Below are 70,273 nucleotides of genomic sequence, written 5' to 3'. Positions count from 1 at the left end.
GAAGACGAAGAAGCTAGCAACTTAAGGCATCATACGGACTGAATGAGGGAGCCTAGTTTTTAAAATTTAAGTGAAGGACATTTTTGCCATTTCACTTAAATTGCTGACTACACAAATAATGGGGCTGGGTGTACCTAGCAATACCCAGATGTTTGGGCCCAATTCCCATGGGCTTGGATGGGCTATTACAGGATCCTCAGCGTGATGCTTGTCGGCTGCAAATATGTCTTTCTTGGTATGGGATAGAGATTGGTGTGTGAACTTGATGAACCATGTGGTTTTCGTAAGTGGGCTCGATGCTATTGAAAATTTTGAGTAGAGGTATGTGTAGGGAACTGATAAAGTTTCTACTTTGTTGGAATCTGAATTTGTCACTTCTGTTAAAGATAAATTTTTTTTATATAATATATAATTTCTAAAACAAAGGTAGCTTGATATATTGTAATAATATAAATTATGTTGGTTAAGACATTTTAGTTAGCTTTTAATTTTTTTACTATCAGAAAAGCTTGTTTGATTGTTTGATAAACAAGCTTGTAACTTCTAATTTTTTATTTTTTTATTTTATTTTCAATATATTTGTCATTGTTTTAATCAAACATTAAATTAATTATTTTTCATTGTTTTAATTAAACAGTAAATTAATTATTTGCATTTCCAATTATCCTTTTTCAAAATGTATAGGGGTGTTATCGTGAGTTTGTTGGAGTGCAAAAAGAAATGCCCGAAAAGGCAAATAAAGTTGCGAATAAAACCATGCTAAAGGCGAAAGAAGATACGCCATTGAGCCCGAGATTGCACAAGCCATCTATCTATTTATGGGCTAAATGGTAATTGTCCTATTCGCTCAACATTAAACCATTTCTTTTATTATATGGATTAGTGTATTGGACTTCTTCGGCAACTCTATTTCCCTCAGTCCATACCATTAAAAAAAAAAAAAAGCTTTTTCCATTCTTAATTTATTTTCCTTACCTTTTGTCAGTTATTTCCTATCCCACCTTTTCCATAAGGAGTAGAAGTGATGTTCAACAAAATACGAAAAAGTGTAATGTCCAAGAGAAGTGATGTGCATAACTTTTTCCTTTATCCCAGTTTGGCAAAGTAGCAAATGAAGAATTGGGAATAAATTTAACTGACGATTCTAAATCTAATACAGTCAAGAAAGGTTTTACCAGATAGCAAGATGGGTTTCTATACTTGGCTTGCCCAATTGATTAGAAAGAAAATAAAAATTGAACGATTCTCCCCTTCACTGTCTACCGTACATAGCCAAATAGTTACAGATAGAATGTTTGCCAAGCAAAAGGAAAAAGCCGAGCAAGATTGGTTTGTCAGTTTTAGCGACATCAAAATAATTGCACGAATTATGAGCCTATGAGGCTTGTAGCAACTTAGCAATTAATGCAGAGAAAACTGTTAGCAACATATTCCTCCTAAGATATATTTTATATCATTGGTTATAATTTATAAGAAATTACACAATCAAAAAAGAGAGAACTATTAAGTAACAAGTGAAATCTAAAAAAAAAAAATTATGATTTTCAATAAATTTAATTATAAAGATTATGTTAAAATAAATGTGTTAAAAAGAATATAAACAAGATTTCTATTGATGCAAATCAACTGGCAACAATGAGGAACACATTGTGAAAATGAAATCTATTGCAATTTTATTGGTTCTATTGACATATCACATATCTATCCGAGTCTTACACTGTCTATACATTGAGAACCTCACTTGTTGTACATTTTATCTATCCATCCACTCATTTGGCCACACAATCATACCCTTCGCCCTCTACCACAGGAGTCCCTCTCTTAATTCAAAAACATCAAATAATCAAAACAAAACCAACCAAGCACCACGTCATCTACTCATCACAAAAAAAAAATTAAAAAAATCACAAGGCCAAGACTGTGGACCTCACTACCCTTCTTCAAATCGTTTGAGAAGTAACTACAGTAAGAAACAAAATAAATAACAGTACAACATTAACTGACATTTAAAGTAACGTTGTTTCTCTCCCGCTAAGGTACGAGATTAATCAATTAGAAAGATACTCTAACCATTTATAACCGCTAGATGTAAACCAACGGTGGATATCATTGTTGGATGCAATGGTGGTTAAAGAAACATCATAACATATGTTTAAGACAAAAATAATTTTATCTACTAATCACAATCATTATTTTTGTATTCATTTTTATCCACTGCAACATTTTCAACTGACCTATGAATCTTTTGCAGTCATTTTAACCAAGACTTCCCACAGCCGTTGGATCTCTCCGAAGACATCATCGGACGGCAACCGAAACCTGCAGCAAGGACACGTGTTCCTTTTCCCCAGCCACGGCAAAATACACATCCAATGAAACAAGTGTTGACATGGCAACTCGCACACGTCCCTTCCTATTCCCATCTCCTCCTTGCATATCACGCACTCCCTCCCACTGTGCCTCACCTCCACCGACGGCAGCGCCACCATTATCGCCGCCGAAGCCGCCTCCTTCCCTCCGCCGCAATTCAGCGCACCCACAAGCCTCCAGCACCGCGACACCGTCTCAACGAAGGGAATCATAACCGTCCCAAGGGGTGCAAGAGAAACAGTTAACAACGAATCAGAGAACACTTTGCTCAAGTTTTTTCTCCATTCGGAGAACGGTGCCTCGAGGGCATGTGGGTTGTGGTTGTGCGTTTCGCAGAGGAGAAGGAGGAGCAGCGCGGCGTCGAGGTCGCGCTGCCGTGTGGTGGTGGACAGAGGCGGCGACGTGGCGGTGAGGAGGTGGAGGGAGGAGAGGAGGTGGCGGGCGATGAGGAGGGTCTTCTGGGGGAGTGTGAGAGTGTGGAGATGGTGAAGGGTTAAAGAGAAGAGCGTTGGGGAGGAGAGGAGGGAGGAGAGGCGGCGATGGTGGTGGTTGGTGGCGGAGATAATGGAGCGAGTGAGATCTGAGAATTGGGAAGGTGTGAGGGTGGAGAGTGCAGCCATGATGATGGTTGATGTTGTTTCTTCCATTGTGGGATCATGTGCCTTGGACTTTTGCTTTTTCTGAATATGAATGAAGAAGAATGTGGCTTTTTATGTACGTGTGTGTGTGTGTGTGTGTGTTACCGATTATTACTATAATAAATAGACAACTAGGTCTTGCACTCTTTACTTGTATTGACCAATGTGTCCTTTGTTTCTGTTCCTTTTTCTAACTTCTACCGTCATAAGACTACAATATGTCTTTTAGGTCGGTTGTCCGTTACATATTTCGAAAGATGGGATTGGATACGCTAGTCTTTGACCTTTAACTTCATCTTTCTGTATGTCGAAGACTGACTCACTAGCAATGATTTCGCAGACACTTGAGGAGGTAATGATTCTAATTTTAATTAGTATAACTGTATAATTGTCGTGTTATTATCAAATTAAAGTAAGTAATAAATAGATGTATCCGGCGAAGAAAATATATAGAGGGGATATTTTTTGGTAATAAATAAATAAAATCTATCTACCACTCATTCTCAGTCATTAATGCTTCAAAATATTCTGTTGTACATTACAATCATAGTCAAACATGTAATAAAATGGAAAGAAAATGAATAACAGTCTTTGACTTGTCTTTTATAGTAGTACTAGATATTTTTCACAGCGGGTACATGTTCTAATGTAAAATTTGTAGTTAAAAATAATTTAAACATATTTTCATTGTGTTCAATAGTTCAAAATTTAATTTTAATTAACCACAAATTAATCAGCAAAGAGTGGAGGTAGGATAGATTGTAGATTACCTGATTTAGTTACTGAAGGCGGTAGAAAATCTGGAAGGTTTTATGTGGGATAAATAACAATGGTGTGACACTTGTGGACATGGTATACCAAATGAAGTGGCAGCGTTTGTCCACACGTTAGTGTCCAGAGCAAGCACGTTTTCTTACTCTAGTGCTTTTCATTATCTCTTCCAGATGTTTTCTCTCGACCGATTTTGCTAATGTCAACAATACAAGCAGAAGAGTAACTTCCTCCCTTGGCCCATGCCCGTGGCTCGTTCCTCTTGTCACTAAATCGAATACATCAAACAAAACAATAATGCATTTCCGCTGTAGAGGAATTAGGCATCTTCATTTTCTCATTCTTCGTATACATGCACAAATCCTAATTAGTGGAAACCTGGCAAACTGCTTTCGTGATGTGAATGTGAAAGGGATAATGTATTTCTAGGATCATGGGCATTTTGGACAAAATATTATAAGGCCTCGTAGCCATTGGCCCATTACCTATTGTTGAGAAAGATGGCATTATGGTGGCAAACCAAGCCATGATTAAAGGAAAGGATATTGAACAGATCTCGTATGCTTTATTAGCAAGAAAACTATTTTCGAGACAAGAATGTGGTAAAGATGTGAAAAGGAAAAGGTGCATGCAAGACAAGCCCCACTAAAAACGACTACAAATAAAACAATTATGCTTCCTGTGTTAAATTCCAACTGGCATCGCCAAAATCAATGTTCAATGCATTCCTAAGTCTCATCTCACCAATTTGGTGTTCTCCCAAAAAATCTTCTGGCTATTTTCAACAGAAAGTGTCCCTTTTTCTAGCTTTTCACAAAATATTAGGTCCCCATCTCATCGATCCAAGCCGTATCTACCTTAATGCCATAAATCTGAAAGAGAAAAAAGTATTCATCCTGATAATCGGGGATCCTATGCTCGCATAACATGATCACAATGTAGTTTTCCTTTTACAATAAATCAAACTACTTATAGAAGGGAAACTCGCAAGTTCCCATACGATATCTGGTTTGCAGCAAGCACCAAGCAGCAGATGTTAAAACCCCACAATACACGTTGCCCTTATTACATTCCCTTTTGCATCTCAACTTCACCGTGGGGCCGCCTGTGAGTTTTCCCCAAGACCCACTTCAGTAGTGTGTGTTTCCTTTGGCCTAAAAAACGTAGTTAACCACAAGGAAGCCCCTTTGCTATTAAAGTTATAACTGCCAGCCAGAATGCAACTTTTTCTGCTCAAATTCAGAGTTTACTCACAAGTCACAACCAACCTGGATGGAAATCAGAGTTGATTTATCAAACAATGCAATCTTAACTGAACTGACAAAGCAAGGGTAAGATCGCAGTCCTTCATTACCCAAAAGAAAAATAATCAAGTACTCCTTGGAGCCATGTGTTTCTTAGCCTAGACTAACTTGGGTGAAAAACAGTAACCAGCAGGCAATGCATAAATTTCTTCTATAGACACTCGAAAAAAAGGAGAGCCTGATTCTTGACCTTGTGCACCCAGTAAAGCTTCATATTTTTGCTGAGTATTGAGATACAGGTGATATCTAGTTTCTGCATCTCAGAAGTTGAGTGGTCTCTTTTTGCTCTGGCCATACCAGAGGCGAATGATCATTTCAGTGCAAGTTATCACATGTCAGTTATTAACTAAAAACATTCTCATAATCTAACTCTTCCTGTAATACACATCCTTCTTCCCTCATCAAACCAAGCAACCCTTCCAGCAATGCATAAATCTCATCAGATCTTCCATTTGACACATCCTTGGCAATGAAACTCAGTAGCCCTCCACTCGTTTCAATCCAGCTACTTCCACGGATCTTTTGTAACCCAATTACTTTCATTCTTTCCCTAACCTCACCAGCTTGTTCCCATTTCCCTGCATGTGCATATAAATTGGCCATAATGATGTAATTCCCAGTATTTTCAGGCTCAATCTCAAACAAATGATCACAAGCAAACTTGCCGATTTCAACATCACCAAAAACAGAAGCCCCGTGTAGTAGAGGACCCCAAACTTTAGCACTTGGTTCAATTGGCATTTCAGAAATGAATTGCACTGCTTCTGAGAGCTTACCAGCTCGACTAAGAACACCCACCATGCAAGCATAGTGCTCCACCAAAGGTTGAATGCCATATTTTGAGGGCATCGAATTGAAGATATTCCAAGCTTCATCAACCAATCCAGAGTGAGCACAAGCTGTCAATACAGAAGTTAATGTCACCGGGTCAGGTCGAATTCCCTTATCTAGCATCTGAGCATAGAGACCAAGTGCCAAACCAGCATCACCATGAGCAGCATAAGCAGATATAATTGATGTCCAAATTATCAAGCTCCTACTCTGTGATAGATCAAAAACCCACCGTGCCCCACAAATACACCCCAACTTTCCATAAGCATCAATAATAGAAGTTGACACATATACATTTTGCTCATAACCTCTCCTGATAGCATAACCATGCACCTCTTTCCCTCCTCGCAGGTTTGAGAAGTACGAAAACGAAGGAAGAATGCTAGCAAGTGTGACAGCATTGGGACTCAAACCAGAACCCTGCATTTGCCGTACCAAATCAAAAACCCCTTCAAACTGCTTATTCTGAACCATACCAGAAATCACAGCATTCCACATATTCAATCCAGGGTTCTCCACCCCTCGAAAAACACCCATGGCATCATCAACAAGCCCATAATCCATGTACCCCGAAATAATTGCCCCATAAGTAACCTCGTCCTTCTCACGCATTCCCTCAAACATCTCCCGCGCATAATCCAACCTACCACACTTGGCATACATAGCAACCACAGCATTGGAGAGCGAAACATCAATCTCAATTCCACTCTCCTTCACGAAACGGTGAAGCTCCATTCCAAACGCAAGGTCCATGGACTGTCCACACGCCTGCATCACGCTCACCGCCGTAACCACATTGGGTGCAACCGCGGAAACATTCAACATCTCCAAGTACAACCTCTTACACTCATCATATAACCTCCTCTGAGAATACCCACCAATCATCGCGTTCCACGTTACGATATCTCTCTCGGACATTCCGTCGAACACGTGCCGCGCAAGCCAAACCTCGTCGCACCTGCAGTAGCACGTGATCAACGCGTTGAGAACGAAAATATCAGAGTACAACCCGCGTCGAAGGATTAAACAGTGAACCTCTTTCGCCAATTCGGGGCTACAAAAAGACGAAGCTAAGGCTTTCAAGACGCAGGATATGGTGAAGTTATCGGGGGAGGCGTTGGGGGTTGTGGAGAAAGTGAACGACCCGAAGAGGTTGAGCGCGTGGCGGAACATGCTGTTGAAGGAGTAGCCGAGGAGCATGGCGTTCCACGTGAAGGTGTTTCTGTGGGGGGTCGTGTCGAACACCTTACGCGCGAAGTGCGCGTGGTTGGATTTGGAGTAGAAGAGGATGAGTTTCGAGGCGAGGAAGTTATCGGGTGTAACGGAGAGTAGGATGAGGCGAGCGTGGAGCTGCTTGCCCTGGCGGAGGAGGCGGTGGTCGGAGCAGTGCTGGAGGGCCGAGCCATAGGCGGCGAAGTCGACGCCGGGGGGGGAGAGCCTTCGTCGGAGGTTACCGGTTACTGTCGATTGTGTTTGAAATTGAAGGGTGGGTGCCACCAGGTTACGGATCCTCATTCATTTGTTTCGCGAGGCACTTTCGAAATTCGAATTTCTCCTAGTTTTTCTGTTCTATATTCAACAATTATAAAAATATTTTGGGCTGGGCTGAGGCCCAATTAAGTGTTTTCGTGGCCATACGATTTTGTACTGAGAAGCTCGTGATTCGGTTTTGCTTGATTCTTAAAGCTAATCAAGATCTAGTGAATAGCCGATAGCACCATTCACTCGACAACAAAAAAAGTACACATTTTGTTATAAATATAAGAATGTTAATTATTGAAGGAGAACTTAACTAAGATTGTGTTAAATATTCAGATATAGAGAATTTTAATGTCTATAATAATTATATTTAATTTGAGAAGAATTATTTTTAGTAAAAGATACCTGTAATATGTTCCCAAAAAAAAATTTATATTTAACTAAATAGGTGCATTTAGTTTTAATCCACATTTTAGGTTAAATAAGTTGACCAGTCGAAACAGACAAACTTGCTTAAGCCACTCTATCTAGGCATCTAGCCATCAAAATGCAACCCAAAATGTATTTGTGGTCAGATTACTCAAAAAGTTAATTAAAATAAAATAAAAATGATAAATTTATAACACTTTTTTATTTTTAATATATATATATATATATATTCTCAAGCTCGTTCTAAAAGGTGTGTTTGTTTTGAAGAAGAGAAATTTTATACTTTATTCTGGGAGATTTATATCTTTTACATTCTATTTTAATTCAAAAATTTATTTTTTATTTTTCTCGTCTAAACTAAATACACTCAAAGTGACGGGTTCTAAACAGAAGAATAAAATTAAAACCACTTAAACAAATTTATGCACGTACAAAATATCTAAACAACTAAAATAAAAATCAGGAATAAAGGACACTTAGCTGACTATTCAAATCATCCACCAAATGAATAATTAAATTTCTTTTTTAGTAAGGTATCTTCGTTACGAAATTAATTAGAAGATTATAGTTATGAGATTGGATGAAACCTTTCATGAATAATTGTAGAAAAAGAGCTAAAAAGAAATGAACTTTTTTCATAAGTTAACTTAACACAACATATCTATTTAACTTATAAAAAAAATTCTCAAATTTATTTTATCTTCTGGTTATATTTTTTTATAAGTGCCAACTGAAAATTTTATTCAAATTCAGTCTAATTCTTTAAATTTAGGTAATGTTTAAGCAAAGTTAACTAAAGCATCATATTGCGTCCTGGTCAATCATTTTGGAAGCATCCCAACATAATATACCACTAACTAATCAACCATATCATTTATGTTTGATTGCATAGAAGATGCCAAATCCTGCGGAGCATGTTGATTTGGCACGGGTAGTAACTCCACGAGATGACTCACATTCAGGGGAAGGTCGCTTCTGCATTTCACCAATATAACATTTGCATTTAGACCACCCTTTCCCTGGACACTTACTTTACTATGGAATCATTCCTCTCCAAAACAACGCCATTTCAGAACCACATATTCCACCCACATGTTCCTTTCACGGGAACGAATTTCTCATAGATGGTGGAGTTTCTGAAGGGCATGTTGTGTTTCTGGCCGTGGTCTTGCCCTTTATGGGGAAGCTGGGACTCGAGCGTGAGATGGTGTATGCCATGTTCAGAGCATTTCTTCAGCTTTCTATTATTGGGTTTGTGTTACAGTTCATATTCAACCAAGGCAATGTTGGCTGAATCATTTTAGCCTATCTTTTTATGGTCACTCTTCTTTCTTATCTATATTTACTAAAATCTGGAGTTGACCGATATGAGAGTGGACATGGCTAAAATGAGCTCCACGATCTTGCACATTAGACTGAAAGTACGCTTTGTTAAGAGGACAAGAAGAGGAACCTGTAAAATAAAAGATTCTGACGCTTAAGTAAGTACGCGAGTTAGGTGAGAATGAGAAATGAAAAAAATGAGATAGAACCCGGTACTTATAGAGTAGAGGGGGAGCTGCGAGTCCTTATTTGTAAGGGATATTATAGTGGTGTAATAACCCTTGCAGATAATTGCTAGCTTGTAGATAATAGCTAGTAGATAAAATTCGCTTTTAGATAATGTGTATATTATAGATTATTGGGTACCTGCCACTTGATAAAGAGGTTACAACATTATCATTAATATTCGAATAATGAAGTGTTTAGAGATAATCTGTCGGTTTGGGAGCCTGACTATTAAAGGCGAAATGTTTGTGCTCTTGTGTCAAGGCTGACGTGTGTATTGGAGTGCCACGTAGCATGTGATGAGTATTTTGTGCACCCTAGACAGTACATAAGCCCCCCAAGCTTTGGGCTAGCTTGCGAGAAAAAGAGATTGTCCGATGTCAAGGGTAGTAGCCTTGACAAGTGGGAGGGATGCGAGTTCATCGAGCCCCCAAGCATAAATAAGTGTTATTCGGTGTCAAGAGTGGTTACCTTGACAAGTGCGAGAGTTATAGGTCTGTCAAGCCCCCTATCCTGGACAAGTGTTGTCCAAGCCGCTTCTATCAAGTTGTCCAGGGTGGACATGTTTTTTTATTGCAGGCAAAGTCAGACGTGTCAGGTAAGGGGGGTCCCTATTTTTGATAACTATACCCTTTTATGATTATTGGAGAATGCATTGAAGGCAAGCTTTTCTTTTCATCTTTTGCTGCAGGCGAGTGCAGTGCACATGCGTTACTCTTGGGTATGTGTCACTTGTGAATGAACACGTACTAGAGACACGGTATGTGGGTGAGTGGAGCTAAATTGTGGTGCGAAATTTTTGGGCATCATTTCAGCTCTCGCCAGTTACCAAAGAGTTGCGCCTCCACTTTAAATGGAGTGTACGTTCGGTTTTGGATCACCATCTCTTTTGAATTTTGCTTCCTCTTCTACAATCTCCTAGCATTTTGCTTGCGACCTTCACAATCTTTCTTTCTTCGATTGCCTCTCTTGTTTTAAGGTACATTCTCTTCTAGAATGTCTTTCATCTTTGACTCCACCATAGGTATGGGCGATGGCGACTCTAAGGGTTCAATTCAACAACCCATGGTGGACCGAAAGGTCATCCAAATTGGCGACTCCTCGGAGGAGGAGACACGCCATGAAGCCTCTGATAGCGAGTCCTCTTCCTCAAAGACGTTGACAGTCTCGAGTCGTGTTGGTGGAGGAACTTCTCGCCTCCATAGGAGGACACAACTTTCTACTGCTTTTCTGGACGAAGAACCGGTTCCAATTACCATGATTTTCCCCCTTTCTATTTCTGGGGAAGAGTTGTGTGTCATAGCCATAGAAGTTGCATCCAAAAGTTGCGTCATAGCCACAGTGTTGGGTCGCCATCGACCTCTTCTGTTGTCACTGGCTATGAGTGGATGAGGGATGATATTTTAAAATATCGATCCTTTATTACCTCTGCAGCGAGTGTCGCTACTCTCGAGCGACAAGTGAAATTGGCCAATCTGGAGGATTCCTGCAAGATAGTCATCCAGGCATGTGGGATTGACGATATCCCCTTTTTGAGGGTGATGTCGGGTAGTTCTCCCTTCTTTTTCATGTATAGATGTCTCTTCAAGGTTTTGGGTTTGATTCCACCCTTGAGCTCTTTTCAATGTGCTCTTCTTGAGTACTTAAATGTAGCCCCCTCTCAGCTTCACCCCAATAGTTGGGCTATGGTGAGGGCCTTCGAGGTCTTGTGCCCTTTCTTCAACATCTGGTCTAGTGTGTCGATATTTTTGTATTTTTTCAAATGAAATTGATGGGCAAGATAGGTTGTGTCTCCTTGAACAACGTGTCCAAGAAGTTGTTCGAGTTCAACTCGAATGTGTTTCGTCGCTTAAAGGACCATTTCTTCAAGGTCCTGGCTACTGATGTCGTGGTTAATGGGTTTGCACAACTGTTCAACCGGGACAGGGAACCCCATTTCCCGCTCTACTAGCACTTAGACCCTACCAAGTTTAAGTCCTTTGCTGAGGATCTGTTGACCCTAGTATAAAGGGTTGACAAGGCTATCTTGGAGTAACTGCCGGTCTCGCTAGATGCGTAGGCCATCCTGCCTCTTCCTTTAACAGACGATCTTCTCGCTACCTTGGACTATAAATTTTTTTGCCTTGCCTTCCTTTGTGCCTGAGGTAGGTTTTGGCATGACTTAACTTTGCTGCATTTTGTAGGTCGAACCTACGGGTGGGACTATGCCACCTTCTGTCGATCCTCCTTTTGGAGAAGGGGATCAACCTACTGTTAGGGTTGACCCTAATGATGATGAAGTTGTTGAGGTCTCCCCTAATGTACCTTTCTCTATTTTGGCTAAGAGGAAGCGTGATGACAACACTGGGGTGTCAGGCCGCAAGAAGTCGAGGTCCCTTTTTAGCCTCTAAGCTATGAGGCAGACTGCTGGGTTGATGCCTGGTTCAGGTCACCCCTCTAGTTCGCAAGGTCCACCTATAGCTCCGCCAACCGTCTAGGCTCCTGCTCCTCCAACACATATTTCCCTGCCTGTTTAGGAGGTTTCTGCTTCTCCTACTGTTGTGGTTACTGCGCTGATCTCTTTGGTCGGTCTTGTTGTGGCTCCTCTGTCCACCATTGTTACGTCCTTGTTGAGTGTTGGTGTGACGATCACGAGTGCTCCAAAAATGCTGCATCTTTCTTCTTCAGCTCCATCGATTCTCCCCTCAATTGTGTTAACATCAGCATTGCCTTCCTCTTTTTCTCACCCTAACGTCTCCTTATGTCACATGTACACTTCTTGTAACAGTAATTCACTATGGGGTATGGTTTATAAACTGGAGCAGAAAACCCCGATTGGCTTTGTGTTTCCTTTTGATAAAAATCTTATTAGTCAGTTGTGGTTCAAAATGCATCTGATTCAACGAAGGTCTTCCTCCAAAGAAGTTTAGTGATTCTGGAGGAAAATGGATAGCGGCACTAGGAAGCTTTGAGCAAGGTGACATTTTTAGAGGTCGAGGTTGCCAAGTGGAGGGTCATTGCTCGAACTTTTTGGAGAGTGAAGCGTCTTAAGGTGGCTAACGCTACTATTGCCTTTACTGAGATCGTGAAGTCGAACCATCAGCTATCATCCAAGGTTGACAATGTTCTTGCCAAGCTGTTGTGCATCAGATTGGATGGTGATGAGTTGTTTAAGTGCTGCAAGGGCTTGTAGAGGGAGAAAAATGACTTGATTGGCAAGGTGGAAAGCATTGTTGTTGAGAAGGACGAGTTCACCAAGGTGGTTGCTGACCTCGAGGCCCACTTGAAAGATTCTGAGTCTAGGTTGGAGGAGTTTGAGCTCAAGGCGTCCAAGGAGATGGAGGCCAACAAAGAGCTTGAAGAGGAGTTGTTGGTGTACAAGAAAGAGGACGTTGAGTAGCATGAAAATGGCTTTTATAAGGCCATCTGATAGGCCAAGTTCTTTGCCAAGGATCTTGACTTGGGTCTTTTTGACCCATTCAAGGAATTTTTGAAAAAAAAAATCTCTCAAATTTTGGTTTAAGTCTCACTTAGAATGGAACTAACCTTACTAAATTCTTATAACAAGTTAATTGTAGCTCGATCAAGATCTATCCCAAAACTCCACTTTACATACGCCTAGCTAACATATTCCTAACTTTTACCAACACATAAAAGATGGTGAGATTTAACAGAGTTGTCAAAACAATCAAAAACTCGTAAGTCAACCTAATTCATCATATATTTTTAGTTCAATCCAAGCAAAAACCCAAATGAAATGAGTTTACTCATCTTGACATTTAACAACACAAATTTATGGCACAACACATCATGAGGGATTTAATATTATTAGGACTTAATTAAAAACTTTTTTTAATGTAAAGAACTTATTTAACTATAAAAACCTAATAAAATTAAATAAAATGACATAGACATACAAATTAATTAATTAATTTTATTTCAATAAACTCTTAAAATTCTTACTTCACAATTAAATAGTGGAGTATATCCAAATTAAAAAAAGGACAAAATGTGTTTTTAATCCCTCAATTATTCATGATTTTTGTTTTTAATCCCTCAACTAAATGTTGAACGATCTTGATCTTCTTCAAATAATGACATGATAGTTAATTTGTGATTAATTTTTTTCTAATGATTTTTAACTATAAAAAATGACTTGGTAAAAACATTAAAAATGTTATTAATTATTTTCATATGGAATGTCATCATTCAACAAAAAAATTGACAACAAAGATAAAAAAAAATAAGCAAACGAAAAAAATAATTTGATCAAGACCCATTTACATTTAATCAAACAAAAACCTTAAATAATTGAAATTAAAAATATATTTTACCTATTAAAAAAAAAATACACATACACCTCATTATTTCAAATATCTTATTAACACCTCTTAGTTTCTTCTATATTTTGATTCCTGTCATATCAATAATCTTATCAAACTTATATATATTTTAAGTGTTCAATGGATAATAAAGATGTATATGTAACAATTTTCTTAAAAGAAAACCCGGGTGAAAAGTTGAGTCGCGTCCCGATAAAAAAAAGACCCAGCTATGAACTGATTGGGGTAAAGGTAAACGGTTACGACTGGATTAGGGGACGCGAAGAGGAGGAGGTGTTGAGCTTTGAATAAGGTGAAGTCAACGGCAGCCATTACCTCATTTTCTTCCGATTGCGTTGGCAGGTGCGTAATGCGCACATTGCGTACACCAGACGGGATGTCAACCAATCACACGCGACTCTGTCAGTCTCGCACACTCAAAACCTTCCTTCCCCGAACAACAACCACCGTTTTCTTGCATTCCACTTCTCACCATGTCCTTGATGCCCAATTCTAGGGTTCCTCTTCTCCTCTTCATCTCTTCCATATTCTTCACCTCTTTTCCCGGTTTAATTTCTCTCCCGAACTAACCGCTTCTCTTTTTCTTCATCAATTCCTGATTTCTCAATTTGCGTGATTATGTGGAATCTCTGTCTATTTGTGTGAACGGGTTGTGTAAGTAAGTAACTAACTGTGGTTGTTTGCATTTGCGCAGGGTTGACGTTTGGTGCAATTGTGTCGCTGAGATCAATTGAGATTTTTAAAACGCACGAGTGGCTGAAAGCCACTACAACGGTGTATTTCCTATGCAAAGGGGAGAACGAGACGGTGCTTCCAGATGTCAAGAAACCCCACGCCATTTATGCTTTCAATGGTCAAGAATCTTGGCAGGTTTCTTACACACTCTTTTGCTCTCCTTTTTGGCTTTCCATTAACTGCTTTTATTTTCATGTCTTAATTCTCCTTTTTATTATTTTTATTTGTTTTATATCCATCATGAATTTATTAGAAGTAAATCAAGTGATGCATATCTCTACACTCTTAAATTTGGCTAACTCTTACTATCTGTGTTTGAGTGAGTTTTTGCAAAATTGATTTTGGTGAATATTGATTTAGAAGTGAAAATGATTTAATGTTTTCATTTTAGAAACAAGTTAGTAGTAAAACTCACTATAATTTTTTTTTATCTAACACAAAAGTTAATTAAACTCAAAATTAATTTTAGACCTAGAATCAATTCCTTTGGAACAAAAATATGAACATTTATTTGAAATTACGCCAGTTGATATTTTAATGTGTTTTTGAATGATCCAATGTGAATCTAGACACATTATGAGATTGGGATGTGATGTGATACACTGGAAGTTTGGATCCCATGCCTCTTTGACCAAGGAATTATTAATTTTCAACACTTGACTACAGAATAAGTCTCTAATTACATACTAATTGTTTGGTTCTGGTTGAAGGGGACTGTGTTTGTGATCTTGAGTCCTGGAAATGGAAATTTTGGATGCAGCAATGCAAATGTAGGGTCATTTTGATTTTGACTACCATTCTTGGAATAATTTTTGAACTTTGAGTGATTGCTTTGCTTGGCAACCTGAATATGTTAATGCTTGAGGCTAATATTGAGATTTTGTATTGTGCTTGTTCCAGCCTTTAAGCAGCTTTTCAAGTAAAAAATGCAAGCGGTGTGGATTCTATGAGGAGGACAGCATTACTTCGGATGATGCATTTGACGAATGGGAGTTTTGTCCTTCTGACTTTGCTGCACCCAACGGTGAATATATTCGGTTCAAGGAAAAGGAATTCAATGCTACTTTCCTGTGCCCTGAGTGCTTATCTCTTGCTGGTGGTGAGTACCTGCAACCTTTTTCTTTGAAGATTCTTTATTACCATAATCATGCCATTTGACAACATATGTCAACTAGTTATTTGAAAGAACGTAGTTGTGACCAAGGATATGGCATTGCAAAAGTTGTATATTTATCTAAAATATTTAATTTCAATTTGTATGAATGATTCTTTTGATATTTATTTATAGTGCTCATTGTTTACCAATAAATCATTTATGTCAACAAAAGAGCAAGTAACCTCAATTTGCTGTTGTATTGGATTTGTTCACCATGGATAACTTGGGTATTTAAATTAAAATAAAAGATCTTAAATTTAGTAAACTTTTAATTCAGATTATGAAGAAACAAACAATAAACTAAATTATTCTGTCCCTCTTTTGTGTTCTGCATTTACTATGCAAACATCTCCTCTATTGTTAAAAGCTGTCCAAAATGCTACAAATAATTCCAGAAAATGTGAGCATATTTTTTTAGTCAAATTTCATTTCTATCCTTATTCGGCATTATATGTTGAGAGAAAACCAGAAAACTGCATGCATTTGATGTATAGCTGAACTGAAGGTACGTCTTGGTACCCAACCATTTGAATTGAAGATTTTGTTACACTAAATGCATTTTTCCCCCTTTTGTTCCACATGTAAAGCTAGATAAACAAGAGTTGGAATAACACTTGACGAAACACTTCTATGAGCTAACTAGTAACTACTGATAACAAATCTAGTCGGCCTAACACCTTTTAGATTTAACTATAGCAATTTTTATTGTAAAAAAATGTTTTTTTGTCAATTTTTTAATAAACACAAAATATAACAGAATAGAGAATAGTTTACTCGGTCACTTTATTATTATTATTATTATTATTATTATTATTATTATTTTGTCATAACCAACTAGATGGAGGAATGTTGCATCCCATAGGGTTCTGAATCTTGGTTTGCAATCTTGTATGCTTAACTATTTTCCTCTTAATATCGAATCTTTATTTACCTGTCAACCTGTGGAATTACTGGGAATGCCAGTATTTAGTTTGTTCCACTTTGTAAAGCGAGGATAGAAGTATGAAATATCCTCAACCTCCCCCCTCCCAACCCTTTATTTATGTAGAGAGCACTTGAATTTTATTTTCTGGGTATGCTTGCATTGATACTAATTTACTTGCTTATCTTTCTGGTATTCTATATATTAACAAAATTAATTGTATTCATGTTCTGTAGTTGATGAGCATGATGACGGAAAAGGAATGCATATAGCTGTTGTCGTTTTGCTGAGTATTTTGGTTTCAGTTACACTGATTCTTGGAGTGGTGGGTGCATATAAGTTCTGGCGAAAGAAGTTAAGGGAACAGGACCAGGCTCGGCTTTTGAAGTTATTTGAAGATGATGATGACATTGGGGATGAGCTGGGCCTTGGTAGTGCAATTTGATATAACGATAGTGAAGAAAATACCTCCTTCACAGTATAGGTCAACCTCAAAATTTTGTTTATGAAAAAGAATGAGAAATTATTTTCTTCTGGTTTAACATGCGACTATGCCGATTATAGGAAATATTCATCAAAGCGGGAAGAAAGGTGTGCCAATGTTCATATACACCTGTACATGAAATAGAGCTACGTTGTACTTCATATTTTAGGTTTGCTCGGCAATTTAGTAGAAACAGAACAGAAAAAGAAATAAATGGTGTACTTCATCTTTAAGTTATGCTCAGCAATTTTGTAAAAACAAAAAAGTAAAATAAATAAATGTCATGAATGATCATTATTTTTAGAGCATCTACAATGGAGTCCCATCCTATGTGTTACAGCTCTAACACTATAATGAAATTTTAGATATGTTTTATGGTATATTTGCTACTCTTGCGGCCAATATTTTTTATTTGGCAAAAATCTTACAGAGCGCAAAGGCAAAATGAATAGCCAAAAAGAAGGGTAAGAATAAGGTTTATAACCGACATCTATTTGACCTTCCATTCTTATCTCTGAACTCCTAATGTAATGGACCAGAAATTCTCCAGCCAGAATCAGTATTAGATTCCACCGTTCAAATCCCCTTCTTTGAAAAGTTATTATACTTTTTCAGTCTCCTAATGTGGGACTCTTAACACCTTTTTCTCCATATTATCAGCTAAAAAAAATTCATTCTTTGCTGCATTACATAGTGAACATATATTGCAATCCTTGAGACTTCTTCCATTGCTGCAAACGTAAATGAAAATCAAGATGCATGCGATAACAAAGTCCAACGTAGATTTGTATTTGAATGCAAGACAAAAGTAAATAATTTTTCTCGCTTTTGAGTCTTTGAAAGTAGAGAACGATGCTATAATTTTTTTAACCAAAAATAAATAAATACTATGCGTAATGCTCTTTCTTTAGGTTGGCAAATTACTGAATCTGAGACACAAGATATTCCATGCAAAAAGGTGGGTGATCATTGAATAGGTACTATGCATGTAAGTATAGATAATACAGACGTTTTATAAACATGTACCAAAAAAAGAAAAATCAAAAAATTGTCATGGTAAAGAAATATAGCATCCATGATGTATCGATCCTAGGGTAGGGCCTATTCTATAAGCAATAGAATGATCAAATTAGCCCATTCAAATAAGTTGAAACGTCTATTTTATTAACCATCCATCTAAGCTCATATTTCCAAGTGCACAGAATTTAGCAATCACAACCGCAGATGATGCTTTGAATTGTGAACCAGCTGCTACTGCTTCTGTGTGACCAGAGGAGAAGCAAAAAACCTGGCATGGGAGAGCTTGACCATGATAATCAAAGCAAGCATTTCATGAACATAGTTATCTAGGAGGAACATGTGAAAGTAATATTCAATTTTGAATGGAAGTTTCTGTTTGTGCCAGTCTAAAAACACTAACATAGTAGCTGTGCTTCGATAAGAGTAGAGATCCATAGCACAGTGCTTGAAAAGCATAAGCACATGCATTGTGTGGAGAATTCCTCCCATCCCAGACAATATGTAAGGCAGTGAAAAACCAGCTGTTACAAATATTCCATTTAGTATATAATCCACTTTCAGTCAAAATTTCGGCATCTTAAAATTACAGGGAACAACTTCTGTTTGTACTCAGTAAGTTTTATACAAAGAAGTTGCTTCCATGGATCAAGATTCTCAACTTCTTATTAAATGAACTCTAGTCGTTACATCTTTTTAATATGGAAGCCACTAAATATGGAGGATTCAAGCAGGATGAAAGAAATAGAGAAGTGCTTCGAGTGTTTATTGTAATAAAAAGTTATCACTCAAGCTTAAAGGAAAGTTTTCAACATAACTATAACACCAGTGATGTCCTATGGAACTAGATGTTGGTCAGCAAAAAACCAAGAGAACAAATTCAATGTAGTAGAGATGAGAGTGCTGGCATTACATGAGTGGACATACTGGAAAAGATAGGATTACAAATGAATGCATTGGGTAAAAAGTTAGGGTAGCACCTGTTGTAAAAAAGATGGTAGATTCTTGCCTTAGAGGGTTGAGCATGTGTGAGGATGATCTTATAAGCCTTAGTAAGGAGAGTAGATCAGATGGAGGATAGCCTAGTCACTAGAGGCAGAGGGAGACTAAGAAAAACCATAAGCAAAAGAATTAAAAAAGATTTAGAGATACAATGGAACATTATGGCATTTTCTGATTCATGTAGTCAACTCCACCTAGTGGGAAAAGGCTTGGTTGTTGTTGTTTTATCAGTCACTGAATAGAGTTGGTTTTACTAATTAGGGTCCTTCAGTTATCCCAAAATAAGATATATGGCAATAAATAATCAATAATTTCCAAAAAAGAGCGTACAATAATAACCCGCAAATCCATAGCTATTTTTTCCCAGTGTTGCTAGGTTCTAGTTCTACTTTGAGCACTTGCATTAGATCAAGAAATCATATTTCAGAAGTTATAAGCAAGAAAACTCCCACCAGCATAATAATTAATCAAGGTAAAGACAAGAAAACAACCTTGAGCAATTAAGAATCCAAATCCCACAAAATCTAACTAGAAGAGTTCCTTATTGAGCTGTTGAAATTATGAAGCTCCTTTGAATTGGGACCATAAATAGACTTAATTGTGTCCCTGCAGAAACTGCAAGAAAGAAAGAAGATTGGATAAGAAATAAGCCCACTTCTGAGGGTGCCTTTGATTCAAGAAAAAATAGTTTCAAGGAAAATGTTATGCTTATTAGTTTTTGCTTGTTTTTGTACAATAATCAGTGGATAAATTGCATAAAAGTCAACACAAAAATATGGGGCAAGGCAACAAAATTTGAAATGTGACTTCTGTTTTAGCAAAATTCAGCATGTACATATGCTAGCCTGACAGTTTTATGAACTCTTCTCCATTGTGAGGAGTGATGATTAATTGATACATCATAAGTTCAAACATCGACCAAAGTCACTCCAATGGAAGATGTGGTCTTCTCTAACCCAAAACCTTAAGGCTCAGGTTTATGGGTCTTCTCCTCACTTATATGGTGTTCAACCTTTCCACTTCTACCCGATGTGGGACTTCACCTCATACTTGTAACCCAATAACACATACTACAATTTTCATGAACCCACTATGCCACTAGCTTCATTTCGAAAGCCTCTTACCCATATTTAGTGCCCAACCAAATAAAGGCAAAGTCGCAAAGGTTAACAAATGTTAACTTTATTGTATATATGGGGTTATAAGGTTGGCTAGGTGGTGAATGGAGAGAGAGGGGGGAAGAGGTCATGGGTTTGAATCCCCCACACTAACAAAAACTAACAACTAATTTGGCCGATAAAAAAAAACCTTTATTGTATATATGGAATTAGCTTTTCTTTCTTACCATAATTTTCATTTCATTAACTCTGCATTAAAAAAACCAGAGATACGACGGAACCACCTCATAAACATAACCAACCCCAACAGAACTTCATTAGCAAACCTTGACACAAAGTTGCACCTATTGCCATCTTGAAGTAAAAACCTCAGAATTATTCCAATCTCACAAAATTCAGGAGATTGTTACCCCACTATAATGCTTTAGGCCACTAGCATATCAATATTCGGAAATGGGAATATGCAGAAAAAATATCTAGAGAGCTCATGAGACGAGTTAATCCTCATCTTCCCGAATGGCCAAGATTATTTTACTTAAATTTAGTTTCAACTAGTCATTTATGCTTGGTTATGGTCAAGATTAAATTATCTGACAAGATTATGTTCTCACTCAATACGTTCTTTTTATATAAATAACACCAAGCAAAACAATTTTTTAGGAGAACATTTTCATCTGAATAAAATTTCCCTATTCCTGAAAAACATAATTAAAAAGTAAGTGAGAAAGGTGAACCTGCAGGCCTCCTTGTGAAAATTCTTCTCTTTAACTCCAAACAAAGATTTAAATACCTCTGGCTCTACACGGCAAAAATATGGACGCTCTGAAAAAGAACAAAGAAATGAAAAGTTAAACTTTTAAAACCAAACATTTCCACTGACGAAATTCAAACATCATTATATCAAAATTGAGAGAGTATAATAGTCAAACCAGGGTAAATGGAGCATTTCCGAGTACTCTTCTCATAATGAATACACCATCCATCAGGACCTATCAAGCTTTTGTACAACTGAAATTCCCAACCAACAAAAGCAACACAAATAAACAATTTCATACTATAAACGACATGTCCATAGTTCAATTTCACAAAGTATATCACGTGTAGCAAAAAAAAACGTTTTTTTTTGGAATGCAAAAGGTGGAAGTGGAAAATGGACCTGAACGTCAGAAGGGTCGTCGAAAATTTCTTCGGGAGAGGGAAAAGATGGACCCTTTTGAAGCTTACAGCAGGAACCACAACCCTCCACGCAGTGCCACTTTGTTTCCTTCTTATCGCTGCCGAAGCCGAGGCTTTGCTTTTTCTCAGTCTTCACCATCGCTGTCAGCCGTGGACGACGCGCCGCCGAAGTAACGGAAAGAGATAACGGCGGTGACAGAGTGGTGAGGGCGGGAGACATGATAAGGCGCTTATTGGGGACGCGTGTGAGAGTCACTCTTGGAACATGTTTATTTTTATCTTATTAATTCAAAATTTTGATTCTCTAATTTATTTAAATATATAAATTCAATTTAATTGAAACTCAGTAATATATGAGATAAAATAAAATAAATTTATTGACGTAATATATTAATTATTAACAATATATAAAATGAAATATATATATATATATATATATATATATAAATAACTTAAAGTGAAATATATTTTACAATATCATAAAATAGGTCATTTAAGTACCGTATAAGTAATTCTATATTGTAATTTCACTAATCAAATATCTTAAAGTTAAGGTTGAGATTAAACTTTACTTATTTTTCTATCAAATTTTAACTTTTTTTTTTAATGAATCTTAATGTGTTTATACGTGAGAATAATTTATTTAATAAAAAAAAATCATATTCAACTTTTTTTTGTAAAATTCTTTGAATTAATAGTCCCATACTTAAGGCGAAATTAATCTTTAAAGTAATAGCTTAAAAGATACTTGTTCTAACACGTTATCTTTTTGAGGTTTCAATTTTAATTTGGGCTTAAATTCTTTTAGCTCACTCTCTTTAAATAACATTTTGAATCTGGGATTAGGAATCTTAACCTTGATTAGCATATGGGAGAGAGCAAAAGCGGAGGATATGCTTCTTCTTTGATTCTTTTACCCAATTTGATTCTTTTCCTTATCCTGGGCTTAATCCTTGACGACCATTGATGCTTAATTGAATTAGTTTTATGTTCTTTTAGTTTTTTCTCTCTTGATTTATCTTTTATTGATTTTGTCTATACAAAGTGTTTGACCACCATTTTTCATAAGCTTACATATTTAAGGAAGAACTGAGAAGTGAGCCCATTCGTCAGAACCTAAGAAAGGACTTAACAATTAAATCACAAAAGTGAGTTTAATCATTTAAGGATTCAATCAATTAACACAAACTTGATAGATTTAATGGAATATAATTGTCACTAAAGTATATATCAATTCAATTAGATAAATACTCCTTCTATTTCAGAATATATGATGTTTTAGAGAAAAAAAATATTCCAAAATATATGTCATTTTACAAAATTAATATTATATTAAATATTATTTTAAGGATATCCTTAATAAATGCTTAGGAAGAATAGTGTATAGGAAAAAATAAATAAATCATTAATTAGAGAGATAAATGATATATTAAGAAGTTATGTAATAAATTAATTACATTTTTTAATACTTTATACTTATGTAAAAACTTAAATGTCATATATTCTAAAACCGAAAGAGTACAACTTTGTATATTGAAAAGAAACAAAGGTTAATTCACAAAGACAATAAGAACATTAAAATAAAGAGATTAAGTCAATTTAAAATGATTTGCTTGCATTAGTTTCAATTTGCTTTTGAATTTCTTTCCTCAAAATCAAGTTTATTCCCTTTATTTAATTTACAGTGAAGTATATACAAATTTGATTTTGGATAAAAATTAGTTTTAAGTGAAGTAATTCATGTTTGGTTTTTAAAAATAATTGTTTAATAAAATTTAATGAGAATTTCTTAATCCAGCATTAAAGTTATATTTTTGTATTTTAAATTTAACATATTTTTGAGAGAGAAAATCAATTAAAACCATTTAAAATAATAATAATAATAAGTAAATCATATTTTAAATTTTTGAAGTCTGCATTTCATACTCCCAATTGTAGATACGAATCGTACAATACAGGCAACAAATTGCGAGACGATGACTTTGAAATGGTCCAAAGTTAAGACTTTCTTGCTGGGCGATATCATATCTCTTCCACCTAATTCCATTATAATGCCTTTAGAGAGGATACTTTAACATCTTTCTCAGCCTTTTAACTAAGATTAGGACAAAGAGAGGTTAGTTTAATGATATATCTTCTTTTACTATTTCATTACGTGTTTATCATATCTTTTTTTGACGACCACGTCACATCTACTACTTATAATCTAAAACAAAAAAAAAATTGCAATATTATAATTTAGTTGCATAATTGCATTAATCGTTTACAATGTCATTTAATTGGGAAACAATAACTAAAAATCTAATACCAAAAAACAAGCTAGCGCACAAAAAAGATTAATGACTTTGTTGATTATCTTAATAGGACGCTTAAGGAATCCTGTTGGTTAGTTGAAACCATTGTAAACCTTTATACTAGTATTCAGTAATTTATTGAGTTTAAAATGTGTGCAATGTAAATATTTTTTCTCTCTTAATCAATATTTATAAATCACATTAGAAATTATTTTCAAAATATATAACAACGTGATTACATGACAATGTAATTTTTTTTTTTTACAAGTACCTTCAATGCTTTAAAGACATTGATTAAGTTTTCAACATTTTTTTATTATTGAAGTCTCTAACAAGTGTCTTAAAATATTATTTTTTCCATCCAATCTAAAAATTATTTTTCAATTTTTAGATGTATTAATTTTTTTTATTATATATATTCTTATTTAATTATTCTTTCAATAAACATTAATGAAACACAATTAAATAAATAAAAAAGATGAAAAAATTATAATTTTAGAATAATAATACAATTGAAAGATTTAATATGATCAATTAAATTAATTACTTAAAAATGTGTATTAATTAAAAGATTCTTATAACGATGGACAGAAGTAATTAATTAGAAAGATTTTCTTTTTTCTTATTTTTTGTTTTGAATATCACTTTCGCTATGTTTACCATATATATGTCATCCAATATAAATGTTGGCAATAACGCTTTTTGGTTTAAATATCATCACTTTTACTATTTTTTATTAATTATAATTATTAATTTTATTAAAAAAATTAATCAATCATCCTTAATGAATTATTTGCTTTATATTTTTTTATCCATATTATTCAAACAGACACTTTATTTAAGAAGATGAAATTGGTAGCTATTCTTCTGTTTAGCATATGTCATCCACATCCAGTATAAAATGCTGCCATTAACGCTCTCTTAAATTCACATAAACGCTCACGCAATACAGTGATACCTGTAGCCTTCTGAGAGAAAACTAATCCCACGTGGAGTTCTTTGTTCTTGTGCTTCTCCACTTTATTTCTTTCTGATATTCTTCCATAAATAAGTCCAGACCACTAAAAATAAATGTTTTCTTCTTTTCGAGAGCCCTAGTCCAGACAACAAATAAATGTTGTCTTCTTAGTGAATAAAGCTCATTCAGTTTTTTTTAATAAGAAAATGTTAATAATCTAATATCAGTCTATTAAGGATAAACAATAGAATAATTATTAAAAAAATCTTATATTTTTAGTATAACAAATACTATATTTTAATGAAGTTTATATTTTTTCATCATTAACATCAATTTTTAAGCATTGGTGTGCACTTGAGAGTGAGAAGTTTAAGAAAAAGTGCATTTTTTCATTTTTAAATCAAAGGAGTAATTAATGATTATATATATATATATATATATATATATATATAATGAAAATTTAATACATTAATTTTATATTATATATATATAGACACACACACAATGAAAATTTAATACATTTCATTTTTAAAAATCATTAATACAAAATAATTATTAATAATGAAAAATTATTTTATCTTTCTTTTTCTTTCTAAATCTCAGTTTCAAATATATTCATAAAAGATGAAGGGGCTTTATTCTCTATCAAATTACATTTTCTATCCTAAATCGAAAGAAAGAACCATGCATACTCAATCAATTAAATAATAACACAAGTAGACCAATGATGTCACATCATGAAATGCTGACAGTGAAGCAACAAAGCAAGGTTAAAAAATGGGAAAGAAAACCATGATTATTCCATGCAGCCCCCTGTAATTTTGGCACATTATTACACCACCGAACACGATCCATCTTATACATCTCGAAAAACCCAATTTTTAATATGCTGGAAGATAATTAATTTTCTTTAGGCCATCTAACCTTTGCCTAACAGCACAAACTCTCACACATATTCAATTAATACCCTTCACAAAAACATAGTCATTGCAAATCATCACACATGATAACGTGCCAAAATTAACCCACTATAAATCAACCCCTCTTCCCCACACCCTTCACCCTTGTCTTGCAATCCAATTCAAGCCTTTTACTCTTTCCTTTTCCTTTTCATTTCTACAATAACAATTTATAATATAGTTGCATGCATACCCCTAGAGAGGAATTGAATTGAAGAAGAAGATGAGCTCTGTGTGCATATCGAAGTGTGTAAACGACGCACGTGTGCCGGTACGTGCGACGTACGTGAACCTCTACAAGTGGCCGGAATCGGACGCGGAGTTTGTGAGGAGAAGGGGTGGAGGTTCGCACGTGTGTGGCGGGCACCCGAGGGTGGTGGATAGCATCTCGTGCAGGCAGATGTACCTAAGAAGCTACAAGTTTTCGAGGAAAGAGAGTGTGCCGGAGAAAACCCAGAAATGTTTCGGGAGGGTTAAGGAGAGAGTGAAGAAGCAGGGAAGCTCTCAACATAATCATGGCGTTGGGAGAAGGAAGTGTTTGGTTTGGAGGAAAATGAGGGAAATTTCATGCGCTGCTTTGTTTAGGATTTTTCATAGGTTCTTGTCTTGCGGCGCTAGTGTAGATGTTGTACATGCAAAATCTTGATCACTTTGATGATTCTCTTTTTTGTTAATTTAAGGTTTCTAAATGAATTAAACTACCAGATTCGTTTTGTTTATGATTGAGAGAGAAGAGGCTCTTCTTTTTGTGTTATTATATATTTTCGGTTTTTTTTTTTTTTTTGAGTTGGTTCTATGTGGATGTAAGGAACTTCAGACTAGGTTAATGTTTATGGTTATTTATTATGTCTCTTTCTATCTTTCTGTAAATTATTTTTTTTTTTCGTTTGCATGATGTAAAAGATTTGGTTATTTTTACTCCCTTTTATTCTTTTCATTCAATCGTGTATTACAGACCCTATAATTTTTAGCATATATGCCCTGCCATGGCCCATACTAGGGTGAAGCTACCATGTTAATTACAGCTTTTGAAAGTCATGATGAAGTTGAACTAATGAACTTGGTCTTTTTAATTAGTTCCTTGGTTTCTCTTGCATCCGTTTTTCTTTTCTGCAAAGTAATAAATAACACACTACGAAGATAAGGCCTAGGAAGTGCTTCGGCTTTCCCCACGTTACAAAAAGGAAACATGGGTCCGTCATTTTCATTTTTCTACGTGCTCTTCCATTTTGGTAGCCAGCAATGCATGATTGTACAAGATTCCAAGTCAATTACCCAACCTCTTTTTTACTATTTTTATTATAGATAGAAATTTACGGATAATTTTAAAATAGTGAGTAAAATTCATGGAGTAGAGAGTAAGAACTATGTTATTTCATAAATTTTAATGAATTTCAATTAATGATAAATAATGCAATTTATTTTTTTATAAAAAATGTATTGCTATTGTGTTTCAGTTTTTTTTGGAGTCACTGTGACCTTAATGTGATTGTCGATTGGTTTATTGATAATTAATTCTTGTAAAAAAATCTGAATGATTACTTTTAATAAGATATTTTCATCTTAATCACATGTTTTTTATCTTTAAGTTTCAAATATAATAATTTAATTAAAAAATTCGAATAAGGGTCGTTTGAACCAATGACACATGTCCGTATATATTGCATTTGTAACAGGTCATGTTTCATTTACCTAGCTATCGCTGATATTTACATGTGTTTTAATTTTAAAACAATGCATGATTTGGAAGGGAAACATGTCTAACGAGAAAGTGAACTAATTAATTGTGGATCATGAATGAATGCATATATATAATCCATCGATGAGAAATGTAACTAATAAGGGTATCTTTGGCCGGAAAAATGGTAAGCTTGTGTTTTTGAAAGTTTTTGAGTTTTAACTAATGTATGAGATATAATCATATCTTCCACCTAACCCCACTCATTGGCTTTCCTGAAAACTTGAAATTTACTCCTGGTTCTGGCCGGTGGGGGTCTAATCAGTGTGCTTCCTTAAGCTCACTGTTCACTTATGGCCTTATGGGGCTAACTAATGTATATCACTAAAGTGCTTAACAACATCATGATTCATGACCATTCATCGTCATCACGATCACTTTCCACCAAGTTCACTTCACATTGACACGCAACATGTACATATTTTAAAAAATGTTGCCAAATTATTTATAATGTTTATTAATTTTTAAAACATTTTGAAATTTTCATTTGATTTACATTTGCAGTATAAGGAAAAAATTTATAGCAAGCCTAATTTTAAAATTCATAATCTGTTTAGTAATTTTCATTGCAGACCTAACATTTAGCTAATAATTAACCACAAAACATTTTTTTTATCGACACATATTAATGATTAGTTTCTTAATTCTTATTGGTGAAAGAAATTCAAATCCAAGATGTCTTTTTTCTTCTTTTTTTAACTATCAAGTTAATCTTATAATTTTACTGAACAACAATATGTAATATAATATGCTATGTTAAGTAATGTTATGTTATTCCTTAGTCATATGCTCAATTTATTTTTCCTCCCCTTTTATCGTTGTTTGCATAGCATAAAAGGTTAGAAATTATAGTCGAGTTTGGCTTGGTTGATATAAATTTCTATGTCAACTTCTTCCCATCAGAAATTATATTAATTGTTCCAAATGACTGTCGGCACTATGGTAGAGTGTGGCCATGAGGACTATTGAAGAAGAGTTTTTCAATCTCTTGGGTGCTACAAGTTTCGATTGAAAGTCCTCCTCGATCAACTCAAGAATAGACAATCTCGTGTTCCTTGCTAGAACCACCCTGGTCTTAGAGTGACCAGCAATGGATGAAGACGCAGCAAAGGTGTGGAAAATCTGTGGGACTGAGGCTAGTTATGGGTGTAGTTATATGTACGATGAATATGCATGCAATATCAAAACAAGTAAATAGTTAAAATGATCCTCAAAATTTGAAATTAGATATATTAGCTTCTGAAGATTAAAAATTTCCTTTGAAGTTCTTGATAGTACAATGTATCAAATTAATTCTCACACTAATTAGTTTTTGTGTTTTGGACCAACATCATGTTTACTAAGTGTTGAATTAGTTTTTGTGTTTTGGACCAACATCATCTTAGACCAACATCAACTTGTCACTTAAGAGTGTGTTTGGATTAGAGAATTTAAAATTTTGAAAAATTTTAAATTTTAAGAATTTTAAATACTTCAATTGAAATTCTTTTATTTTCAAAATTTTGTGTTTGAATAAAAAAAATTAAACGTGTGAGGGTGAAAGAAAATGAATGCAAAGAGAAGAGAATATATGGTTGGTGTGCTTCCAAAGAGAAGAATATTGATGCGGCATGGGGAGTTGTAGGGGAATCGGGACACAGCGACGTATATCACCACACCCGACCATAACATTCAATCAACGATATAAGACATGACTCAGACCCTCTGCGCCGACGAGCACCTCCGCTGCGTGATAGGCCGCAACAACTCCCCAGAATGACAGGTGTTGAGTTTTGTTTTTACAGCAAGCTATTAGCTAGCATAGTTGTTTTCTGTTGTTCTATAACTGACTTAGTAGTTTGTTAGTTTTCTGTTACTTGTACAACTGGTTTAGTAGTTTGTTAGCTTAGCCAGTTAGCTTTACATATCTAGTACCTTTGTATTTTTGTTAGAGTTGAATAATGAGAATTTATGAGCACAATGTTCTCTCTCTTCCAAACTTATTCTTTTCAAAGTAGGTGCAATTTTACATGTTTCCCTACAGCCGCACCTGATCGACGCTCCATGAGTTCAAACAGTGTTTTTTGAAGAAGAAGATCATGACGCAAGTTCGAGAACGAGATTTCAAAAACTTTTAGGTAGAAGAGAGGATAGTTATAAAGGAAATACGCGAATGTTTTTGAAAATTCTTCTATCAAAAAGAAAATTTCAATTTCTCATTTTTTAGAAGAAAATTAAAATTTCACATTTTTAGTTGTTTAAAATTTTTTTTTAAAATTTCAAAAATTGAAATTCTTCATAAAAAAACATACAAGCAATGAATTTTAGATTAAAGAAATTCAAATTCTCTGATAAATTACTTTTCTCAATTAAAATTCTCTATCCAAACATGAAATGAAAAAAAAGAAGTACAAAGTGAGATGTTTTTTAGGTTATTTGATAGGAAAGAAAGTTAAAAAAAGAGAAATAAATTATATATTAAATGACATAGACATTCCAAATAAAAAATATACAAAAAATGTATTTTTTATTTTATTTTGATATGTTGAGTGTGCATAATAACTTATGTAAATATCTAAATCTTATTTAAACAAGTAGTTAGTAAAATGGATCAATATGAACTCCGTTTAAGTGGAGACGACAATGGTTTAGTTGGAAGTTGTCTTTGGTGGATTTTTTGGGGGACATGAATGGGATGGGTTTGTAGTGTCATCAACAAGACTTGTTGCTTTGGAAAAATGGGTCAACAAGATTATACTCAACCAAAGAAGCTTAGAACATCTTTAATGGGAGATCTTGAGCTAAATTCTTCATCTCAAGATTTCCTCTTCACCAGATCTCACATTAGAGAGACCTTAAGATCTCTACACTAAAGGTTGGATTCTTGTAGAAGAACCCTGAATTTTTTTTTTTTTAAAAAAAAACAATTTTTTATTATATCTCTCCCTAAGCGATTGAGGAGGGAACCAACAAATGGAAAGAAAATGGATGAACAAAATAAAAGGAACAACAATGAATTATATGCAAAATAATTCGTCCCTTTGCACAATTTTTTTTTTAAAGTTCTCAAACTTTTCCTCTAATGTCACTAACCAATTCTACTAGGTTTCGTATGCCTCCCAATAGTTCTAGTAATTCACAAACTCCTTCCAATAATGAAGTTGAAATACAATTTTCTACCTAAGTTGGGCTAGAAAATATCACACTAAAGGAAAGAGGAGAAAATTCTACAAAAAAAAAAATGAAGAGTTTACATTTCAATTGAAGACGATACACTTCTCATTGATTCATGACTTAATATCTCAATGGATCCAATAGTCAATAATGATCAAGCAAGAGACTATTTTTTGTTAAGAGTAACAAAAAATTACAAGAATTTTCATGATAATATACAAAAGAAAACATTGAATCAAGTAAAATCTCGATGGCAAAAAATTAATGTTGGTGTTCAAAAGTTTAATGATCATTACAAGCAAACTATTGATTTGAAGAGATTGAGTTACACGAAAAATGATGTCATGATACATGCATATGTCATTTGGAAGAAAAATAAGGAAAGCAATTTTACTTTAGCATGTGTGACAGCTGCTAAAAGATAAGCTTAAATGGTTACAACAATGCACAAAAATTTGTTCAAAAAAGAACAAAGGTTTCTGCTTCCAAGAATTACTCGTCATCAGTCCAGACACCGATACACCATCACGAATTCCCAGTCAATGGAACAAAAGGTAGCCAAGAAGAAGCCAGAAATCCACCATAAACTGCTCCAAGATCCCAAAATAAGATGCATTATTAAAGATGCTCATAATGCCTTGGCTCCGGTCAATGAACCTGTTGACTCCTCTTTTTTTTTTTGTAAACAATTATGGAAATTGAAACAGCGCGTTAAATGTTTACACTTTACAGGTTAACTTTTTTTGTTTAATGAATTTAAATGTGAGAATGCATATACACAACATAGATACTAAATTTTAAATGTGAAATATAAAGATAAATACTTTAATACTTAAACCTATAAATATTCGGTACTAATGTCTTGATGACCTAAAAAAACCCAACCTATTATCACAGCTCATCAAGATGCCGATTGCAAGGACTTGCAAATTGCAATGCTCCACATATAAAATGTTCAACAATCTTTAATTTAAAAATCAATATATTAAGATATGGAAGGTTTTCGTAATGCACATGTCAAACATTAAGTCACGACTACATGGCATACTTATATATTATGTTATAATATTTTTTTTCATAATAACTCAATTTATAGTATATTTTAATTGAATAAATAACATTTAAAGTAATAGTTTTATAGTTATATCTAGCTCACACTTGAGATAAATTATAAAGTAATGAAAAGAATCAGGTAAATAAGATAAACTTATTCTATCTTAACTCATCAAATGATGGATGAAAATAAAATATAATAACAGATTATCCTATTGTATCTTATTCCTTGACACCAAATGACCCTAAAACAACTTCTCATTTAATTGATTTCTCTTCTAATTTAGAAGTGACACCAAAATTTATGGTTTATAATAAATTCCAACATGTTAGAGTGTTGCTAACACTCTTGTTCAAGGATACAACCAAACTATTTATTCTGAACCCACTAATCAGTCCAAAACTCTAGAGTCAGATCCATGCATTGCAAAATCTGTAAACCCATAATTTTCCACTTATTGAACTGCAAACCAGCTTTGGTCCATATAGTATTCATATAGTATTCAGGCTAGCACCAACTAAATATGAATAAAACCCATTTAAACAATTTTTGCAGGGCTGATATGTTTTATAACTTGTGCAGCAAGTGTGCTAGAACTATTCCCCCACCTGGTACAACATATAGCAACTTAAACCTTATGTCACTGGAGAGGATCTTAACCATTAAAATTATTAAATTTACTTTATTAAAAATACTACAAACTAATATTGAAAAATAATAGATCGATGAGATGCATTCAATTGACACTTGTGTTAAAATTCAACAGGTGAACCCTTCCCAGTTCCTAACCACGGATATATTACCAGCAGTTAGACAACTTATTTTAGCTCAAATATGAAATACTCCTAGTGCATATAGAAAGTCCCATTATCAAGCCTACATTTGCAAAAACTATTTAAAAAAATCGAATATACAAAACATCAGCATCATGGCAATCAAATGATGGCAATAACTGAATTGATTACCAAAAGCATATGGATGCATACAGTACAATGGATCTCAACGCCTTAAAAATTCATACACTTTTGGGTTTGCATCAACAAATTTCTAGAACTATACTCAGTTTCTGCTGAGCATTCTTTCACCAAAGACTATACAATTCATACTGTTGAAGAAATACTATGAATACCAGAACAAGTATAAAAAAAGCCAACCTGGCCAACTTTTACAATGTCCTGTCCAGATTTTTTCCCAAACAAGGATAAGTTCACGCATGAGATATGAACAAACATAAAAGTGATTAGTTTGAAATTGAGGTTTCAAGCGGGAACTCTTCATAAACTATCCATTTTATATGACTCTGCACAATTTATTTTTTAAACGCTTAAATCAACAACATTTCTAGCAGATCTTTCACAAAAAATGAACAAGTATAAACCAGGAGCAAATAAAACATACATACATTAAACAAGTGAATAGTTAGAAGATATAGTTAGCCACAAAACCCCCCACTTGCCCATCATGAATCAATCCTTGCTATGCTTCAAGGTACTCTATTAGTATAAGAAAAATGGATCCAGGCAGCACTCTTGTTCAATTGCATGCTCACTTGCTCTAAACATCAATTCTCCAAGTCATCAATGAATGAAACCATATTGCACTGATAAGAAAACATCAAAGACCTTGTAAATTAAAACTAAAAATCAATCAACAATATGAATTATGACAGGAAGGCTTTTTGCCAGAGAACACAGAAAGCAAAACTGCAAGACATACATCCTATTTAACATAAACTAATATGTAATTGCTCACAGCAAGCAAGATTGCGATCGTGATTTGCAAAAAGAAGTTGATGAACTAAGAATTGCATTCATTAAGACCATACAATACAATCAAAAATCATGTAAAATTCAGTTAAAAGAAGAATGATCAGAGTAACAAAATAACCCAGTAACAACTGAGTGTGTACGGTACAGTACAGCTCCTCTAGTGAAAGTGACATTTTGAGTGAGAACAAGATCAAATTTTTTCTATCCCGCACAATACATTTATCAGAATTGCAAAACAAAAACACAAAAACTAAACATACACACAGTATTCCAGTATTGACACATCTCTAACAGTAGATGCAGTAGCTAGCAAGGTGATTGAAGAACCTGATATTTAGTTATATAGCCAGATTGCTTCAAAGCTCAAATTCTTCATCCCTAAGCGCAATCTCGGCAGCCTCTTCTTCCTCTTCGTCGAGCACAAAGTACTCATTCTTCTCCACAGGCCTAAACATATAGAACATGACAACATAAAACGCGAGACTAGCAGCCTCCTCGGCGAGATTACTAACCCACTGGTATTTGTAAGCGGCAATGGTCTTCAACGCAAAGACCACAATGCGGGTGAAATACAAGTACCCAATGACAACAATGTAGAACTGCCTGAAGAGGGTCAACTTGGCCAGGTTCCTGGCTGCCTTCCCGTCGGTCTTGGAGGTCTCCCTGAGCGACCTGATGGACCACACAATAGGGAAAATGATGGCGCAGCAGCAGATAATGTCAACAAGCAGGAAGACCTGGTTCCAAGTAACCCAATCCTTGATGAAGGGACCGGTTTCGCCGATGACGACGGAGGCAACGTTGGCGAGGACCTGGAGAGGGATGACGATCATGAGGACCTTCTTCTCGCGCTCCTGGAGGAAGGGTTTGAGGAAGGACCAGCCAGTGCCGACCAGGACGATGACGGTGAAGAGGAGGACGACGCGGATGAACTGGAAGATGTAGAAGAGGACGTCCCAGCCGTGCGGGGTGCCGGTGACCTTTACGTAGTGCTTGTCCTCGGCGGCGCAGAGGAGGTTGAGGGCCTTCATGAGGAGGAGCGCCGCCATGAGGAGGTGGATCCGGTGGAGTGAGAGCTTGTTGGAGTAGCAGATGTAAATCCACAGGGCAAGGAAGGCGAAGTAGGCGACGGAGAAGAGAGAGAAGAGAGTGGGGAGATGGGTTTGGCCGGCGGAGAGGTAGTCGCGGGAGTGTTCGGAATCGGCGTCGAGGTTGTAGAGCTCGGTGTGGACGAGCATGGAGACGGAGGTTTCGGGGGCGCAGTTGGCGAAGAAGATGGAGTATTCGTTGGGGATTGTGACGGGGTAGGTGTAGTTGGCGGTGGCCGCGGGAGGGGGAGAGAGTTTGCGGAAGGTGAAGAGGTGCATGGTGTAGCGGGAGTCGAGGACGCAGAAGCTAGGGTTTTGCTGGATCTCGGTCAGGACTTGGAGGAGGGACTCTTCGCTCAGAAGAAAAAACCCTAATCGTGAAGGATCAGGCTGGGACCCACCTGAGGCTACCACGGAGACGGAGGAGACCGCGATCGACACGTGGCCGGAGTGGGTGAAGCCGAATTTCTCCAGCAGGATCATGGGGCGGGTGTCGGAGGTTATGCTGAGGGTTTTGATCTCTGCGGTTGATGGGGAAATGAAGAAGAGGAGGAGGACGAGGGCGGCGGCGGCGGTGGTGGAGGCGGATTTGCCCATTTTGGAGCGGTGAATTGTTGGGAAAGGAGAGGATCGGTGAGCTGAGGGTTCAACCGTTGAAGAAAACGAGTGTTGTTGGAGTGTGGTGGAAGGCAAATACGGTCGCAGTGGCGATGATTGCGATGTGGAAGATTTGCCGTTTCTTAAACGACGTCGTGCTTACTAAGTCCTCCTTTCCTCGCACTGCCTTGGCGGAGTTACCGAATTTTGCTACGCGGAAAGGAATGTTGGAGGGGCCAATATTTTGCATTGGGCCTTGGCCCAGTATAGCCCAAATTCTTGCTCCGGCTGTACAGTACGGTCAATAGTATACTCGAAATTTTGCAATTATTTTTTTTCTGTAACATTTTATGAGAAAAAATGTTATGTATTGAAATCATACAAAATTTTATAAAATCATTTAATCACGATCTACTAATTTATTGACTTTTAAAATAATTATTTTAAAATAATTTAAATAATTGAATAACAGCGTAAAATTATTTTTTATTTTAAATGATAATAACTTTGATTATTACAGTAATGATATCAAACACATAATTAATTTTACACATTATAATCTTAACCATTAGAATAGTAACTATTTTATAATTTTACAATAACTAATATTAATCATTATTATTATAACAATCAATTTTAGAAAGAATCAACTTTAAAATATACATGTATATACGTAAGAAATTTCAAGAGAGAAAATCAGGACTTTGTTAGTCCCATCTAGATCTATCTGAATTTATGAGGTAAAATTAAACATACTTACACATATAGTTAACCATATATATGATGGTCGAGAATGGCATGAGACTATTAATCAAGACAAAATTAATTATTATAGTAAGATATTTCAGTAACCTCTTAAACCTATTTTATTAATCACATATCAATAATATTAGGGTCGGTTAAGGTATATTTTTATAATATGAATGTGTTAGTAAATTATAATTAAATATTATTTTAAAAATATATTAATGATATAACTTGTTAATACAATCCTATTAAAAAAATTAAATGTGTATACACTAACAAATTCCATCAATAATTATATATAATTACACTCATAATTCGATGGATCAAACATTTCCTATACTCCACATAATACAGTAGATTACTAGATTTGCGAACAAAAGGTTAAGCATGATTGCATGAAGGAACAGTAGAATGTGAAGGGCAAACAATTAATAAAGTAAGTGTAGTAAGAGATTAAGAAAAGAAAAAACATAACAAAAACAGAAACAACTAGCGCGACAGATACTTGAAGCACAGATGAAGTTCTATGGGAGGGGGAAGAACGTGCTCTTGGTAATTATCCCGCTTCAAGTTCTGGTCAATGTCATTTTGGTTGTTCTTCACAAGATCACAAGACACTATGTAAAGGATTTGGTTAATTGAAGCCTAGTTAAGAGATATAAGTTTAGTGTAACGGTGAAGGGAAAAAAAAATCATGATTCGAATTCTCCCATTAGTAAAAACTAATAATACTCATAATTAATTAAAAAAAATATTGAAGCCAGCAAATATGTTATTTTTTAAAAATCTATGTAACTTTTTTTCATTGTTTGTCGTTATATTTTTATTTTTAGTTTTAGCTTTTATAAAATTATTGTTTCTATTTTTTATCCCTGTAATTTTTCTCTCATTTGTAGTTCCCATCATGATTTTCTTTCTTCGTTTATGTATTTAATTTTTCATTTTTTATATAGTCCTTACAAATTTATCTGTTTTCATTTTTATTCATTCTATTGCAACACTAACATGACATTGATGACCTGATACATTTTACTAACGTTACATTATTGACTAAAAGTAAAAGATTTAAAATTTAAAGTGATGATTTAAAAATAAAATAAAATTAAAGAGATATTGTAACATTATGTTTTTTCATAAAATAAATAAAAATAATTTCATTTAAAAATTAAAAGAATTTTTAAAAATTAAATAAATGAGAGAAAATGATTTATGTTAATTAAAATAAAAAATTTATAATATTAAAAATAAATAGAATAAAATGATGTTTTAGAAATTAAATACATATTTTAATTAGTTATTTATTTAATGAAAGAGTAAAATAGAGTTTTTTTTTATAAAATTATAAAATAAACAAAAATAGAGTAAATGATAGCATCAGGGTACCCTAGCTATAACTAAAGTATATTTTTTTTTTCTCAAATTCGTTTTCTTTTATTCATTTTTCAAAATTTTCTTTTTTTTTCTTGCATACACCCAAACTCGTCCCAGTAAAATTATAATTATGGATTCGCTAACCGTTGGATCATCATGCAATTTAGATACCACCTTTGGAACTCATTTTTCACATTTACAACATTAGGATTTGTGAAATAATGTTTACAGAGAGAGAAATGTTCATCGCATGGAGACAATGAAATTGGGGCTTCATCCCTTCCCATTTTCTCTAACACTTGAAAATCCTAACATAATAATTCGAGGAAAAGCTTGAGGAATTTTAGGGAACCACTAGAGACATTTAGGGGTGGGTAAACGGGCTCAGGTCCATGGACTGGCCGCGGGGCCCGCAGTCCGTGCGGGTTACGGACCAATTTTTTTAAACGGTTCATAGTTATGTCATATTTTTGGGCCCGCCCCGCTTAATCCGTGGACTATGCGGGTTTGGCCCACGAGGTCCGCGGGTTGCCCGCAGCCCGTATTAAGTTTGATTTATGTGACTTTGACCCAATTATATTAGGTTTGATTTTCTCTTTTTCACTTTAAACTTTAAATATATTAGATAAGATAAAGATTTAAAGATAAAAATAAAAGATTTAAATTAAAAGATGATAAAGATAAAAAGAATAAGATAAGATAAATAAAAGATTAAGATAAAAAAGATAAGTGATAACATGCTAAAAATCTTCCTTTTGATATTTTCTCAACCTTTTTTTCTTTTAATTTATCTTTTTCATATCTGCAAGTCATAAATAATAAAAATATCAATTCTTATCATTTAAACCAAAAATAATTGTTAAATAAATATTTTTAAAGATATTTCAATATATTTTTATTATAAAAAATAGCTCACATCACATATGGACAAAGCTCAAGCTACTTCAAATATGGAATCATTTATTGTTAGAGATATTTAAATTTCATATTTTAGATTTATTGCTTGGATTTTCTTTTGTTAAGATATTATTTATTTTATTGATGTAATTGACTAATTATTGAGATTTTATTTTAATTTGTATTGAACTTAATTTCATTGTATTGTATTTTTATTAAAATTGAAATTCTTTTAAAATTAGGCCCGCAGATCGGCCCATTTGACCCGCGGGGTCCACGGGGTGGGGGCGGATCAATTTATTTGGTCCGTGTAAGAAACGGGGCGGACTGGCCCGATCCGCTGCCAATGCGGGCTTATGCAGGCGGGCCTTACACGGGGTGGACTGGCCCGCTTACCCACCCCTAGAGACATTGTTATCACTGTCGCACTACACATGTGAGCCCGCTTAGAGATAAGGAATGAATTTATTGTAATTGGGATTAGAATGAACATGTGTAGGAATCCTTAGAGGATCAAATTGATATTTATTTTGGAATGTTTATTATATTGTAATTCTGTCTTTACAATTATAATCACGAGATTATTATGTTTGACTGACCAATTGATGTCCTGATGCAAATTGATTGATAAAATTCAGTAATTTTGGTATTTTCGTGTTTTTGAACCTATGATTTTGATTCTTTTGATTTTGATATAATGATTATGTGAAATTCTTTGAGAGGTTTCACTTCTCATGTTGTGAGAAGCATTTCTATATAATTTATTTGTATTTTGGACAATATTTACTAGATTAGCGTGAGAATTAAATTGTTGGAAATATTTTTTTTGTCATGTTTTGGTCTCATAAACTTATTAAGTGTTGATGATTATAACACATATATATATGTATATGAATTGTTAAAATAAATTAGGAATTAATAGTTCAAATAATAAAATTAAACTGAAGGAAATTAATATATTTAGATTCAATGATAAATACTTTTAATGTGTCTTTAGTTTAATTATTTATTAACTTTTTTAGTTCAAACTAATATAGTTCGATTTAATATATACATGTTTTGTGCCATGTAAATATTAATATTTATGGGATGTGTATATGATTTATGAGGTGTGATAACATGTTGCGTTGGGATTATAACATTGTGACTGAGATTGAGTGTATGTAATAAATTAAGTATGTGTTGAATTGTAAGATACATGTATATTAAAATTTTGTATGTATTGAGTTATGAGTTATGAACTGCACAATCACATAACTATAAGATCCTTTAAGGGTAACGAGTTAAAACGCGATGAATTTTATGATGGGCTCCACTATGGGAACCTGATGGCTCCACTATAGGAACCTGACAAGTTGAATCATTTTGAGGCGCAACAAGTTAAAATGATTTTGAAAACAATTGAGTAATTGTGTGTATTGCATAGTTCAAACTCCAGTGACACATATATGATTTTAAATGACTATTTTAAATGAGATGATCAGTCATATGAACATACCATATTAATGTTATTACTGTGTGATATGTATATGATGCATGAGGCATGATAACGTGATGTCTTAGGATTATGAAAGTGTGATAAACTGTGTAAGTGACAAGTTGTGTGTGTTAAATTGTGAGATCACATGTGTATTGAGATATTGTGTGCACTGAGTTATGAATTAGGTATCGTATAATCACATGATCGTAAGACCCTTTAAGAGCGACGAGTTTGTTAAAATGTTTTATGAGTTGAACTTGAATCAAAAGGGAGTAGCCCTGGCAGACTTTTTTAAAGTCTAGACCTTGAGGGTAAATACACCCGGTTTGAGTACTCCTTTGAGCTTGTGCCGATCCCACATGGTTAGAGCATTCTTGCAAAACAAAACGTGATCCTTACTGGTCTTCCTATGATTTTACCAAGTGAGAGTGACCTGACTTACCAGTGTATAGTTTATCTTATCTTCCTATGTATAGTTTTTCACTGACATGGTACCACATTGCATATAGGATTAAGTCCTAGTGTATATGTTGCATAACGTCTGTGTAATGATCATTGTGATTTGTTACATGATAGTGGGTAATGAATTGTGTGAGTGTGAGATGTTGTGTTGTTCTGAACACATGTTTAATGTGAAGGTGTGAAATGTGATTTTGTGATTAAATCACTAGGACAAGTAATGTTACGCAATGAGTGATAAAATGATGTGAATTGTGCTAAGTTGAATTTGTTATATTTATATGTGTGTGTATGTTTCCATTTATCTTTACCTGTTTATGAATTTGATAACTCACTTCCTGTGAGTTGTTTGTGTTTAAATCATATGATCTCAAACCTTGTGTTAGTGGAAACAAATGGTTAGGTGGATGACTCTAAAGAATCTCTTGTTAAAGGACATTGAGACACAATGCTTTGATAGGATGTGATATTGGAGCATGAGTTTCTGCATTAATTGCATGAAGTTCTAGACATGCAATTTTTATTATTTTTGTTTCACATGCTGAGTCTTTAGTTCATTCTTTGAAGTTTTGGACGACATTGTTTTGAGCAAAAAATGTTTTCATACCCTTAATTGATAAATTTTTTATTTGGTGATTAACGCAAATGTGAACCTTCTACCCACGTGAATTCCTTTATGTTTATTGAATAAAATTATTTTATGTAATTCTACATTTTCATGTATTTTATTATATAAATATGTATATCAAAGTAACATGTGTTACAATTTATTTTTAAAAAAAATACTAAATTACAATGATGGAAAACTTAATTAAGTTTTTTTCGTTGATAAAATCAAACAGAAAAAAAGGAATACATTTCCTTTCTTTCTATGCCTTGAATAAATACTTTTTATATTATTATTTATGAATATTTAAAAATAAATTTGTTGATTTTTAAGAATTATTTAAAAAAATATCAAGAATAGTGTAAATTGTTTTACACTAATAACACATGTCTATTAAACATATGGAAATTAATATTCTTTTCATTTTTTTATATTAAATGAAACTGGAGATAGATTAAAAATAAAGAAACTAAAATTTACAATGAAAGATTAAATAGAAAGAATTTTTAATTAACATGTATTATTCTTGTAAATTTTTTTATATCATCCACTACTAAAAATAAACCTTTATACAAATTTTAAAATAGTTGTTATATGAATTAATAAACAAAATTATTATATATAATGAATTAATGATGAATGATGTTGTAAAAAATAGTATTTATTATTTGTTATACATAAAAATATCATGTCATACTTCTAGATTGGTCGTATTAATAGTTCGGCCAACGGAGAGACCATACAATGTGGAAAACTTAATATAGAAGAAGACAAGAAATCTTCCTAATTATCATCATAATTTCTTGTGGATGGCAAAATTGGCATATGCATATGGAGACAGAGAACATGGCACACGTTAAATAATTTATAATTCCAAGCTGTTTTCTCATCTGTTTTTTTCTTCTTCTTCCCTGAACCGTCACCTAACGCATCACGTGGTCAACGCGTGCGTATTTAAAAATTGTCAAAAGTCCCAAACAAGCCATAAAAAATAGTAATATTCCGAAAGAGAAATGAGAATAAACAACCTTCCCAGCGGATTCATGAATGGATTAGTGATGGGTGTTTATGAACCGTCTTGTTGCATTAGTTTGTCTCAACATGAAGATACTATGGATTCGCTGTATTTTGTAAACAAGTTGACAATATGTTTTAATTGAATTTTATATTTTATATTTAAATTTCCGTTTTTAATTATATATTATTAATAAAAATTTACTTGATATAGAGGATATTATATTTATATTGATTATTTATTCTAAAATATATATGGTGATATATATTTTAATTTTAGTTTTTAACCGTAACAGATATCAACTGAATCTGAAGAAAATTATGAGAAGCTTTATAGAATTATTATAAGGCCATGTCATTAGAAATTGATTCTTATGATCGAAGTTATATACTTTATATATTGGTGAAGAAGGGTATATATTATAGTTACAAATTGAACTAACCTAAACTCATTTAAGAAGACTTGAGTTGAGTTTGAGTTTAAATAATTGATATTATCAAAATTTTGAGTAGAATAAAAGTTAGGATAAAATTATTAAAGTTTGCCATCTAATTACTTCCAAAATTAATAAAAAAAAATAAGCTAGTGTAATCTAAGAGTTTATGATTATCTTTTTTTTCTTCCCATTAGTATGGAATATTTAGTAATTATTAATGAATAATTTTTACTGAAAAATTAAATTGATCATTTTTAATGAAATTTTCTTTAAATCACATTTTATTATTTACAAAACTTGAATTTTAGATCTATTTATTAGATTCAAGACTAGTTTCACTTGAACTAGTAATATGTTGGTAGATTGTTTTTGTTTTGTTAATACACCTTGATTTAAAATGAATTTTAATAAGTTTAAATCTAAACAAAGAAAAAAGTTTAGCATTATATTTAAATTTGATGTATTAATGAACAAGTTCTTAGTCGACCTACAAAAATAATGAAAAAAATATCAAAATTTCATATAATATTAAAAAGATAATCTCACATTAAATCATTTTTAATCACGTTAAAAACATCCAAAACTCTCTATCATTCATTCTTAATCATCTATTGACAGAATAGTTATAACAAAGATTATAATTTCTGGCCTATTAATATCCTAAGACATCATAGAAATTCCTACAAGGTAGATGGTAAAATTTGTAATTAGGTTAGAGTTGCTTGGAAGGCTTGTAAGAACACTTATATAGGTATATATTTTTTAAAAATTTATATCTTTAATAATCTTATATTAATAATAACCCTTGCTAAATTAATTAATAACATTTTACATAGTATGAAAATATTTTTACATTAATATTATTTATTTTAAAATATTTATTTTAAAATGTACATTATAAAATAAATGTTAATTCTAATTTTGTATTTCTTCAATATATAATTCAATTATGTAGTACAAAAATATTAAAGAATTCTTTAATTTTAATTAATGGAATTATATTAAAGTTTAAATAATCATATAATATTTTTTAATCAATGCTGTGTTAACAAGTCAAACAAACCATGGAACAAAACACTGGGTGGTCGGTGTTGTGGTTCGTCCATGCTGAAGCACGAAAACCAACGAAAATGACCAAAAAGCCCCGCGCACGATTCGTTATTATACATTATCCGCCAAGTTAATTCCCGTAATATGACTGCAAAAATGGAGTAATTGAGGATTTATCGTCGTGGGAAGTAACTATTTAATGCGTGGAGTGAAAAGGGTTGGTTCTGAAGCCGGGATTTTTCTGGTATCCAAATCCTTCAGAAGTTCAAACCTCGAAGCCTCCACTAAAAAAATTGACAACGACCTTGGAGAAGGGAGGTGGAGGATTCAGAACATCAAATGGTTAAAGCAACAATTTAAGAACAACATTACATAAAAGAAAGGGAAGAAAAACCGGAATCGCCATCAAGTTTTTGAGTCCCCAAATTGCTTTTTATAATTTTTTTTATGAATCTGTAAGTACCCTCTTTCTATATTGATTTTCTGTTTTCAACTTTGGATTTTCAGTCCTCCCCTTTTATTTTTCTCCATATGGGTTGGAAAAGTCATTTTTTTGTTTTTGTTTTTTGTACATTAAATTGGTCATTGTGTATTTATGTTTTTGTTAAATTTGTTTTTTTTAAATAAATTATATTTGTGTTTGCCATGCAGTGGTATTTTTTATCAGGAACCATAATCCGTGGAAAGAGACAAAAGTTGGAGGAATTATTTATATATGGCGTTTGGGTTGTTATGTTTGGAAGCAAGGCTTAAATTTTGAGGTCTGTATTTTTTTTTTTTTTTTTGGGCTCTCTTTCTGTAGAAGAAAAAAAAAAATGAATGTTGTAGGCAAAGTTGGAAGCTTGATAACTCAAGGTGTGTACTCAGTTGCTACCCCTTTTCACCCATTTGGTGGGGCTGTTGATGTGATTGTTGTTCAGCAACAAGATGGGACATTTCGAAGCACGCCTTGGTATGTTCGGTTTGGTAAATTTCAGGGTGTTCTCAAAGGTGCGGAGAAGTTTGTTAGGATAAATGTTAATGGTGTTGAGGCCAATTTTCATATGTATCTTGACAATTCGGGGGAGGCTTATTTTTTGAAGGAGGTGGATGATGATAAAGGAGTTGATTCGATTGAGGCTGTTCAAGATTCTATTGACAAAAAGAATGGCTATTTGATTAATGTTCATAGACTTGATCATAGCATCTCGGATTCTGGGGTGCTTCGGTTGAAAGATGAGAGTGATTCCTTGGTTGTGTCTCAACTTCAAAGGGCAGAATCCGACATTGATAGGAGATTTTATGAATTCCCGGATGATCGATCTTCTTTAGAAGATTCAGTTGAGTTGTCAGAATATGAGTCTAATTCATATGAGAGCCTAGAGGGAGACAATTTTGGGGAGTCACAGGGTTCACATCCAGAGATGGTCTTGGTGAGTGTTGACGGTCATATATTGACTGCCCCTATCTCAGAATCAGAGCAGGCTGAGGAGAATGTGCAGTTAAAAACTCCTCAATTTCATCTGGGACCGGGTGAAGAGACTGACTTATGTGAAGGCAACGGAGAGTTTAGTACTGGTGAAAATGCTTGGGCTGCTGGTTATATTAATCAGTTGGGTGCTCAAACAACTAATGTCCAACCCAGACTTTGCGACACTAATGGTGATGATAATACTTCTAAGCTTTTGCTTAAACTTTGTCAAGGAGAGGAAGCACATATCTGTGAAGCACAGGATACCTTGGAGATTAAAAATCAAGATCATATAAAAACTGATTCAAAAGGGGCTGCATCAGGTATCAAGAGGGAGAATGTTTTCAAAAGCTATTTGGAGCTACAAGATTTTGGTCAGCAGGCTGGAAATGCTGATTTACAAGATATAGGTTCTTCATTGGAGATTCAAAATTCAGCAGAGGAATCTAATGCAAGTTGTCCTGTAGTTGATGAAAATGAACAAGAGAGCATTGCAATATCTAAAAACGGTGATGAGTTATCACCTCATAGTGGTTCTACTTCTTCTAATGGCCATAGATCTCTGAAATCAGAGTTGGAAATTCAAGAGGTTGAGAAAAATGCATCTGGAAAAATTGAAACTGCTTCTGGCTCTCATTCTGTTACTACTGATACTGAACAGAATGATGAACATGTTGACAAGTCAGTATCAAATGATGAGTTAGATGAGAGTCAACAAACCCCTGCACTCAAAGATGTTAGGGCTACAAGTGAGGTGGTGGAGCCTCAAACAGAAACTTCAAATAAAGGGGATCAAAGCCATTTGGGTTTGGGTAAGACCAGTGCTGCAAATGATTTGCACTTGGATTCTGCAATTATTTATTCAATATTAATAAGCTGTTTATTTACTTTCATTTATCTTATAATTTGCAGGATTTGAGATGTCCCTTTGTGGTCATGAACTTAAGGTGGGCATGGGTTCAATAGCGGCTGCTGAAGTGTTTGAAGCACATCGCATATCTGTAGTTGACTTCACAAGTTCTGCTCCATCAATAATTAAAAATCAAAATCTTGTTATCAAGTTTAAAGAGAGGTACATGACATGGGAAAAGGCTGCTCCTCTTGTTCTTGGAATGGCTGTTTATGGTTTAGATTTACCTGTTGAGTCCAAAGATACAATTCCTGTGGAACAGGATCATGCATTGAAGTCCAGGGATGATGATCTGGGATCATCTTCGTCTGGACGCAGATGGAGACTTTGGCCTATTCCTTTTCGGAAGGTCAAAACATTTGAGCATACTAATAGCAACTCATCAAATGAGGAGGTATTTCTAGATTCTGAGTCTGGATCTCTGATAGAACCAACTCCAACATCCAGTACCCAGGGATCTTCTCATAAGCAATTTCTAAGAACAAATGTTCCCACTACTGAGCAGATAGCATCCTTAAATCTCAAAGAGGGTCAAAATTTGGTAACCTTCAGTTTCTCCACAAGGGTTCTTGGAACACAACAGGTTTTGACATTCATTGACTGTCTAAGTTCCTGTATTAAGTTATATACAATGGTTGACTTTTGTTTGAGAGAAATTTTAATTGCATAACAGGTTGATGCTCATATTTATTTATGGAAGTGGAATGCAAGAATTGTAATTTCAGACGTTGATGGAACTATTACCAAGTAAGGCTACTTCACCATTGGTGTTTTTCTTTACAATTCTGTTCTCCATTTAAGTGGATGTATATTTTAGATGAAATCCCTGTATGTGTCTCCATAATGCAAATTTTGGTAATCGCTGATGCTATTGAGACTGTTACAAAGTGCAAGACAATAGAGAAGAGGGTCTGGATGTAGTTATTCATCGTCTTGGAGTGGATGACTTTTAGACAGAGTGGATGAACCAAAACATCCGTCATTAGCTTGTGCACATCCTATTAAAATTCCATTGCTGATCCTTTGACTAAATATTGTGCAAATTTGTAGTTTTTATTTTTTTTTCATTGTCTGGCCATGATGGTTGTGTTAGGAACTGCATCAGATAGGAAAAGGTATATAGAGAAAGAATGAAACCATCTTTATTGATGACTCCTTTTCGGAACAATGACTTAAAACAGTAGATAAAATCTGAATGGTAGTTAGTTAGTTACAGATATCTGGGCTTTTAGAGCCTGCCTAACTTCTTACAACTTCCTCCAAAAGTGACTCCTTCCCCTGCCTTCATTCTATTTATATTAGCATAACTACCTCAATTCTTAGCTAACTCTCCAGTTTACAAAGCATCATTAAGAGAGGTGTCTGCACAATAATTGGGCCTAACTCTATTTCTCCTGTGGTATAGCTTCTTAATGGGAGGTCTAACAGATTGCACAATTCTGGGGGTTTTCTTTTAGAAATTTTTTCCCATACCAAATTTGTCTCTGTTATTTATAGATTAGGGATGTGAAAAAAAAGTTAATTTAAACCAAGCATGTATCGTCCTTGATTGCTGACTTTTAGGCGGCTCTCACACTATGACACTTTACACAGTGATATTTCACTCAACATCCTTGTTGGTAAGAACTCTTCACCGGTCAGAACTCTCTGTAGGTAGCTCTTTTTGATACCTCGACAGCCAACTCTGACATTGCCCGACTACTCTCAAGATCATTGACTGTGTCCACAAACCAATACGAGACTTTTCAGCGTGCTTTGTTCTCGCTCACATGTTTTTTTGGAAAACTTCTGAAAAGGTCACCCATCCTATAACTACTTCAAGTCATCCACGCTTAATTGTGGGGTTCTTAAATGATGTGTTACCGAAAAGTAGATGCATTTTGTTGGTATAGGTAGTAGCTATTAATTCCTTTAAATTATTCTCAATTGTACAGTCTCATTTTTACAGTTTCTAGATCCCTCTCATTCTGGTGTGATTCGTTCCAAGTGTTACAAAATACATTTAAAAATTAACAAATACTGTTAACAGTTTTAAGCCTAACTGGTTTAATACTTAACAAATGGTTTGGTTATCCATTTCTAAAAACTGGTTTTGGTTTTACACCAATTAGTTTTTAACTAAAACCGGTTATAAATCCATTTTTCTTTTAAGAATTCATTTTTAAAAGTAATTTTAAATCAGTTTGGGCCAGTTTGGGCCATTTTTAAAATAAGTTTCAGTTTTAAAACTGGTTTTCTAGTCAGTTTTGAATTAAAAATCAGTTTTGATCCAAACCCAGTTTTGTTCGTACATCGCTTTAATAACTGGTTTTTTAGTTTTGAAAAAATAAAGTGGTTTGGTTCAGAATTCAATCTAAATATTTGGTTTTAAATTGGATTTGTTTTGGTTTTATATACTAAACCAAACCCTAGACACCCCTATAATGTAGATGCGTGACAAATAGATGTTAAGCATGATTGCATTTGCTGATATGATTAGATAAACATGTCTGAATGGAAGTTCTGCTAAAATAATCTATGGAGGGAGTAGAAGACAGAGTTGCATTATGGTTTGAGAACCATGATAAAAACTTTGTTTTTTTTTTTCTTTCCTTTTAGGTCTGATGTTTTGGGGCAGTTCATGCCTTTAGTTGGCAAAGATTGGACACAATCTGGAGTGGCAAGGCTTTTCTGTGCTATTAAGGTATGTATATTTTTTAAAATTTGTACAGATATAGCATATGTTCATTTCAATTGGAATGGGATTGTGATGGCAAAAATTTAGTGAGGTTTGTTTGATAGATCTTATGTAAAAATATATGCACCCATAAATTTAAACGGGTTTAGAAGGAACTAAACCTTGTTCCTTTGAGCTTCGGCTTGAGATTGCTCTACAAATGAGCCTGGAGCTTGCTCAAGTCATTTTTGCTCAATCAACAAGCATAGTAGATAGTAAGGCTAATGACTAGTGAGACATGGCTCTTTTCCAGCCATTTAACTGAGATGGTACAATGTCCATAGTCTACTTTCATTACCATACAACATTAACTGCTTTCTTTTACTTTTATTTTCTTTCCTGTTTCACTTTGCATTTCATCAATATTGTTATTAAGAATTTAAGATTACATGCCTATGAATGTTTAGTTTATCTACTTTTGGTATCAACAACTTTTAATATATTATCGCATGATTCAAATGAAAAATTATTGAATGGATTAAGTGTCCAAGACTTACTCAAGGAGTAGCCCTCACCTTAGTTATTATTATTTTTCAATTTAGGACTAGGATCCCGTACATTATAGGAGAAAGAAAAAAGAAGATAAATTGAATAAAACTTTATAAGTTTAAAAATCCACTTATCTACCTAAACTTTTGAGAAACTCTTTCATCTACTCTAAAATTATAGGTGCATAAGTTAATTTTAGCTTATGGGAAAAGTTTGAATCATTTTACCTTTGTATTTCTTTCTCCTATAAGTGATATTTGATATGTTTATACAAATTGGCCCCAGATTTAAGCTTATATTTCTTTCCATTAGAATGAAAATGCAAATAAATTTTGATGGCTAATTTGTTATCAGCAGAACTTTACTATCTATCTATTGTAAAATGCAGTCTAGCATGCATGATGTTATGGTGAAGCCTATTGTTCCAATGATTTATATCTCAAGAAGATTAATGTCTAAATACTATATCTGGATTTATGTCAGGAAAATGGATACCAACTACTTTTTCTGAGTGCGCGTGCAATTGTCCAGGCATATCTAACCAGAAACTTCTTGCTTAACCTGAAACAGGTATTTAAACAACCAAGTTTTTTTATCCAGGACAATTTATCTCCAATATTAAAATTATTCTGTGCTTTTGAAGTATTTGTATCAAGGAATCAACCTATGAGTATTTTTTTATCCAATGTTAAGGTTGCGTGGCATCAACTACCTTACTAGTCTTGTGGAGGAGTATCAATCATGATTTAATATCCACAAGACATTACTTTTCTTAACTGCATATTTGGCTGTTTGATTAAGATATCATTTCATGGTAACTACCGGCAAAGATGGCATTAAGGTACCATGGGGTTTAAAAACTTTGAAACTGGAGGTGCTAAAAATTGCATGTTTGAAGGAAGGCATTAACATTAGAAAAAGAAGAAAGCAGTAAAATATTTGCCCATTTTAAATTAATTTTCTATATAGGTTGAGTTAATCGTGGAAAGGTAACATTCATATTCAAACAAACAGTAAAATCTTTTTAGTGATAAAGCAGGATCATAGATGGCTAACTGTTTGGGTTTTTACACTTCTCAGAATTTAAAATTAATTACCTTGAAAATTTCATTAAAGCACTAAAGGTAAGCTCCTGATCTGAACCAGAAGGGTGCAATTCTGACCTAATATCAAGAGGGGCTTACTCCTCTGTGGCCTTGCTTCAGTACCAAGTGTCCATGCCTGTGTGTGTTAGGGAGAGGAAAGAGACAGTAAAGATTTTCGTATTGTTTTCTTTTTATTGGTATATTTGTTTTGTTTGTCCTGAAATAGAATTGCATCGTTCTTGACAATGAAGGGATCATGTAATAATACTTTAGCTACATAAACATTGCGTGCTTGCAGGATGGAAAAACCTTACCAAATGGACCTGTGGTTATCTCACCTGATGGATTATTTCCCTCACTTTACCGTGAAGGTGGGGCACCTCTAACCTGAGATTAGTTGTGATGGATACTGCAATGTTGTCTATGTAGTTGATTGTTAGAATAAAGATTTCACTTTCTGCTAATGCACCCACGCTTTTTGTTTGATGGTTCTGTCCTTCCAATGTCACGCATACTGCTGTGAATATCATGTAATTTGTAGTGTTTGTTTGGGAAATACCTAAAATTAACTCCTCCCACCGTGACACATTTTAATGTAAAATCTATGACTGATTAATTTGGACACACATTTCAATTATGATTAACAGTTCAGAATCAATATATCAAAATCAAGTCTACCCAATTTTAAAATAAACGAGCTCGTAGTTCTTTCCTCACCCAAAAATCTACTATATTTATTCATTTAGTTGTTATACTCTGATAAACTGAAGTGAATGCTTATATCTTGAGCTTGTGCTTATCTATTTATTCATAATCATTCCCAAATTCCTTTTGCTTTATCATTTGTGAAAACTATTGACAGCCTGCTATTCATTTTTTAATTCAAGGAGTTTAATTATTTATGTAACTGATCTGTGTTTGCACCCTTTGTAATCTTTATTATTATGACTTGTCCTTTATTCCCTGGAGGTGGATTTCTGATGTCTCTGACTTGTTGTTTTGTGTGTTTGGCCCCTTTACTGATGGAAGTGATAAGAAGGGCACCTCACGAGTTCAAGATTGCTTGTTTAGAGGTAACTGCCACAACACAAAACCATGTCACTGTGATATATAACAGGGAATGTTATTGGAAGGCTTCATCTTACCGACATTATAATACATATGGCCTAAATTATTGTTATGCAGGATATCAAAAGACTTTTCCCATCTGACTATAATCCATTCTACGCTGGATTTGGCAATAGAGATACAGATGAACTTAGTTACAGAAAGATTGGAGTCCCGAAGGGCAAAATATTTATTATCAACCCTAAGGTGTTCATCCTGGACACATATTTCTGACAATTAGTATTTATTTATTTATTTTTTCTTTGTGACCAACTAAATGCCTAGGAAAACTAACAGGGTGAGGTAGCTATTAGTCACCGTATTGGTGCAAAGTCGTATACGTCATTACATACCCTCGTCAATGACATGTTTCCTCCAACTTCTTTGGTCGAGCAGGTGACTTATCATCTCCTAGCACCAGTTAGTACAATGGAATATGAACTTCACAACCAACAAAAATTGACTTTTAATTTCTGAAATATTTCAGGAGGACTACAACTCATGGAATTATTGGAAAACACCATTGCCAGATATTGATTAGTTCATTGCTTAAGATACTTAGTTCCTTTTTGATAAGGATCCGTTGGTATGGAAGTTGAAACCCTCAAAGATGTTAACCGAAAAACCAGAAATTCCTCCTACGTGACCCTTTCATGACCATAATTGATTGAAGTATCCTTCTATACAGGTTTCATTGATGGGGATGACCATGCCATTGCTTTCCTTCTTTTTGATCTGCATTAAATCCCGATTTCATTATAATCCTCCTATCAACAGAATTGTATAACATTTAGCTTACTTGTTATATTGTACTACACCTTGTATATTTTTCAATTTTCATTGGGGATGATTAGGGAATAATGGCATAGATGCTTACCAAGGCAACTTTTTCTCTAACTCAAATTTTGGGTTGGGTGGATACAGTGCATGAGTACTAAATTTGCATTTCATGCCATAATATGCAACGCTTAAGTCTTAACCCCGTATTGATATTCTTCTTTAGTTTGTCCATCATGCCTAAAAGCATTAGGAAACCAATTAGACCCTATTGGAGTAAGGAGGTAGAACAGGCATGCAACATGAAAGCCAAGGTTGTAAACTCTCTTGTTTGACATTTTATACATTGGCTTGAATTGTAGATTGTGAAAAACTTATTTGTTGCCCTCAATATTGTAATCTCAGAATGGACTACTCAATTGGCTTAATGATTTGTTTGGCTTCAATTTTGTATTTTCCCGTGACTTTTCTGCCCCCATTTTCCTTTCCTTTTTAAATTAGGTTCTCCTCTCCATCTTTTTTGTTTTTCTGGATTGATAGGAAATTTAATAGCAAAGATTTACTCTTTTTCAAAACTAATTTTTTTATTACGAGTTTGCTTCAAAATTAAACTTTTGATCCAACTTTTTTTTTCTGGTCTTAAAAGCTACTGTAAAACTTAAAATAAGGATTTTAAAAATAAACTCGAAGTTTTTATTTTTAATTTTAATTTTTATAGTTTTAGCTAAAATTATCCTCTTAAACTAAAAGTTTTATTTTACATCATATAGTTCAAGATGAGAGAAAGAGGGAGATTAGAGTATGTAACTTTTTTTTAAAAGCTATCTTTTAATTTATAAAAATTAAGTTTTTTAATTCTTGAGTTTTTCTCTAATTGTGTTTAGTTCAATTTCTCTTTGTAAGAAGAAAAACTAAAAAAAAAAAGATGTTTCCAAACTATGCTACTAGTGTTTCAGAAACTAAATACCAACATATATTTTTTTCAATGTAATATGTTACAAAAATTGAATTATGGAATACTAAATTGAGTTCTAAAATTTAGTTTCTGAAAGATATAAGTATTTAAAAAATACATTTCGAAATTTAGTTTTGAAGCAATTTTACTTTTGCGAATTTTCTTAACCTTTAAATACTTTTACGCAGTATTTCAGGAATTATAATGATACTGTTGAAAGAATAATACTTAAAAATAATTCAATAAATTTACCGAGATGAAATTGTTCAATAGTGAAAAAATCAATAAAAATCAATACTGAAAAAGAGCCAACACAAATATCGAATCATCCTAAAACACATTAATGCCAATAAGATTATAAGTTATTAAATATATTTTCAAGTCAAATAATACACAAAAAAATAATAGAAACCAAAAATCATAAAAATAAGAGACTTAGAATTAAAGGACATTTTATGAGAAGAAATATCTTATATGAAAATAAGATGATTAAATCTGGACTATATAATCATATATGAAGAGTTAAAATTTAATATTAAAAAATTACATATTTTTTAAGGGATCATATGACATTAAATTTTGACCATTCATATTTAATTATATGGTCTAGATTTACTCTTAGCACTCATAAAAATATTTTCTTCTCATGATATTTTCTTTAAAACTAAATTACAAATAAAATCTCAATTTTGTATATATAGTTGTAATATATATATATATATATATATATATATATATATATATATATATATATATATATATGTAGAGATTTTTTTTCTGATAATAGTCTTGCTTGAGTAAAATTGTTTCTCATAAAAAATAATCTCATATTTAAATTTTTGAATACTTCAAATTTTGTTATATTTGCAATTGTAATTCAGCTGTCAATTACATTACTCAAAGAAAGAATACAAAAAAATAAAAAATACTCAAAGAACATTAATGTCAATACAAGAATCATGCATTTATGAGAATTGGTTATAGAAGTTAAAAAAATATAATATTGAGAAAAAAAACTTATTTCATGAATAGTTTTAACAATAAATGATTTCAGTTGTTTTTTTTAAATTCTAATATAAAGACAAGCAATGCAATGGCAATATACAACAAATAAGGATAATGACTAAACTACGTGGTGTTATGGTTGCCAAAACATGTATATTGTCATAGTTGTATTGTCTAATGATATCTAAAATGATTGAGAACTTATGGTTGAATAATATGTGATATATATGATGACAATATTCAAGATATATTTCTTTTGAACTCAATTATAAATGTTTTTTTTGTTTAGTTAAATATATAAGTAAAATTTAACTATTTTTTTTTATCTTATTTAATTCAATGATATCATTTCAAGAATATCTTTTAATTAATTGAGATTTCATTTATTTTTTTTTTATCATGGTATTGATACGAAATATTCAACACGGAAAGCAATGATTAATTCTCATTGGAGACTATGAGCGCACATAATGCGATATTTTCCTTCCAACATAGAGATTCTATTTTCAATGTTTTTTTTTTATATTTTTGATATTAAGTTTCAATTAATGATATTTTAGAAGTTTTTTTTAAATGTGATTAATAGAATTAAATGATATTCTAACTTTCTTAATTAACACACAAGTTAATTAATTTTACTAATATATGAGCCTATAAGAAGTAATTTATTATAAAGAAATGAGTTTAATTGTTACACATTGTGGGTGTATATTTTCTACACTGTTAACCTATCATAGTTCATGATATGTGTGTGATTTTGTTTAAGGTAGTTATGATTAGATTCAAACTTTTTAATTATCATCCATAAGTGTGCTACAATACTCTAAGAGGATTACCTTTAGTGTGGGCATTTGGCAGGGGAAAAAATTATAGTTTCACGAATATCTTAGTTGGAAATCCTACATGTTTGTGAAGAATATATGTAATGTACGACTGTAGACAAAACGAAAATATATAAATATTAGGATTAATTAAGTTTTTATTCTTCAAAAGAAGTTTTAAACTTTTGGTTTTTAAATTATTTTTTTTTAAAAAATTTGGTTTGTAATTTTTTTTTTATTATAAATAGTTCATAGCGTTAATAATTTTTTGTTAAGTGTTTACTTAAATGATAACGAATATCATTAAAAATTATTAATAAGAATAATGAATTAAAAAATGACTCTTATCTTTCCCTTTTATATTTTAGTATCATAATATTTTAATTATTTATCTAAATATAATAAAATTTATGTGTCATGTTTATGACATATTCAATATATCGTGTTTCATAATATTTCATTACTTAATAAAAGACATGATTATTTTTAATAACGATAAATTCTTTAGTAACCAAATATTTTTTAAAAATAATTTAGAGAACAACAATTTTAATCCCCGTTGAAGAATAAAACTTAATTAACCCGAAAATAATGAAAGACAGGGCAAGGAGGAGAAGGAGCAACAATAATAATGGATTTAGAGAAAACACTAAAGCGAAACTGAAGGCAGAGGAATCGAACTTGATGTCACCAAAAGCAATGAACGTTGAGGTGACTTCTTCCTCCTTTCGCCATTGCATTATTTCTCACACGTGCCACAAAAATCATCACCCTCACCTCCCATTCTTTTCATTTTGTTTGTCAGCATAAAAAAAACAGACAAACACACAGATACACTTTCTTTTCCCATTTTTCATCTATACACCATTACAAAGAAAAACAGAGCAAGAGAATTTATATATTTTTTATCAAGCAAAAAAAAAAAAAGTTGGTGAAGAGCGAAGAAGAATGTCATGGGTAAGGTCAGCGGTGAACAAAGCGGTGGAAGGTGGGCAAAGCAATTTCGGACGTGCCGTTCGTACCTACGCCGACTCCGTCGTGCTCCATGCAAGCAACGCCGTCGCCGGCGGTGCCAGAATCATCCAAGATCGCATTGTAACAACGATCAGCCTTACCCCTTTTATAAAAAAATACATTTTTCCTTTACCCTTTTCGTTTTTAATTCTGGGTTCGGGATAAAGTTTTCACCTTGGCTATGGTACCTTGCAGTGTAAGAAATCTCTAGATTGGGCCTTAAAAGATCATGCTTTGAAGTTGTTATTTTAATTTTGTTTTTTGAGAGCGTTATTTCTCGAATAAATAATGCATCTAATCACAAATCGACCACATGTAAGGAAAGTTTATTGATTTTTATAATGACTATCTTAAAAAGTTGAAGTAAGGATGATTTTTGATTGGTTGAGAATGTACAAACTTTTACAGGGAAAGTACATGCCTATTATACTCTTTCTTTCTTGAATGTGGTTTCTGTAATATGAATGGTTTTATTGAACAGGTGGCTCGGAATATGCAAAGTTTTAAGCACACTGTAAAACGGTTAGAAGAAGTTTCTGTTTCGTGTAGAGGGATAGAGAGAGTTCAGTTGCTAAGAAGATGGCTAGTTGCACTTAGGGAAGTTGAGAGACTTACTGTTACCTGCAATGGAACCAAGGCTAAAGATCAAGACAACGAGTTTCTTCATGATGAATCCAAGGATTCACCTACACCACAACCCACTTTGGTTTGTGAAACCTATGCTGTTTTCATTATTTCTGTTAAAAGTTTGTTTTATTTTTGCCTTTCCGAAAGCTAGCTCACATATTTGCATTTACCAATAGAATGCTTTTGTAACTTTTGTTATTCATCTACTATTTACTTCTTAGTAATTCATGCTCATAGTATATAACTGGTGGACAGATTTACTATGTAGACCCTGCTGCTCCGGATGAACTGAAAAATTTCCGCGATGTCTTTCTTTCCAGTCAAGCTCTTGAGGGCATAACGATGTCAATGGTGAGTTGAAGCAATGCTATCTATAACTGCCACAGTACCAATTTTCTCTAGCGGTTTTCCATGTTCCTATGGGTTAGGTTTGACCGTGTATGCTTGTAAAAATTCACAATCAAATTAAGAGCGTGCTTGTATTTCCCAAATGAAAATGAAAATATATATTTCTTAATTTTAATCGAATGCCATTGCAGGAAAAATTCTGGATATATCTCAATCTTTAAACTACTAGTATTTTATTGCTGAAAAAAAAGTATTGTGTTGTGACTTTTGATATGATTCTTTATAAATAGTCTATTTTCAATGATATTTTATATACAGAGGCTGAGCTTTATATTTGCTGATTTATGGAACTTAACCGCAGGTTACCTCTTTTGTGTGACTCAGATTCTTGATGCACCAAATGAGGAAGAAGTTTCACTACTTTCAGAGATATATGGGTAATTTTGTCTCTGTGTTTTTAAATTTTCTTTCCTTAAACTGAATATATCTGCAGACAAATATTGGTTGAAAACTCTTCGAATGTGGGTTTGGACCTAACTCAACCCCAACTTAGGGTGAGGGTTGCCTTCCACTTATATACTCTATCTTGGCACTATCTCTAGCCAATGTGAGACTTGAGTTTTTTTCAATACACCTTCTCACACCCAGCACTTTTGGGCTTAATGCGTGGATAACACGGTGGGTGGCTTGTTTAGTGGATCTTGGATAAGCTTTGACACCATCTTAGAAAGTTACTGGTTGGCAGATTAGAAATGGCTTGCTTAAAAAACTGCTTCTAATTTGGTATGTTTATACTTATGCAGACTCTGTATTAAAGGAGGAAAGGAAGAACATACTGCCTTGTTATCCAGTGTACAGGATTTGGCAAAAGCATTTTCTGGATATGAAGTTGAAGTGCTGGTAATGATGTTAGTATAATGGTATTAATGGATGTATGACAATGTATTTATGTGTTGGTGTGTTTGTAAAACCTAGAACACTAACCCTTATCTATGCTAATCATAATCCTTGCTAACTAGCGAGACTAATCATGATACGATAAGTAAAATGTGGTAAAGAATCCTAAGAGATAATGAGGAAATAGCAAAAGTGATCTTAGAGGATAGTCTAAGATATGATATTTTCATATATTCTAACTAGATGCTTTGATTTGCCAGTTCATGTTTGTAATGTATTTGGTGCTCCTTGTCAACTTTTCTCAGACACCAGACTTTATATGCTAATAAACAATGGGCCCTAATGGCATCTCTAACTCACTTAAGATTAAAGGCAGATGGCTTACACAGCTCTAAATCAGCGTCAGTTGTGTATATAAATTATACACCTTACCTTGTGGCAGAATGTGTCAGGGGCCAAGAGGAGAGGTTCATGCTCCCCCTAGAGATTTATTTCCCCCCCAACCAAATTTTTTTCCCTTTGGTATTGTTAGATATATGTTAAGATAAGGCTTCTTGTTGTTAGTTTTAACTGTATTTAGGCTACAGATTCTCACTATTTTCCTTAATCTTGACTCTACCAACATATATAGTGATAGTTTTGTACTATATGGGGTAATAAAGAACCCAAATGACAGAGATTGGAGGCCACACGCTCAACCAGTTAATCATATATACAGTTTTGGGGAACATTTCTTCAGCTTTTGACAAGCAAATACACTCTTTTAAGACCTTGTTTATGTACATGTTTCAACTTTTGTTGTCCTAATCATCCACATCTGAAGGATTTCTTTTAATTGGTAAATCAGATTTAAAGAGTTTAGTATACATTTAGACCCTTTTTGGTAAGCCCCAAAAAAAAACATTAGTAACTTAGTTGCCCCTGCATTGTTTTTGGTAAAGTTCTGCCCTGACATTAATCTTGCCATTACATACAATATGATTGCTGATTTTTCTGTTTCAATTTGAGGAGGTTACTAGTGTGATTTTATAGCAGGTTACTTTAAATGTAGTATTCCTATCTGGCTTTTCAATCTAACATCTAGTCAATTTTGTTGCCTAAAAAGTTTTCTCCCACTATATCTTGATTTATTGTTTGTAATTTGTGCTCTAGCTACAATATCTGACTTAGTAAAAGTATTGAGCTTTTACACATTTTAGAAGAATGCTACTGGAGTTATATGCACTTATTTGGTACCTACACATATTTCCAATTCAGCATTTTTTTTAACAGGCAAAGCGAGAAGAGCTACTTCAATATGTCCAAAATGCAATTTCAGGGCTGAAAGTAAATGCTGATCTAATCAGGTTGTTGCAAAAACATATCTTTATTGATGTTTGTTTCTTTGTTTGTTTGGTTGTTTATTTCCAGCTGATATCTTATTTGAACTTAGTTGATGTATGTTTGGGTTATAGCATACCAGTACTTACAACCATTGTTCACCTCTGCATGCAGGGTTATGGAATGTGCTTCTTTATAATTGCTTGTTCTGTTCATGTTTGATCAATTAGAGCATCACTTATTATTTATATTACACTAATAATAGAGTTTACCGTGATGTACTGTATTTGGTTTCAATTTGTCAGAGATACACTGTTTACTTAGTTATAAATAGCACATTTAAGGCTCCTCATTCTTTTATTTACATAATTAGTATTTGTATGCCCTTATGTGCTTAATGAGCCATAACCAAGTAAACAAGTTCTCCCTGGTGCAGCGGTAAAGTTGTGCCTTGGTGACTTGTTGGTCATGGGTTCGAATTCGGAAACAGCCTCTTTGCATATGCAAGGGTAAGGCTGCGTACAATATCTCTCCCCCATACCTTCGCATAGCGAAGAGCCTCTGGGCAATGGGGTACGAAGTTTTTAATGTTTAATTAAGCATGTACAGAAGTCTAAATTCTGGAATAAATTATTGGGTTCTAAAACTTTCAACCAATGCCGTGTATGTTAAAATATTTTCCCTACTTCCATAGACATTGCATAATCTTGATCTATAATGCTTCACACCATGGCTAAGACTTGAGTATTATTCTTTTCTCCTATGTTATACATTCTCCTCTCTCAGAATAGAAGTTGAAGCATGCAACCTGAAGGAAAAAATTGAGAATATGAAGGCAGACAGCCAAGATGGAAATTTTGTAAATTCACCTAAAGCAACTGCAGCAATAGAGGTCAGCTTGCATTTCTTATATCCTGCGGTACAATGGCGCAACTGCATGCCCATCCACTTGCACACGGAAACTCATATTGTTGTCGTGTATATGGTGTAATATTTTATTGGTGAAACATGAGGATATTTTATATTAACGTGTTTCTAGGTTGGTCCGTTATAAGCTTTAAAGCTTTCCTGGTAATATTTGTGTTTCACCGGAGACATAATTTTGCATCTTGAATTCTTTTGGACAAAGTCTTGTCGTGTGCTATATCTTGAGTATGGTTTTGGTCCTTAATAATTTGGATAGAAGTTTCAGTTTCTGTATGTGTGGTTTATATAAATGTGAATTTAGTTTTTCACCTTAACCTTTTCATTGTCTCATTAGCATATTAATTTTTGTGCTTGGTTTCTTGTTAATGCTGTTATTCCTTCACTATGCAAGGAAATTTAGTGAAACATGTGTGTTCAAGCTTGTTCTGGATTTTTTGTCTAGGAAGGCAGTGGGTATAGTTGAACCTTCCAATCAAACAACTGAAACAACTATGAGTCTATGGGTGTGTGGATTCATGTCTAAAAGGATGCTCTTGTCCTACTTTGATTTTAGTTTACACATGCTGTTTACTTTTTCTCCAAGTTGTTTCCATCCAATCCTTTGTTAACTGAAAAATATCTTGTTATAATAAGAATTCAAATATAATAGAGGTTTTATCAAATGCAAGGGCACAAAAATGATTGTTAGAATATCACTTTATCCCTAACCAATTTCTCATGGACTTTATTTTTCTTTGAAAAGAAAATTATAAGGTCTATTTTATGGAATAAAATTAGAGTGTTTAATGTAATAATGATGTCGAGGGCGAGCCCTGGTGCAGCGGTAAAGTTGTGTCTTGGTGACTTGTTGGTCATGGGTTCGAATCCGGAAACAGCCTCTTTGCATATGCAAGGGTAAGGCTGCGTACAACATCCCTCCCCCATACCTTCGCATAGCGAAGAGCCTCCGGGCAATGGGGTACGAAGTTTTTAATGTAATAATGATGTCAATAGTGACGGTTTTTACAAGCTCATTCTTCATGTTTGCTAATGTTTTTTGGCTTATGTTATGGCGAAGTTAAGGGGTAAACGGTTATATTAAAAATATTAGTTTCATAGGTTCTAGTGATTTGGAATTTCTGTTTGCTAACACATGGATACAAGATTACTGTTTCTTTCTAGTGATGCCATAACTAATAATCCTTATATATCTACCTAAAAGTTTTTGCTTTTAGATTAACGCCTTAGATTTTAAAACTATACATGAGCTTCATATACGGCTTATGAGGATATTTTAGGCACCATTTATTAGGTTCAAGATTGTGTATTTATATGTAAATGTATTTGTTAGTGGTAATTGAGCATTTTGGTTTAATTTCAGGCTCTTGATGAAGCTATGGTAACAATTCAAATGTGTTCTACATTGGAGGAACTCTTACTGAAAAAGAAATACTTTAGCTATGGTGATTCTCCACAACTTCATGCTGAAAAGGTCTTGCACAGTGATTTTCTGTAGTTTTTGTTTAATGCATATATTTTACTCCCGAAGCATCATATTTCTGCAAGTTATTGTTTCTTCAAGCTTCATTTAAAAGAATGTATATAACATTCAAAATTGATACTGTATTATGTGAAATTGTTCATTCTATTCATTAAATAAGGGGCTTTGAAATCCAATAGTGATTGGTTTCTGTAGTGATGAGCTTTGACCCTAGGCAAACTTCAGCTACAATGCTAGGGGTCTGAATCTTGTAATCACCACGCTGAGAAGGGATTAATCTCACACCAATGCCTGTGGGATACATACGTTTGTGATAATTTTTCTGTATCAGGCTTGTCTAAGATCTATTACTTTCCAGAAACTCCCATAATATGTAATTTAACTTTTATCAATTCTTTACTATAAGCTTTGAGAATTTTAAAATCTGAATACAATATCGTTTTCTGAACTATGTATTGTATTGTTCATTATTAATACTCATCAGCGTCTGCAAGCAAGCATAATCTTTTTATTCCTAGTGCAGAGATGCTTAGGTTCCTGCATTTGGTGTCACACTTTATTCTGGTTGATGATGTATGATTGAATCACTTGCAGGTTGACAAATTGAAAGTTTTATCAGAGTCTCTTGCAAATTCTAGCACAAAAGCTGAGACTCGCATTACAGAAAACAGGTGCCAGAAACAGTTATTATGAGTTTATTATAAATAAATAAAAAAGAAAAATAAAAGCTTCTTTCTTTTATGTGTTGTGCTTGTGCAGCACCTGTGCCTTTGTTAAGTATCATGCAAAGGTACTGAACATACTTTCAGCTCTTTTTGATGCATATGGCTTTTGTAAATGTGTAACATGTTGATGCGTGATGCATGTCATTGCTATTTGGCTAGTTGAAAGTTAACACCAAACAGATGAAAAATGTTGACCTTGACTGATTTTTTTAAGAACTTTTTCTCTTAAATTCTGTTGCATATTTTGTTCTCAACCAGATCTCAAAAAGAAGAAGCACTTCATTTTCGGGTAACTAAATCCAACGAGGTTAGCCAAGTTGAAAAGGTACATTCTCCTCAAAAGCAGCCAATAGTTTTATCTTATTGTAGATATAATTAAGACCACATGAAAACTCTCACTAAAGGAACTGGTCAATCTAAATAGTAGAGTCCTCTAAATAGATTCTTCTTTTGGCAATAAAGGTTGGCTTAACTGTTAAGATTGAACAGCACTGCCAAATGTTTTTTGAATTCAATCTTAGTGTTGAACAATGCTGACAAAAAAATCTTGAATTCAATTCCTGTTGGTCATCATTCATTGGTAGGTTATATGTAAGAGTCATTATAAATCCTCTAGAGACTTGTGGCATGCCCTTATATTGGAAATGGACAACTTCTTCTTCCCTTATAGTTTTTAGTTGTATGAGCATGAAATCATGAAATTATGAAGCTCGAAAATAGAGAGAATTACAGGTATATAGAACCTTCTTTCGTGCGATCTCGCGGAAGAACCTTCTTCTGTGTCATTTGGCAGAAGAAGTTCTTCCACAGGAATCCACGGAAGAAGGTTCTTCTGCAGTTCAAAATCGCGTTTTTTAAACAAGGGCAGTTTTGTCTTATCACATAATTGCTGGGTGCACCTAGCAACTCCCAAATTCAAAGGGGAAAATGAGCCCGGTGTGGTAGAAGGAGAAAAAGAAACCAATGAAGACACCAATCTTTGTAAAGACATTGAGAGTATTGATGTTGGACCAACAAACTTTTTAAGGCCTGATTCTCCTACTTTGGATGGAGGAAGTGGCCTAAAAGAAGTTTCTATGTGGAATACTTATGCCAAAGTGGCGAATACTAAAGGTTCAACTTCAAGCTCAATGTATAAGAGCCCGAGAAGTTGTGAAGTAATGATGGAAGCTGCAAGTACATGTGAATTGGCTAAAAACATCGGAATCGGTTTTGGGAAGGAAGAAAATGGAATGTTGTCCAAAATGGTTATTTTAGATGGAAGAGACAAATCTGAACTTGAGAAGCTAGGAAGAAGGATGGGTGATCAATGAAGATAGTTTACCTATAATATTAGACGTTTAGGGGAGGGAATTAAATGGGGAGTAGTAAAGAATTTGGTGGTGAAGGAGCAAGTGGATATGCTATACTTATAGAAAACTATAGTATGTTTGGATAGAGCAATTTAACAAGGGAATTCATTTTTTTAAGGAATTTAAAATGATTCATGATAAAATAGCTTGTTTGGATAGAATATTTGAAAGAGATTTAATTTTTGATATTTTTATGAATCATTTTGATTGACTAAAACAGTGAGATTTCAAATTCTCTCAAAAAATATAGAATTTGAAATTCTTTTTTCGGAGATGCTCACTCTAACTCACGTTCTTGCTCGCGACTCTTTCTCGCTCAACACTCACAACTACGGGTGACCAAAGTTTTTACGGCCGATATCGACATAAGTTGTTTTTCATTGACGTTGGCCGATGTTTTTTCGGTTAGAATTTTTTTGTATGATGTCAACCAAAGTTATTTTTTGTTGATATCGGCTAACATTTTTTTTTAGATGATGTTAGTTAGGATTATTTTCTTACTGACGTCAGTCATGGGAAATTTTTGCTAACGTCGGCCAAGGATTTTTTTGGTCGTTGTCATCCAGGTTTTCTCAGTTGATATTGACTAATAATTTTTTTGGCCGACGTTAGCTAGATTTTTTCTACTGACATCGGTCATAACTAACTTTTGAGTAGACACCTGTTAGGGTTTTTTAGTTGACGTCAGCTAGGTTTTTCCAGCCAACATCAGCCAAAGCTATTTTTTAGCCAAAATCAGCTAGGGTTATTTTTTAGCCGATGTTAGCTAGGGTGTTTTAGCTGATGTCAACTAGATTTTCTTAGCCGATGTCGGTTAGGATTTTTTTGCTAACATCGACTAGGGTTTTCTGGCTGACATTAGCCAAAGCTATTTGTTAACCACATTAGCTAGGTTTTTTGGTTGATGTTGGCTAAGATTTTTTCTGCTAACACCAGTTAGGTATTTTTGATTGACATCGGGCATAACTATTTTTAGTCGACATCGACTAGGTTCTTACAATCGACATCCACTAGAGTTTTTTTGGTCGACATCTGTCAGAGCTATTTTTTAGCCAACTTCGACTAGGGATTTTTCGGTCAATGTTGAAAAGACCCTAGCCAGTGTTGGCCAAACGAACCCTAGTCGACGTTGGTAAAAAAATCTAGCCAACATCGGCTGAAAAATAGACTCAAACAACGTTAGCAAAAAATAGCTCCGACTAACGTCAATTAACAAATATTTCTGGCATACTTTGACAAAAAAATTCTATTTGATGTCGACTGAAAAATAACCTTGGTTGATGTCAGTTTAAAAACATCACTGGTTGTGGTCAGACAAAACAACCCTAGTTAAAATTATCAATATTTTGTATTTATAAATTATTAAAAATTGAAAATATTTTTTAATGAATATTTCAAAATTAGATTGTGTTTATTTTCTATAAAGTTTAATATTAAAATTTCATCTATTTAAAATATAAAATTAAAATTTTTCATATGGAGAAAATTGAATTGTCCTATCCAAACAAAGAATTCAAAAGAGAAGAAATTTGAATTGATTTATCTAAACAAAACACATTTGAAAAATGAAGAAAATTAAAATCAAATTCCTTGAAAATTTGAAATTCCTGATCCAAACACAAGGAGAAGGAAATGGTGGACAAAATTGTGTATCAGGCTTTATGGGGGATTCCGAGGTGAAAGGGAAAACTAATCCAATAGTGAATAGTGTTGGAGGCATCTTGTCCGTATGGAGTGAATCATCTTTTGTGTTAGAGAAGAAGGTTATTGGCAACAAATTTATTTTACTAGAAGGAACTTGGAAAGGCAATGGCAAAAAAATCACTATTGTAAATATATACTCCTCTTGCGATGCAAATTTGAAAAGAAACTTATGGGGTCAGATTAAACAGCTAAGAAGTGCAAGTCAGAACAAATAACGGTGCATAATCGACGATTTCAACTGTGTAAGGAAACGGTTAGAACGAGTGGGGGCTAGCCAAAGAGAGCAAGGATGGGGGATCATGACAAAATTTAATGATTGGATAGCGGACCTAGAAATTGAGGATGTGCCTAGTGTAGGTCGTAAATACACTTGATATTGGCCAAACGGGACAACTAAAAGTCGGCTGGATAGGGTTCTTGTGTCTGCTAAATGGTTTTCTAAATGGAGTGGAAGTACACAATTCATATTGGATAGGAATTACTTAGAACATTGTCCAATTCTGCTGAAATCAGTCATTGCTTACTGGGGTTCAAAGTCTTTCAAGACTCTAGACTGCTGGTTTCAAGATAAATCTTTTAGGAAGACAGTTCGGGAATGTTGGAGATAGAGCTCAGTACAAGGGTGGGGAGGCTTTGTATTAAAAGAAAAATTGAAGTTGTTGAAACGAAGATTAAAAGTGTGGAACAAAGAGCAATTTGGGGATATTCAGTAGAAGTTAAAGAGGGTAGAGCAAAAACTCAATGAGATGGAAAAGAAAGGGGAGGATAAGGACTTGACTGAGGAAGGAGTTACAAGAGGAAGTTTGGGTGGCAGTGCACTCAATACAATCCATTATGAGGCAAAAAGCAAGAATAAAGTGGTTAAAAAGGGTGATTGCAACTTTAGATACTACCACATGACTGTCAATTGGAAATGACACAAAAACATGTTGAAGGGGATTTTTATTGGCGGTTGTTAGGTAGAGGAGACAAATAGAGTAAGAGAGGAAGTCAAACAATTCTTTTTGAGAAGGTTTGAAGGATCAACATTTAAGAGACCAGGACTGGATGGTGTAGAATTCAAGACCATTAATCACAAGGCAAATGCAAAATTGGTGGCCAAATTTGAGGAGGATGAGGTAAGGGCAACAGTGTGGGAATGTGGGAGCTCCAAAAGCCCAAGACCTAATGGACTATATTTTAAGTTCATTAAGGAATTCTGGGACATAATGAAAATGAATGCCTTGCATTTCTTGGACAAATTTCATGCAAATGGATGCTTTCCGAAAGATAGTAATGCATACTTCTTGGCTTTGATTTCAAAGGTACAAGTTCCACAAAATATAAACGAGTACAAACCTATTTCTTTGATAGGTTGTATCTACAAGATTGTGGCGAAAATCCTAACTAGAAAACTCAAGAAAGTCATGGCTACCACATTGATGAACGATAGAGTGCCTTTATAGAGGGGAGACATCTCTTGCACAACGTGATGATTGCTAATGAGGCTTTTGATGAAGCAAAAAGGGGAATGAAAAGTTGTTTAGTCTTCAAAGTCAACTATGAAAAAACATACGATTTTGTATCTTGGGATTTCCTCCTCTACTTGTTGAGACGGATGAGTTTCTACGAGAAATGGGTGATGTGGATTGATTGGTGTATGAAGTCTTCTTCTGTCTCAGTCTTGGTGAATGGATGTCCCACTGATGAGTTCTTTCCTTAAAGAGGACTCGGGCAGGGAGACCCATTAGCCCTTTTCTTATTCAACATTGTTGTTGAAGGTCTGATGGGTCTAATGAGGGAGGCCCAAAAGAAAAGTTTGTTCAAAGGTTTCCTGGTAGGCAGCGATGAGGTGGTAATCAGCATTTTTCAATATGCTGATGACACAATATTTTTTGGTGAAGCAACCATGTCCAACGTGAAGGCAATCAAAGCAATGTTAAGGAGCTTTGAGTTGGTGAAGTTAAGGTTGAAAATAAATTTCGCTAAGAACAATTTTGGGGCATTTAGGAGATTAGATCGATGGGTTAAGTCTGCTGCGAGATACCTTAATTGTAGACTCTTGTCATTGCCTTTTTCTTACTAAGGGAATCCCCATAGGGGAAAATCAAGGTGTAGTGAGATATGGGGTATGATTATCTCTAAGTGTGAGAGAAAACTTTTAAAGTGGAAATAAAGAAACTTATCTTTTGGGAGAAGGATGACTTTGATAAAGTCAATCCTTAACTTAATACCTATTTTTTTTCCTTTTTTGGGGTCCTTAAGAAGGTGGTGGATAAGTTGGTGTGGCTATAACGATCATTTCTTTGGGGTGAAGGAGAGGACCAGAAGAAGTTGACGTGGGTGAAGTGGGAGACAATATGTCTTCCTAAGGAGAAAGGTGGTCTAGAGGTGCGTGATCTTGCATCTTTTAACCGAGCATTACTCGGTAAGTGGCGCTGGAACCTGTTTCATCATATTAGCGAGTTATGGGCAAAGGTTTTGGAGTTGAAGTATGGGGGATGGAGAAACTTAGATGAGGTAAGGAGGAACCACAAGGAATCGATATGGTGGTAGGATTTGTGTTTTGTGTGCGGTTCGAAGGAGGAAGGTGGGTGGCTCAATGAAGGTGTGAAGTGGAATATAGGATGTGGGTCGCGGGTAAAATTTTGGAAAGATAGGTGGAGGGAGGAGGGGTTATCTTTGATGGAGAAGTACCCGAGATTATATCATATATCTCAATAGCAACATCACACTATTTAACATATGGGCTTTGAGGTGGGGGAATCATGGGAATGAAATTTTGTGTGGTGAAAAATAATGTTGGAAGGAGAGATGGAACTAGCAGCTAGTATTATAGAGGATATTGAGGAGTTGAGGGTTCGGCCTAATCAACAAGACATATGGATTTGGAAGGGGGATGTGAGTGGGTTGTACTCAGTGGGAAGTGGATATCATTTGCTTAATGAAGTTGTGGCGAATGAGAATGAAGACGAGGCATTCATACTAATTTGGAAAATGAAAATTCCAAGCAAGGTAGCACACTTTGTTTGGAGGCTGGTTAGGGATAGACTACCAAAAAGAGAAAACCTAAGGAGAAGGGATGTACAACTAGATGACTACCACTGCCTATTTTGTTCGAGTCATGAGGAGGAAACGTCCCACATATTTTTTGGCTGCCAAAGAATAATGCCTTTATGGTGGGAGAGCCTTGCATGGACAGAGGTTGTAACTGTGTTCCCTGCATCACCTAAGGAACACTTTCTACAACATTCATATTGTAATTCATCAGGTATTGTCCAAAACAAATGGTGGATTTGGTGGGTTGCCCTCTCATGGTGCATTTGGAATCATAGAAACAAAATTGTATTCTCAAATGAGGATTTTAATGGACAAAAATTGATTGAGGATGCAATTTTCTTCTGCTGGATGTGGCTTAGATATTTAGATAAGGATTTTGAGTTGTCGTTCCACTTTTGGTCCAGTAATATTAAATCTATATTCTTGTATAGGGGAGAGATTAGACCATATATACTTTTTGTAATGGGTATTCCAATGCGCTCAGAGATGGGGGTTATGGTATTCTAATATCTCAAGCATATTTCAATACCATAATCTTACATAGACAACATGTACATTGGAATGTACAAATATTAGTACTACTTGTACTGATTTTATATATATAATATATACATATTTTTTCCAATAAAAAAAAAGTTGTATGAGCTTGAATGATGATGTCTCCAAAGAAATAAATAGTTTATTTTGAAGGAATCAATTTACTTCTGAATCATACTTATTTTTTAAATAGATATGCAATGACTAGAGTATATTTTGCAGGAATTAGCTGTGGAGATTGGAGAACTTGAGAAGCAAAAAGATGAGCTTGAAGATAGACTGAAAAAGGTCTTTTTTTTTTCCTCCAGACTCCCCTTGAATACTTGAATTATGGCACTTAAAAACATTTAATTGAACTCAGGAATTGCATCTTTTTTATTTTGTTGCATCCGCTCGATATATAACCATATAAAGTTTACTGTGTATGTGTATACATGATTGTATTAATTAGCAGTCGGTGCCTTCCTCCTATCCTCAGTCTTTAGTATGATCTTCATGGATCTATTTCTATTATCCTTTGCTGGCATTACATAAGCCTGAAATATTATTACAGGTCAACAACTTGTTGACATCTGCACGAGTACGCCTCCACAATGCAAAAGAAGAAAGAGAGCAATTTGATGAAGCAAGCAATGAAATTATTGCACTTTTAAAAACAAAGGTACAAAATTTTATTTCATGCCTTAGGGTCATGTCTTCATGAGAAAAAAAATTGTTTAGAGGGCTATATTAGAATTAATAATATGATGTAAATCATTTTATTATTTGTCATATTTTGTTATGAAGTTTTCTAATATTAGGAAGATGAGATGGTGCGGGCCATTACTTCTTATACGGTAGAAGCCAATGTTGTTGATACATGGATCAAATTTCTAGAGAGCACATGGGTTTTTCAAGCTTCACATACAAAGAGAAAAGAGGAGCAGGTCAAGTATGTCTTATAGTTTAATGCCAATGGGAAAACAAATATGATCAAATAAATATCAAAATATTACAATCTTCAAAGTTATGCAAACCAATTTGTGGCATAGTAGTTCCTCTTATGTTCCTTAAAGTATATGTTTTAAAATATTAATATTAATATTTTCTATTTTTTCATTACACATAAAAGAGCTGAACTAGAGAGCTATGGAGATCATTTTGTGAATTTGGTGGTTCATCTTCTGTATTCTTACAAGGTAACAAATCATTCTAGATTGATCATTATCTTTATTATATTGGATTTTCCTTATCTTCTTATCACCAACTTGCTTATATATGATAGGAAAATTTGGGTTTATCTCTTACTCAAATAAGAATACTTGTGGAGAATTTAAGATCCAGTCAAGGGTATGGTGTCCTGCCTCTCTGAATTATCTATTTTGTAAAATACCATGCCTCTAACTGTTGATTTATATCAGGTTAGCAATATCATCAGCAACAGACAATGAAGGTTTGAAATTAGTGAATCCAAGAAAAAATCTTGAAGAAGAATATTTGGATATCGAATCCAGGGTATTTTTCTTTTCAATGTTTAATTTATACCATTATGTGAAGTGAAAATCTGCCATGCCTCTCAGAAGTATGATAATTTTATTTGAGAGATGACGTAATAGGGTAAAAGTAAATCACATTGTAGTGCAAGATTTGGTGATCTTAAACAAATGCTTACTTCATATTCTACTTGTTAGTTTTTAGCCACTCTGAATATAGTGGACACCATGAAGAAGCAATTTCACATTCAACAGGAAGGCATTTTCAGGTATGTTTTTTGTGTTCTTTGTTTCTTCCCTGGTCACTCTATCTATCATTGTTTGTTTTTCTAATGCAAGTGATGTTTCCCCATACATTTACAATTTTGATACAGAAAAGACATTGACATAGTCACAGAACTGTTTGATGCCATCGAGAAAATAAAAGGCGAATTTGAATCTATTGAGAGGCCAAAACTGGAACTTGAGAGTCCAACTGTAAGGTCAGAAACACCATCAAGTCAAGTAACCTTCATAACTCCTTCGCATCCCTCAATGGCTAA

The 70,273-nt window shown here is 34.0% G+C and overlaps 8 protein-coding genes across 16 annotated transcripts in view; 4 read left to right on the top strand and 4 right to left on the bottom strand.

The window, feature by feature from the left end:
• Window positions 1–1,650: 1,650 nt before the first annotated feature.
• Window positions 1,651–3,278, bottom strand: LOC100818800 (E3 ubiquitin-protein ligase SGR9, amyloplastic). The gene is made up of 2 exons (XM_041008077.1): window positions 2,235–3,278; window positions 1,651–1,960 (listed from the first exon to the last, which is right to left on the bottom strand). Exon 1 carries the CDS (start codon window positions 3,015–3,017, stop codon window positions 2,235–2,237), a length of 783 nt encoding a protein of 260 aa, XP_040864011.1. The 5' UTR covers window positions 3,018–3,278; the 3' UTR covers window positions 1,651–1,960.
• A 308-nt stretch (window positions 3,279–3,586) lies between these two features.
• LOC100796404 (pentatricopeptide repeat-containing protein At2g37310) lies at window positions 3,587–7,903 on the bottom strand. Its single transcript, XM_003541350.5, has one exon. It carries the CDS (start codon window positions 7,427–7,429, stop codon window positions 5,426–5,428), a length of 2,004 nt encoding a protein of 667 aa, XP_003541398.1. The 5' UTR covers window positions 7,430–7,903; the 3' UTR covers window positions 3,587–5,425.
• Window positions 7,904–13,848: 5,945 nt separating this feature from the next.
• LOC100816823 (uncharacterized) lies at window positions 13,849–17,292 on the top strand. Of its 2 annotated transcripts, none has more exons than XM_041008075.1 (4): window positions 13,849–14,093; window positions 14,387–14,562; window positions 15,328–15,526; window positions 16,742–17,292. In XM_041008075.1, exons 1-4 carry the CDS (start codon window positions 14,042–14,044, stop codon window positions 16,948–16,950), a joined length of 636 nt encoding a protein of 211 aa, XP_040864009.1. In that variant the 5' UTR covers window positions 13,849–14,041; the 3' UTR covers window positions 16,951–17,292. The 2 variants fall into 2 exon arrangements, with proteins under 2 accessions (XP_040864009.1, XP_025980792.1); XM_026125007.2 differs by having other exon boundaries at window positions 13,852–14,238.
• On the bottom strand, window positions 17,271–21,580 carry LOC100818260 (uncharacterized). Of its 6 annotated transcripts, none has more exons than XR_005887831.1 (6): window positions 21,283–21,574; window positions 21,056–21,134; window positions 20,861–20,948; window positions 19,500–19,623; window positions 18,410–18,530; window positions 17,953–18,291 (listed from the first exon to the last, which is right to left on the bottom strand). XR_005887831.1 is itself a non-coding variant. In XM_006594026.4 (5 exons), the coding sequence occupies exons 1-4, from the start codon at window positions 21,520–21,522 to the stop codon at window positions 19,533–19,535; spliced, it is 498 nt and encodes a 165-aa protein (XP_006594089.1). In that variant the 5' UTR covers window positions 21,523–21,574; the 3' UTR covers window positions 17,271–17,720; window positions 19,500–19,532. The 6 variants fall into 6 exon arrangements, 4 of the variants coding, with proteins under 4 accessions (XP_006594089.1, XP_006594088.1, XP_040864010.1 ...); XR_417568.4 differs by having other exon boundaries at window positions 17,953–18,277; XM_006594026.4 differs by lacking the exons at window positions 17,953–18,291; window positions 18,410–18,530 and adding an exon at window positions 17,271–17,720.
• Window positions 21,581–25,505: 3,925 nt separating this feature from the next.
• LOC112998752 (uncharacterized) lies at window positions 25,506–26,431 on the top strand. Its single transcript, XM_026124916.2, has one exon. It carries the CDS (start codon window positions 25,737–25,739, stop codon window positions 26,157–26,159), a length of 423 nt encoding a protein of 140 aa, XP_025980701.1. The 5' UTR covers window positions 25,506–25,736; the 3' UTR covers window positions 26,160–26,431.
• A 4,279-nt stretch (window positions 26,432–30,710) lies between these two features.
• On the bottom strand, window positions 30,711–35,109 carry LOC100815429 (protein CANDIDATE G-PROTEIN COUPLED RECEPTOR 7). Of its 3 annotated transcripts, none has more exons than XM_003542429.4 (2): window positions 33,555–35,109; window positions 30,711–31,073 (listed from the first exon to the last, which is right to left on the bottom strand). In XM_003542429.4, the coding sequence occupies exon 1, from the start codon at window positions 34,910–34,912 to the stop codon at window positions 33,584–33,586; it is 1,329 nt and encodes a 442-aa protein (XP_003542477.1). In that variant the 5' UTR covers window positions 34,913–35,109; the 3' UTR covers window positions 30,711–31,073; window positions 33,555–33,583. The 3 variants fall into 3 exon arrangements, with proteins under 3 accessions (XP_003542477.1, XP_006594087.1, XP_006594086.1); XM_006594024.4 differs by having other exon boundaries at window positions 30,711–30,991; window positions 33,555–35,095; XM_006594023.4 differs by lacking the exon at window positions 30,711–31,073 and adding an exon at window positions 31,698–33,058 and having other exon boundaries at window positions 33,555–35,097.
• A 7,898-nt stretch (window positions 35,110–43,007) lies between these two features.
• LOC100795884 (phosphatidate phosphatase PAH1) lies at window positions 43,008–51,954 on the top strand. Its single transcript, XM_003541349.5, has 11 exons — window positions 43,008–43,429; window positions 43,626–45,236; window positions 45,337–45,917; window positions 46,008–46,081; window positions 47,933–48,017; window positions 49,023–49,109; window positions 49,923–49,995; window positions 50,654–50,697; window positions 50,810–50,938; window positions 51,029–51,127; window positions 51,219–51,954. Exons 2-11 carry the CDS (start codon window positions 43,790–43,792, stop codon window positions 51,270–51,272), a joined length of 2,673 nt encoding a protein of 890 aa, XP_003541397.1. The 5' UTR covers window positions 43,008–43,429; window positions 43,626–43,789; the 3' UTR covers window positions 51,273–51,954.
• A 3,052-nt stretch (window positions 51,955–55,006) lies between these two features.
• Window positions 55,007–70,273, top strand: part of LOC100795353 (uncharacterized) — a 15,710-nt gene continuing 443 nt past the window's right edge. The window contains exons 1-18 of the mRNA XM_003541348.5: window positions 55,007–55,384; window positions 55,785–56,009; window positions 56,186–56,281; window positions 56,663–56,715; window positions 57,082–57,178; window positions 58,448–58,521; window positions 59,282–59,387; window positions 60,783–60,893; window positions 61,497–61,573; window positions 61,886–61,952; window positions 68,482–68,547; window positions 68,813–68,920; window positions 69,060–69,190; window positions 69,371–69,437; window positions 69,524–69,588; window positions 69,660–69,753; window positions 69,930–70,000; window positions 70,106–70,273. The exon at window positions 70,106–70,273 is cut by the window's right edge and continues 443 nt beyond it. Coding sequence (XP_003541396.1) covers window positions 55,238–55,384; window positions 55,785–56,009; window positions 56,186–56,281; window positions 56,663–56,715; window positions 57,082–57,178; window positions 58,448–58,521; window positions 59,282–59,387; window positions 60,783–60,893; window positions 61,497–61,573; window positions 61,886–61,952; window positions 68,482–68,547; window positions 68,813–68,920; window positions 69,060–69,190; window positions 69,371–69,437; window positions 69,524–69,588; window positions 69,660–69,753; window positions 69,930–70,000; window positions 70,106–70,273 — 1,823 coding nt within the window. The 5' untranslated portion in view covers window positions 55,007–55,237. The remainder of the gene's footprint in view (window positions 55,385–55,784; window positions 56,010–56,185; window positions 56,282–56,662; window positions 56,716–57,081; window positions 57,179–58,447; window positions 58,522–59,281; window positions 59,388–60,782; window positions 60,894–61,496; window positions 61,574–61,885; window positions 61,953–68,481; window positions 68,548–68,812; window positions 68,921–69,059; window positions 69,191–69,370; window positions 69,438–69,523; window positions 69,589–69,659; window positions 69,754–69,929; window positions 70,001–70,105) is intronic.

This window comes from Glycine max, chromosome 13, assembly GCF_000004515.6.
Source record: "Glycine max cultivar Williams 82 chromosome 13, Glycine_max_v4.0, whole genome shotgun sequence".
NCBI lineage: Eukaryota > Viridiplantae > Streptophyta > Magnoliopsida > Fabales > Fabaceae > Glycine > Glycine max.
The sequence above is the reverse complement of the archived record's forward strand: the minus strand, read 5'-3'. Positions and strand labels throughout refer to the sequence as shown.

Excerpts from the sequence above, each read along its gene's own strand:
- LOC100816823 (XM_026125007.2), top strand. The coding sequence starts at position 14,166 with ATGTCCTTGATGCCCAATTCTAGGGTTCCTCTTCTCCTCTTCATCTCT. Across the intron at positions 14,239-14,386 it reads ATTCTTCACCTCTTTTCCCG|GGTTGACGTTTGGTGCAATT; the intron begins GTTTAATTTCTC and ends GCATTTGCGCAG. Across the intron at positions 14,563-15,327 it reads ATGGTCAAGAATCTTGGCAG|CCTTTAAGCAGCTTTTCAAG; the intron begins GTTTCTTACACA and ends TGCTTGTTCCAG.
- LOC100818260 (XM_006594025.4), bottom strand. The coding sequence starts at position 21,522 with ATGTCTCCCGCCCTCACCACTCTGTCACCGCCGTTATCTCTTTCCGTT. Across the intron at positions 21,135-21,282 it reads ACGACCCTTCTGACGTTCAG|TTGTACAAAAGCTTGATAGG; the intron begins GTCCATTTTCCA and ends TGGGAATTTCAG. Across the intron at positions 20,949-21,055 it reads GAAATGCTCCATTTACCCTG|AGCGTCCATATTTTTGCCGT; the intron begins GTTTGACTATTA and ends GTTCTTTTTCAG.
- LOC100815429 (XM_003542429.4), bottom strand. The coding sequence starts at position 34,912 with ATGGGCAAATCCGCCTCCACCACCGCCGCCGCCGCCCTCGTCCTCCTC.
- LOC100796404 (XM_003541350.5), bottom strand. The coding sequence starts at position 7,429 with ATGAGGATCCGTAACCTGGTGGCACCCACCCTTCAATTTCAAACACAA.
- LOC100818800 (XM_041008077.1), bottom strand. The coding sequence starts at position 3,017 with ATGGAAGAAACAACATCAACCATCATCATGGCTGCACTCTCCACCCTC.
- LOC112998752 (XM_026124916.2), top strand. The coding sequence starts at position 25,737 with ATGAGCTCTGTGTGCATATCGAAGTGTGTAAACGACGCACGTGTGCCG.
- LOC100795884 (XM_003541349.5), top strand. The coding sequence starts at position 43,790 with ATGAATGTTGTAGGCAAAGTTGGAAGCTTGATAACTCAAGGTGTGTAC. Across the intron at positions 50,698-50,809 it reads TCAAGATTGCTTGTTTAGAG|GATATCAAAAGACTTTTCCC; the intron begins GTAACTGCCACA and ends ATTGTTATGCAG. Across the intron at positions 50,939-51,028 it reads TATTTATTATCAACCCTAAG|GGTGAGGTAGCTATTAGTCA; the intron begins GTGTTCATCCTG and ends GAAAACTAACAG.